Source organism: Gorilla gorilla, chromosome 3 (genome assembly GCF_029281585.2).
Source record: "Gorilla gorilla gorilla isolate KB3781 chromosome 3, NHGRI_mGorGor1-v2.1_pri, whole genome shotgun sequence".
Taxonomy (NCBI): domain Eukaryota; kingdom Metazoa; phylum Chordata; class Mammalia; order Primates; family Hominidae; genus Gorilla; species Gorilla gorilla.
The window spans coordinates 43,393,509-43,465,597 of record NC_073227.2 but is presented as its reverse complement, the minus strand read 5'-3'; the positions used below and the strand labels follow the sequence as shown (position 1 = coordinate 43,465,597).

The 72,089-nt window shown below is 34.0% G+C and overlaps 1 long non-coding RNA gene across 1 annotated transcript; it reads right to left on the bottom strand.

Moving 5' to 3' along the window:
• Positions 1–28,355: 28,355 nt before the first annotated feature.
• LOC129532798 (uncharacterized) lies at positions 28,356–44,296 on the bottom strand. The gene is made up of 3 exons (XR_008678734.1): positions 44,170–44,296; positions 29,508–29,709; positions 28,356–28,447 (listed from the first exon to the last, which is right to left on the bottom strand). It is a non-coding gene; the product is annotated as an uncharacterized lncRNA (long non-coding RNA).
• Positions 44,297–72,089: the final 27,793 nt, after the last annotated feature.

Genomic DNA, 72,089 nt, shown 5'->3' with positions numbered 1-72,089 from the left:
TCAGTTTTGTATTCCCCATTGATTCAATGCACTTCAATATTTTCAGTATTTCTTCATTTTTTTTCTATATTTCCAAAGAACAAAGATGCTACTCTTTCTCATTCTTTCTGTTAGGGCTCTTCGGCACAAGAGCAAATTTTTCATTGAGGCAAGAGGCTATGGATAGTTATAACAATTCATAAGTTCTGTGTTGACCCAAGTACCAGGATCATTACTGTAATAACCATGCTGACATATTTTATATCATAGATCTATCTTAAATACATTCTACATGTTTTCATGAAAATATGTACATCACAGAAAATAAGAGTACCTGTTTAAATTACTGAATATACGTTTTTGAATAAGTAATAGAAACTACACAAAGTACAAGTGTTTAATGAATGAATGAATGCTTGAAAGAATTATCACCATATGTATTCATTTTTATTGTGGCTGTAACAAATTTCCAAAAAATGAGTCCTTTAAAAACACTAATTTATTATCTACTTTCATCAAAGTCAGAAGTCTGAGATGGATCACAATGGCCTAAATCAAGGTGTTGGCATATCTGTGTTCCTTCTAGAGGCTGTATGGGAGAATTTATGACTTAGTGTCTTAAAGCATCAAGAGGCTGCCTGTATTCCTCGGTCCATGGCCCTATACTTAAATTTTTCTCACAATGCCATTTTTCTGATTCTTTTTTTTCTGTTTCTATTTTCTAATTTTAAGGACTGTATTAGTCCGTTTCCACACTACTATAAAGAACAATCTGTGACTGGGTAATTTTTAAAGAAAGGAGGTTTAATTGGATCACAGTCAATAAGGAGGAGGCCTGGCTGAGGAGGACTCAGAAAACCTACAACCATGGTGGAAGGTGAAGGGGAAGCAAGACACGTCTTACATGGTGGCAGGAGAGAGAAGGTGGGAGGGGGAAACTGCTACATAGTTTTAAACATCAGATATTGTGAGAAGTCACTCATTATAATGAGAACAGAGTGGGGGAAACTGCTCCCATGATTTAGTCACCTCTCACCAGGTCCCTCCCTTGACATGTGTATATTACAATTCAAGATGAGATTTGGTTGGGAACACAGAGCCAAACCATATCATTCCACCCTGGCTCCTCCCAAATCTAATTTCCTTTTCACATTTAAAAACCAATCATGCCTTGCCAACAGTACCCCAAAGTCTTAACTCATTTCAGCAGTAACTCAAAAGTAGAAATCTAAGGTCTCATCTGAGACAAGGCAAGTTCCTTTCAGTTATGAGTCTAAACTCAACAGAAAGTTACTTCCAAGATGCATTGATCTTTGAAAAAGAAAATTTAATTTTTCTGTGGATTAAATGATTTAATTTTTCCCATTTGATATACAATCTAAAAATTATTATCATGATATACAGTTTTTCCTTCTAGAGTCTTTCTCCATTTTAAGTTATTATACAGAGAAATGATATGGTAGACAAAATAATAATATCCTCACCCCAATGATCTCTATGTCTTAATACCCAGAACTTGTGAATGTGTTAGCATATATGGCACAGAAGGAAATCATATTCCAAGAAGCATTAAGTAGATTCTTCTATTACAAATGAAAGTCTAAAACCCAGCTAGGCAGCCATTAAATCTTAAAGCTCCAAAATAATCTCCTTTGACTCTATGTCTCACATACAGGGCATGCTGATGTAAAATGTGGGGTCCCAAGGCCTTGGGTAGCTTGAATCCTATGGTTGTACAGGGTACAGCCCCCATGGCTGCTTTCACGGGCTGGTGTTGAGTGCCTGCAGCTTTTTCAGGCACGTGGTGCAAACGGAAAGTTTGACCTACCATTCTGGGGACTGGAGGTTGGTGGCCGTCTTCTCACAGCTCCACTAGGCAATAACCCAGAGGGTATTCTGGGGACTCCAACCAATTTCCTTTCTGAACTGCTAGAGTAGAGGTTCTCCATGAGGGCTATATCCCTGCAGCAGACTTCTGCCTGGACATCCAAGTGTTTCCATACATCCTCTGAAATCTAGGCAGAGGCACCCAAACCCTAGGCTTCTGCATACCTTCAGGTCCAACACCACATGGAAGATGCCAAGGCTTGGCACTCACATTCTCTGAAGCAATGGCCAGAGCTGTACCTAAGCCCCTTTTAGCCACAGCTGGAACTAGAGTGGCTTAGATGCAGGGCATATGTCCTGAGACTGCACAGAGCAGCGGGGCCCTGGGCCCAGCCCATGAAACCATTGTTTTTTCCTCCTAGGGCTCTGGGCCTGTGATGTGAGGGGCTGCCTTGAGAAGATCTCTGAAATATCCTGGAAACATTTTTTCCATGATCTTGATGACTAACATTGGGATCCTTTTTACTTATGCACATTTCTGAATTTCTCCCAGATTTTTTTTTTCTGCATGGTTAGACTGCAAATTTTCCAAACTTTTATGCCCTGCTTCCCTTTTAAACATAAGTTACAATTTCAGATCATCTCTTTGTAAATGTATACGGCCGTATGCTTTCGGAAAAATCCAGGTCAGTTCTTGAATGCTTTGCTGCTTAGGAATTTCTTCCATCAGACACACTACATTATCTCTCTCAGGTTCAAAGTTCCACAGATCTCTAGGGCAGGAGCAAAATGCCACCAGTCTCTTTGATAAAGCATAGAAAGAGTGACCTTTACTCCAGTTCTCAGTAAGGTCCTCATCTCTATCTGAGACCACCTCAGCCTGGACTTCATTGTCCATATCACTATCAGCATTTTGGTCAAAACCATTCAACAAGTGTCTTGGAAGTTCCAAACTTTCCCACATCTTCCTGTCTTCCTCTGAGCCCCCCAGACTGTTCCATCCTCTGCCTGTTACTCAGTTCCAAAATTTCTTTCATATTTTCATGTATCTTTACAGCATTTCCTCCCTCCTCTCTGTACCAATTTTCTGTATTAGTTTGTTTCCACACTGCTATAAAGAACTACCTGAGACTTGGTAATTTATGAAGAAAAGAGGTTTAATTGATTCATTGTTCTGCATGGCTGGGGAGGCCTCATGAAACAACCATGGCAGAAGGCAAAGGGGAAGTAAGACACATCTTACATGGTGACAGAGAGAGAGAAAGAGTGGGGAACTGCTACATAATTTTAAATCATTAGATCTTGTGAGAATGTACTCACTATCTTGAGAACAGCATCGAGGTAACCACCCTCATGATCCAATCATCTCCCACCACGCATCTTCCTCAACATGTGGGGATTACAATTCAAGATGAGATTTTGGTGGGGACACAGAGCTAAACCATATTAAAGACGCTTGTAATCACACTAGGTTTCCTGGGATAATCCAGAATTATCTCTTAAGATCAATTGAATAGGAACCTTAATTTCATCTGCAACGTTGATTTCATTCTGTGCCATATATGCTAACACATTCAAAAGTTCTGGGTATTAAGACATAGAGATCATTGGGGTGAGGATATTATTATTTTGTCTACCATATCATTTCTCTATATAATAACTTAAAGTGGAGAAAGACTCTAGAAGGAAAAACTGTATATCATGATAATAATTTTTAGATTATATATCAAATGGGAAAAATTAAATCATTTAATCCACAGAAAAATTAAATTTTCTTTTTCAAAGATCAATTGCACCCAGTGTAGAAAATTAATAGAGCGGGTGAAGAGTGGATTTTCTGGTAAATTGGATGAAGGTATGAGAAAATTAACAAAGCATGAACCGTAGTTCAAAGTACTTAATTCAAATTTTGGGTTCTCAGTTAACTAGCTATGTCCTCTTGGAAAATTCTATCTGAGTTCTCACTTGAATAAGTTGAGGATAACAGTGGGACCCACTTCATAGTTTTGTTGTTATTTCTAATAAAACTATAGTAGTGTATAAAAAAACTTAAAATAATATGAATCACTTAACAAATGCTAACTATACTAATAATTATTTTGGAGCTAGAACATACTAAATGAATAAATACAGATTAAGGCAAACGTTGATAATGACTCCAAGTTTCTGAAATTTAAGGTATTTTTGTTTTGTTTTGTTTTAATGGTAAAGATTTGAATTAAAGTAGATATGGATAAAGTATTCTAAGTATTTCTTTCTTTTTGTGTATAATGAACTCATGATGCTTGAGATAAATTTAAGTAAAAAGTCTGAGAAGTTGGATGTAACTTACTTTACACAAATATAGGTTTGAATTTGAGAGAAGAATCAGCATGTGCGGCATATGCCAATGCTAGCATACTTCACATAGAAGGTGTTATAAATTGTAATATGCACTAGTATTGCTTATATACTGAGAAAACAGAAAAATAAACATTGTCAAGAGAAATATGACATGCAATTAATTTGCAGATGAATCACTTTTTTAATGTTAATATGTGAAGAAAATTTGCAGCTTAGAGTCAATATAACAGCACTGACGATTTTTAACAACTTGTAAGGAAATTAAATAATCTAGATAAGGAATATAAAGTGAAAAGTGAAGGCTTTGGGGGAAATACGACATAATAGGGTTGAGGCTGTGAAATGGAAGATGAAGGAATAGAAACGATGGGTCTAGTCAATTCTGCTTTGAAGCTTTACTGCTAAAGAAAAGGAGTAGGTGGTAAGAGGACATAGTGTATTATGAATCTTCTTTTCTATTATTTTTTAAAGATAATAGCAGTCGGCGCTGCTATTACATCAGCATGCCCTGTATGTGATGTGTGAATACTGAGGAATGATTCAAAGAACCTCTAGGAAATAAAAACTTAATTATGTCAAAGAAAAAAGAATAACAAATTGAATATAATTCTGTAGGAGGCAAGTTTTATAAATATTAATAGATAGATTCCAGGACACATGTGGGGCAATTTTTTTCCCTGATTATGGTACAGGTTATTCTACCACTTCAACAGAGAGAAAAAGAGAGGCTGGAGTGAGGTGGAGTCAGGAAGGCGAGGAAGTTTCAGCGAATGACTTCAATTTGGTAAGTGAAAGATGAGGCAAGGTCACACACTGAGAGTAATGCAAAAGAGATAAGATTCAGGAGATCCATGAGAGAAGTAGTATACAAAAATCGTATCAGATTGTGAATAAATAAGTTTAATAAGAGAAATGTAGAAACATGGACAAGTAAAATTGAAAACTTTATTGAATGTAGTGAAAAAGATACCTTTAGAGATATTATAAAGATTTACTGCCCTGGCATGCATTAAGTATAGCTATTATTAATAACAGTATGTAAAAAATTCTGGATTATATAATATTCCTCAGTAGCATTAAGCTAGTTTAATGTAAAAAAAGCTTTATTTAATATTGAGATTTAGCAAATAGAAAAAATAGTAATGGTTTTAAAAAATTTACCCCTGTAAAGATGATGCTGGACAACGGAGTCCAAACTGGGCGAAATGAAGAGCAAAAGCAAGAGTTTGTGTATATTCTGTCCATGTGGATGGACATGAGTATACCTTGGCTAATTGCAAGAATCCGGATGAAGAAGTAGACTGCAAGCCATGTGCTAAAATAAAAAATAAGTCAGATTATACAAGAGTCTAACAGGTGACAATACTAAAGTCACCTTTGCAATTAGATGACAAAAGCATCAAAGGAGTCTACAATTTTATGAGAAGTTAGAAGGGTGATAGCCAATGGGTGGAAGTGTGAATATTCTGACAGTTTAACAACATTTAAATTCTGTTTTGGATTGAAAAGCCTACAAAAAAGCAAAGAAAAACGTTAAACAGGTGGCATGCCATGCATAATCATGCATAGTTGTATATTATGTATTTATTGCTTCAGGGAACAAACATATGGTAGGAACTTCGTGATCATTAAGCTGGGTCTAGGAACACTAGGAACGACAGGAATGGCAAGTTTCTAATGTCAGGCATCTGCTTTGCTGGTGCAAAAACCAGACTGGAACGACGGCCATAGAAACGAGGGAGACATACCAGATTTTGTGAGGTCACATCAAGGAAGATCCTGAGTCTCCCTAAGATCTAAGGGCCCAGCAAGTGTCAGCCAAATATACATTCCAAAATAGTGTCTTAGGCAGAAGAACACCGTATGTAGTGGCCATGAACAGGACAGAATGCAAAACGTTTACAAAATTAAAAGACATTTGGACAAGCGTGTTGAAAGGAAGAAGTATGAATGTTGAATAATTAGGCTGGTGAGGTAGACAAGGGCCAAATGGCATAACACATTGCAATTTTGGTGAATATTTTGGATTTATACTAAAACCATTGGGAGGTATGTTATACTTCTACACAGCAAAGGCATGATGAGATATTTCTATTAAAAATGTATACTACAACTGCTTCATTGTGAAGACTAACCTGGGGGCAGGTGACATTAGAAACCTGCTAAGGAAGTTTAGGCAGGGTGATGATAGAGATCAAGAGAAGAGAATGAGGTGTGGAATGTGTGTGTTTGGTGTGGTGTAAATATGCATATAAGTATACACATGGGAAATTTTCTTTCTTTGTGTATCTGTTTGTATCTATTTCTGTTCTGTCTGTATCACTCTCTTTACGTCTTTTTCTGTCCATTTGTCATCTGTTTCTCTTTCTCACATAAACACACAGTGTAACAACAGGAATTGGTGATTAATTGGAAGTGAGAGAAAAGATTACAACTAAAATGAGTTAGACATAGCAGACATTACCTGAACGGTAAGGATGAACATTTCATGTTTATCCATAATAAATATAACTCAACTGAAGTTAATATTCAACGAAAGGATATTGTAAGTATTTTTGAAAATATAAAGGGCAATTTTACATAGTGATATTAAAATCTAAGGAAAATTCCACCTCAGATGAGTGGAAAAAGAATCAGTTTAGATAAAAGAGCTGGAAACAAAGAAACTTAAGTATAGTTTACAGAAACACTCTTCAGCCAGTACTGAAAAAATAAACAACTTAACTTAATCCATAACAGCCTTCAAAGATAGACTTTGCCAAAACACAGTTCCTCTTCTGCCTCTCTCTTTACTGGAAGGCTTTTACACTACATTCCTCTATAACTCTTTAACTTATTAAAATATTTATATGGTAAAATGTCCATAAAAACACTTCTCTTCATGCCTTTTCACTCCAGGATCTATCATGAGACACTTCAACTCTGAAATGTATTATGATGCTTGGGTCATGTCCTCTTGCTCACATATTTCATGTATAAGAGAATATTTTCTCTATTCCTACCATGACATTGTCTTTTAAAATATCATGAGGTGGGCCCAGTGCAGTAGCTCAACAAAAAAGTGCTGTAATCCCAGCACTTTGGGAGGCCGAGGAGGGCGGATCACGAGGTACAGGAGTTCGAGACCAACCTGGCCAATATGGTGAAACACTGTCTCTACTAAAAATACAAAAATCAGCTGGACATGGTGGTGGGCACCTATAATCCCAGCTCAGGTACCTGAGGCAGAAGAAACGCTTCAACCCGGGAGGCAGAAGTTGCAGTCAGCTGAGATCATGTCACTGCACTCCAGCCTGGCGACAGAGTGAGACTGTCTCAAAAAGCAACAATAACCAAAATCATGAGGTGTCCTTACTAGCTAGTTTCTTTCAGCCCAAATCAGTCTTCACGCTAGATTTTATCTTGAAATCTTTCATTTAAATATGTAAAAATTGTTTTTACTAGCATGATAAAATTATTTTTACAACGATGCACTAGTCACTTTTTTTTTTCTTTTTTTTAAACAGCATCTGGCGATGTCGCTCAGGTATGAGAATGGTCCACTGTAACGTCTGCCTCCCAGGCTCAAGCAATCCTCCCACCTCAGCCTCTTGAGTAGCTGGGACTACAGGCACATGCCACCACACCTGGACAATTTTTCTAATTTTTTGGTAGAGATGGGAACCATCAGGAACCCCTGGCTCAAATGATCCTCCTACTTCAGCCGCCCAAAGTGCTGGGATCACAGGTGTGAGCCACCCTGCCTGGCCCAAACCACATTTTTTAATATTTTATTTTGTATACATTTCATTCAGATCATAAACTGATGCTGAGAAACAAGTGTTTAGTTGATGAAAACACATTTATAAAGAGTAAACAATGTGAGATTCAATCTCTCACCTACTTCTCTGTTTTTCCAGGCAGTCAGACTTTGAGTAAAATTAATTTATTTTCAAAGTTTAAACATTTATTAATCATATTTTATCACCATCACATTTTTTACTAACATTTCGAAATATTTCAGGAAGAGAGAAAGATTATCTTCATGGACTGAGCATGAGAATCAATAAGCCTCATCTTTTAAACTGCACCGTGTTCATGATTCCTGACAGTGAGGGCAAAGAGTGGCAGATGACACTCCTATCAATAATGACAGTTGAGAGCTTATAGAAGAAGAGAATAAAAGTCAGTGAAAAGTCTGCTCTACTCTGAAGATGGACTTTTAAAATTGTGGTGTACTCTGATGAGTCCAGTCACTCTGACATTACAAGAGGGGTTCTTAAAAATAAAACGTACAAGGTATACAAACACATAAAGACCTAATATATTTATAGACTAGAAGAATCCATGTACATTTTATTTAAAAGGTATGTAGGGCCAACTGAAGCAGGTTACATTTGACAAAGGAATGCATTTATGTAGTAATTCAGATAGCTGCAGGAGCAGGCTTGTTGTCTTCCCTATAGAAATATCCTGATTTGAATTCTCATTAAGCCCTGTAAAACTTCACATTTTCTAATAACATGTATTCTAGAAATAAAGGCTATTATGTTTTCAGCAGCAATGGAAAGACCATAATTTATATCACAGATGACGAGTATTCTGATGTCTAGAAAACTGATTGCATCAACATTTTTAACTTAATCATTTCTGTTAGCATTACAAAATGATACTGCATTGTTGTATACTTAAAAAGCTATTCTTTCTGACTTATGAAAAATAAAAATAGTGGTAGAAAGTGCCCCTTGTTATGCTTCCTTCTATATTAATGTAAATACCTGAAAGTGTATACTATTTATTTTGAAACTTGCACCAATTTTTTAGTCTTAAATTCAGTGTAATGGCCATGAACTCTACAATTCAGCATGATTCTCATCGTAAAATGAGAATACAATGATCTGGTATTCAAATATAGATGAAACTAAACACTGCAAAGCTAATTTATCATATAGTAACAATGGATTTAGATTATGAAGTGTTTAGATTATATGTTTTGATTATGAAATGTTAATTCTGTAACACCAAAATAACACAAATGTGTCCTAAATTTCTGTTAAAAGTATGACTGTATACATATTTTATGTATTTGGGATAGAGAACTTCACTTAAAAAGTTTTAAATGTTTTCTGGATGTTTTACATTTGAGGGTGTACTATGATGATTTCCCAAATTGAGAACATATAACCAAGAGAGCATAAATAAAAGTTATTGTGACTTTTAACAAAAACGCATAAATGTCAATCCTACTCAAAAAATGGGCATAGTGATGTTAATAAAAGAGTTGTGTTCATTTTTACATGTAAAACAAAACTGAATGAGTCAATACAGACACCTGAGTTTTCATCCAACTAATGACTATGTGAATATACACAAGAAGTTTAATTCAACTTCACCCTCTATTTGAGGTGAGATGAGGTGCATTTTTTTCTGTATAGTATTAACAACATACTTGATCATTGTTCTCTGAGAATCATTTCATGCTGGCCCCTCTGTGGCCGATACATAAGAGATAAAAATGGAAAATGGCTCATGATTTTTTCTTAAAATGCTCTAAAATCTTCCTTGCATAATTAGAAAAAAAAGCATATTCTTTACCATTGCCTTCAAGGCAGAATACGAGCTGTACCTAGACTCACTTATTTCCCTACCATATTCCCACTTATTCCCAACTAACACCCCACAATGTCTTTGTGTCCTATTCCAAACATGCTCAGCTATTTGTAGGCACAATGTCCTGACACCTCCTGTTTTCTTTTTTAAAATTTGCATAAATTTAAGAGGTACAATTGCAATTTTGTTACATGGCTATATTGCCTACTGGCGAAGTGTGGGATTTTAGTGTATCCATCACTGGAATAATATATATGGTGCCCACTAAGTAATTCTCATATGTGATGTATTGATTTGTGTATGTTGAACTATCCTTGCATCTCCGGTATAAAACCCACTTGATCACGGTGTCTTCTTCTGTCCGTAAAGTTATCACTAAGGATCTTCACAACCACTTCCTCTTCCATTTTAAGAGAACTCAGTCCAAGAATTGCTTCTTCAAAGAGGCTGTACCTGATTAATCTAAAGTTACATCCCCAACATCATTTCTTCTTTGTTATTTTGCTTAAATTTCTTCAGAGTATTTATGACGAGATACATCCATTGTATTTATATTCTTATTGTATGTGTATTACAGGATGGTCGTGCTGACTCTGCTTTATTTACTGTTGCCTTTACCAGTATTTAGAAGAGCGCCTGGGGGCTAAATGGCAGTTAGTTTTGTGTTGAAAGTTTACATGAAATGAAAAATCACTCTTACTTTGTTCAACAAAAACGCAACTACAAACATTAGATCATGAGTATATTTCTATAGGGCTATGCATACATGTAATGTTTTACTTAAACTTTATTTTTTTTTATAATTTAAAAATAAAAGGGAAGTTCTTTGGAGACATCGCATGAACCTGAATCCTGATACCTGTGGTGGTGTCTTACCAATAAAATTCATCCTAACATGTATTTGTGAGTTTTTAAAGCTTAATATCACAAAGTAATTCTAGTATTCAAGATAATACATGTCAGTATTGGTGAAATTAATTGATAATATCAACTTTCAATAATTGGCCTCTTAGCTTCAGCTGGTTTGACTGCGTCTAAGAAGCCAATTTATTCATGAATACTTATTAAGCATATGTTGTCTGAATAAACAATAAAACAAAATTCCACCAGATTTGTAGAAGATAACATATATGTACAAAGCATAATTTTTATATTTGAAAAGTGAAACTAGAGAAGACAAAAAAATGTAAGTAACATCTAAGTAACAATATATCTGAACACTTACTCCTTAATTTCATTCAATAATATATTCACTGAGCAGTCATCATGTGTCAGTACTGCTTTAGGCCCCTTTCTACAGGGACCTTAAATTCTAGTTTGGTAACATATCAATAAGCACAAAGACAAGTAAATAAATAACTCAGTTTCATAAAGTGAGAAGTATAATGGAGAAAAGAAAATAGCACATGAGAAGAGAATGTAAGTTTGGAATGGTAGCTGGAGATGAGTGGAGTTACATTGTCTTTAAAACTGTGAGCTTCTTAAGGAAAGACATGTGTCTTCATTATTACTGATTCTTCAATGGCTGAAATGACAAAAAGTAATATTAAATTATATGCATATTGGAACTGTACTATGTATGTTTTTATTGTGTTGCACTGTTACATCCCCAATATCTAGAAGAGTATCTGGAATATTGCAGATGTATTCATTGGATGAATGAATAAATGAGTGAAAAAAGCACATTTGCTAAAAGAATGAATGAATAAACATTCTTGGCTGAATCAATCTGGGGCCAAATAGAGATTTGATCTGTAAATTTATAAATTATATTCAATTATTTATCTTAATAGAAATACATTTACAAATTGCAAATATTTTTTTAATTTTATATTTATTTTCCTATTTTATTTACGATATTTATATTCATATTGGTATAACTTTGGCTTTATATATGACGGAACACACTGGACTCAAACTACACAGGCACACACATACAGATACACACACGAATCATGTCCTTGAAGACAAGAGACACATTTTATTCAACATTTTAAGTGATTTGTTAACTAAATGAGTAGATATCATTAAAATTCAAAGTGTCAGTAGTTGCTTTGTTCTATATTTTAGGGTCTGAATGAATAGCATAAATGGGATATAAAAATTATCAGTGACAATGTTAGTGAACATTTTCATCAGTTTGAGATTAATGATTGTACCTCATACCATAATCCACATAAAGTCAAAATATACAGAAACACACAGGTGTTGAGCCAGGAAATAAAATAGAGAAGACTTTTGAAATTCAATTACCATATATACAGAAGCAATAGGTAATTGATGCATAGCTAGCAGTAAAGACCACTTAGACCTTTTGAACGAGTCTATTAGTAGTAAATTTGGGAATCAACAAAAACATTCAAAAAGTATTTTGATGGAAGTTATGACAGTAGTTCAAAATAGAATATTGAAAATAGAAGGGAAGAAAGAGAAAAAGTGACCTCCAACATGGTAACCAAACTATTGATCATGGGTTTCATGGCAGATTGATGGTTTCATACATTAAAATAGGGAAATAAATACAGAGCACAGTTTTTATCAGACAAATATGAAGTATAGTTTTGCCTAATAATTAGTCATGAGAATAATTTTTCAAAAATTTAAACTGCTTAATGCAACCACACAACTAATAAATTGTGTGGTGTAATTTCCATCCTTTATGAGCTAATCTACCATGTTTCAAGTATATAACTCTGCCTCTCCATGCCATCTGGGAGATTACAATTTAGATTATCACAGGCAAATACAAACTCATGATGAATTGTAGATTAGCCTATCACAAAGCAGAAATGAATTATTTTTAAACGGAACATACTCAGTTGAAGAGATATTGACTAGACTGGTTCAAAGCAATGCTATCTCTATCATTTAAGAACACATTTCGACTAAGAGTAAAGTGCATCTCAATCTAAAAACATTATGTCATGTATTTCACCTGGGTATTTTCTTATAAATATAGCGTTTCATGTTCCTAACATTTTAAAAATAATTTATTAGCCAAAACTTTCTTCAGAAAAAAAAATGTTACTTTAAGCAGAATTTATATTTTTACCCTGGAACTTTCTCTTTGTTATTCTCATGTTGCTAATTTGAAAGCATGATAGAAGTAGTAACCTCACTTTGTTAAAAAAAAAAAAATGCAAGAACTATAATTTTATACTCTCTTCTAAGCATAAATTTAGTAAATGTAGTGCCATATGGCTCATCATTATAAAAGTTAGTATTTCCACTTGCTTTGTAAATCTCTTCAATTTTATGGAGCATAGAAAGAAAACTAATTGCTAAGTGAGGTCACAGCATTTCTCTCTCTGAAGCACTAAACATTCATAAGCTTAGTATATTTTTTTCAAGAGAAAAGTAAACTACATTTGTAAATGAGATATTATTATGATGTAATTATTATTCCAGCTTTTTATAAGACATGTTTACTGGGCAACTATCAAACAAATTTCATTACTGTCCTTTTCAGCCAAATAAAATGTATTTATTAAAAAATTACAAAGATGAGCCATTTTAGTAATGCAATATAAATTAGTTTTTATATAAATGAGGACTTTCACAAGGCCAGAATTAAACTTTTTATAAAATTTATGTAAAGTGATTTGGTAATGTAAAAATTGTATCATCTTAATTTTTTTAAATGTGGAATTAATTTGAATTTTACAAATTATATTTCTTTTGGAAGATAATTTTTCTATTTACTAGTTTTATCAGTACATGCAGATATACTTTACAATGAAGTAAATAACATCGCATACAGTTTTTGACATAAGGAAATAAAAAGCTGTTTCCATTGCTCCCTAAGTATTATTGTTGTGATTCTAGCTCCAAGTATGGTCAACAAGAACATTGTCATAATATTTTAGGAACATTGCAATATAACTTTTCAGTATCAGTCTTAAATAAGACTGCCTTAAATAGACGTTTTCTTAACTTCAGGTTTTGATGGTAGTGGTAGTTGCGTTTGTGTGTTTGCGTGTGTGTGTGTGTGTGTGTGTGTGTGTGTGTGTTTTGAACAAAATTGGCAATATTACTTCATCTAAAATTTAATTAGTCATTAATTGTGTTACAAAGATTTACAAGTGTTGATTGCATGTTTTAAACAATGTTACTTAGAAAATGTGCCATGTGTTGTTCATGATGTTAAACAGAAAAATATATTGTAGTCAGTTAGCTTTCAACAATTTCATTGTAATTTTATGTCTCAAAAGACTGTTATTGTCTTTGTATTATTTGTTCTAAAGAAAGTGTGTATCTGTATATGTGTGTGTATATATGTATATATATATCCTAAGAATTACAAGGATTAAGTAGTCTTGTGTTTGATCTGCACAAGATGCTTAAAAAAACTTTTTTCTGAATCACTGAGTGAATGAATGGATTTTTAAAATTATTATTATACTTTAAGTTCAGGATACATGTGCGGAACGTGCAGGTTTGTTACATAGGTATACATGTGCCATGATGGTTTGCTGCACCTATCAACCCGTCATCTACATTAGATATTTCTCCTAATGCTATCCCTCCCCTTATCCCCCACCCCTCTACAGGCCCCAGTGTATTATGTTCTCCTCCCTGTGCCCATGTGTTCTCATTACTCAGCTCCCACTTATGAGTGAGAACATGTGGTGTTTGTTTTTCTGTTCCTGTGTCAGTTTGCTGAGAATGATGGTTTCCAATTGCATACATGTCCCTGCAAAGGACATGAACTCATCCTTTTTTATGGCTGCATAGTATTCCATGGTGTATATGTGCCATATTTTATTTATCCAGTCTAACATTGATGAGCATTTGGGTTGGTTCCAAGTCTTTGCTATTATGAGTAGTGCTGCAATAAACATACATGTGCATGTGTCTTTACAGTAGAATGAATCATAATCCTTTGGGTATTTAATCAGTAACGGGATTGCTGGGCCAAATGGTATTTCTAGTTCTAGATACTTGAGGAATTGCCACACTGTCTTTCACGATGGTTGAACTAATTTACACTCCCAACAACAGTGTAAAAGCGTTCCTATTTCTTGACATCCTCTCCAGCATCTGTTGTTTCCTAACTTTTTAATGATCACCATTCTAACTGGTGTGAGATGGTATCTTATTGTGGTTTTGATTTGTATTTCTCTAAAGACCAGTGATGATGGGCTTTTTTCACATGTTTGTTGGCCACATAAATGTCTTCTTTTGAGAAGTGTCTGTTCACCTCCTTTGCCCACTTTCTGATGGGGTTGTTTGTTTTTTTCTTGTAAATTTAAGTTCTTTGTAGATTCTGGATATTAGCCCTTTGTCATATAGATGGATTGCAAAAATTTTCTCCCATTCTGTAGGTTGCCTGTTCACACTGACGATGGTTTCTTTTGCTGTGCAGAAGCTCTTTAGTTTAATTAGATCCCATTTGTCAGTTTTGGCTTTTGTTGCCATTGCTTTTGGTGTTTTAGTCATGAAATCCTTGCCCATGCCTATGTCCTGAATGGTATTGCCTAGGTTTTCTTCTAGGGCTTTTATGGTTTTAGGTCTTACATTTAAGTCTTTAATCCATCTTGAGTTAATTTTTGTCTAAAGTGTAAGGAAGGGGTTCAGTTTCAGTTTTCTACATATGGCTAGCCAGTTTTGTAGATGTGTGGTGTCATTTCTACAGCCTCTGTTCTGTTCCATTGATCTATATATGTGTTTTGGTACCAGTAACATGCTGTTTTGGTAACTGTAGCCTTGTAGTATAGTTTGAGATCAGGTAGCATGATACCTCCAGCTTTGTTCTTTTTGTTTAGGATTGTCTTGGCTATATGGGCTCTTTTTTGGTTCCACATGAAATTTAAAGTAGTTTTTTTCTAATTCTGTGAAGAAAGTCAATGGTAGCTTGATGAGAATAGCATTGAATCTATAAATGACTTTGGGCAGTATGGCCATTTTCACGATATTTATTCTTCCTATCCATGAGCATGGAATGTTTTTCGATTTGTTTGTGTCCTCTCTCATTTTCTTGTAGTTCTCCTTGAAGAGGTCATTCACATCTCTTGTAAGTTGTATTCCTAGGTATTTTATTCTGTTTGTAGCAGTTGTGAAAGGGAGTTCACTCATTGTTTGGCTCTCTGTTTGTCTATTATTGGTGTATAGGAATGCTTGTGATTATCAGCTTAAAAAGACTTTGGGCTGAGACAATGGGGTTTTCTAGATATACAAAAATGTCATCTGCAAACAGAGATAATTTGACTTCCTCTCTTCCTATTCGAATATGCTTTACTTCTTTTTCTTGCCTGATTTCCCTGTCCAGAATTTTGAATACTATATTGAATAGGAGTGGTGACAGAGGGCATCCTTGTCTTCTGCCAGTTTTCAAAAGGAGTGCTCCTAGCTTCTGCCCATCCAGTACGATATTGGCTGGGGGTTTGTCATAAATAGCTCTTATTATTTTGAGATACATTCCATCAATACCTGGTTTATTGAGTGTTTTTAGCATGAAGGGGTGTTGAATTTTATCGGAGGCCCTTTCGGCATCAATTGGGATAATCATGTGTTTTTGGCATTGGTTCTGTTTATGTGATGTATTACATTTACTAACTTGCATATGTTTAACCAGTCTTGCATCCCAGGAATTAAGCCAACTTGGTCGTGGTGGATAAGCTTTTTGATGTGCTGCTGGATTCGGTTTGCCAATATTTTATTGAGGATTTTCCCATCAATGTTCAGCAGATATTTGCCTGAATTTTTCTTTTTTATTGTGTCTCTGCCAGGTTTTTGTAACAGGATGATGCTGGCCTCATAAAATAAGTTAGGGAGGAGGCCATCTTTTTCTTTTGTTTGGAATATTGCAGAAAGAATGGTACCAGCTCCTCTTTGTACCTCTGGTAGAATTCAGCTGTGAATTCATCTGGTCTTGGGATTTTTTTGGGGTGGTAGGCTATTAATTACTGCCTCAATTTCAGAACTTGTTATTAGTCTATTCAGATATTCGACTTCTTCCTGATTTAGTCTTGGGAGGGTGTATGTGTCCAGGAATTAATCCATTTCTTCTAGATTTTCTAGTTTATTTGCATAGAGGCTTGTGATTAGATTTTTTTTAAAAAATAAATTCATTGGATACATTTCTTCCTTTCAAATAAGAACCAAAAAAAAAGTACCACATTTTTTATTCTTTCTAGGATTGAAACTAATGCATAGAGTTTCTGGCAATAGATGTGTTTATTTTAAAGTTTGCTTATAATGAAATTTCACATTCCAATTTATCCTTCCCCATAAATTTCATTTAAGAATGAAACTTTTGTGGGAGAATCATTTATTAAATAGAAAGAAATCTCAGGTTCAGTGGTGCAGTTCTTCAAGTGTTACATTTACAAAAATAGGCCAGTCATTCATGCCTGCATGCAATAATCAATTACACAAGTATTTGGAATGTGCCAGAAACTGTACTTAAGGCTCAGTGTACACAATGGTAGGCAGAATGACAGAAGAAGACGTAACCCCTGCCTGCATCATGATTGACATTTAGTGCACTAATTAAATAATCATAGAAAAATAAATCTTCATTTGGCCTACACATCATGAAGGAGAGCTAATATAGAAAATTCTGACTGGAACCCTCCAGTCCATTTTAATAAGGCTGTCCCAGATACTCAAAATCATATCTTCCCATTGTTTTGAATAGTCTACATTCAAATAGTCTATACAATGTTGCTTGCCTTTATTATCTTAGAAGGGACTGATTTTCTAATCTGCCACACCAATTTTGATTAAAATGACAAGGTATTTATATTTTAACAAAAATTTATATTCATTGTCACAAAAGTATCTACTGGTAAGAATTTTTGCATCGTCATTGTAGAACAACGAGAAAAATGTATGGTAGAAAGAATATATATGTGTGTATTTACATCTTTTCTAACTAATAACACTGTGCTGCTTTAGACCCATGTCTTAAATGACAAAAGGCACTAAAAATAGTTTTTCGAATTATTAAAATCTTCCACTGCACTACTTCAATATAATGTAACTGAATTAGAATAGGATTTAGTGAAACACAAGTAATAAATTATTTACACAATAGCACTACATGCTGTAGAACCCTGAAACAACCCTGGATCGTAGGATCCCAACACAGTGTACTTATGCCAAATAATACAGACTAGTTTATCACTTTTACTTACATTATGAGTTCAGCCCTTTCACTTATATGAATATGTTTGAGTATTCTATGAGCAGTCCCTAAAATTTTTAAATTACTTATATTTGGCATATTACTACTTTTTTGGTTCTATGATAAAAATGAAATTGAATAAGTCCTTTACATATAATAATCATGTGGGAAATATATATTTTAATTTTAATTTAAAACTTGAATCAGATAATAAAATTAGAACATTATAGTGGCATTATGAGAAATGTCAAATTTTCAAAGTGTACCAGAAAAAGTGTAAATTGTATTTTGTAAAGCTCTAAAAATAGAATGTTAATACTTTTGTTTAATGTAACTTTTTTCCTATTTGATTTGAAAGCAGAAGAAGACAATTTGGATAACGCTACCTTATGCAAATAAATTTTGTTTTCATTTATGTAATTGATCTCATTAAGACTTATTTTGGAAAGATTCATCTGAATTAATAGAAATTAGTTAATTATAATCTTTATAAGTTAATATTATTTAACTGGAAAATAAATTAACAATGTGTGTCAATAATTCTTATATTATTTATAACTCCAATCCAGTAATTGTATATCTATTAATTTTTCCTAGGCAATTTTATGAAATACGTATGTATGAAGATCTTTATCAAAACACTATTTTTGCTTTACATCACGCAAACATGTGGAGCCAGAACAATATTTGAACATGTTTGTGCTGCTGAAAGCTAATCAAAAGACTTAGAAAAGTTGATACACAATGTGGTGTGTTGTTTTTAACTTTCATTTCCTTTAACGTAATTTATTATTTATTTACCATAGTATTTATTCTCTAACTTTCGAATTTTCCACAGTGTTTCATATATATTTATTGTGTAAAATACATAATACTAGTAAGAATTATTTAGATATATTAAATACTTCAAAATTAAATTTATCAATGTTTTTAATGAAAATACATTTTTAGTACTAAAATAGTCTGTGTTGAGCCATTGCTGAGCTTCAACTTAAAAAGAAAAAACATTTCATCTGCATACACAATTTATAATCTAAACATATATTATACTTGTTATACCACTTGGAACACATTCTGTAGTGCGATATTTAGCATGTGTGCTTTAGAGAATGAGAAATACTAAGTCTGGACACAGGGATGCATGCCTGTAATCCCAGCACTTTGGGAGGCCCAGACGGGCAGATCGCTTGAGGCCAGGAGTTTGAGAACAGCCCGGCCAACATGGCAAAACCTGTCTCCACAAATGAAAAAAAAAAAAAAAAAAAAGCTGAGCCTGGTGGCATGTGAACCTGCAGTCCAAACTACTTAGGAGGTGGAGGTGGGAGAATTGCTGGAGCCCAGGAGTTTGAGGCCACAGTGAGCCGAGATTGTGTCACTGCATTCCAGCCTGGGTGACAGAGCAAAACCCTTTCTCAAAATATAAATAAATAAATAAATAATATTTAAATATTCTTAGATAATCTTAAAATAATAATAATCATTTGTATTTTCTACAATGCCTTTTAAATCAAATTTCAACTACTAATGTAGGCCTTATTAGTATAGTTAGAATCAACAAAAACTAATAAAATTGGCATCTTGTATCTCTCACACAATGAAGGAACAAAAAGCTTCAAAATTTGAGAAAAAGCAGTTGAATATAATTATTTTTAATGTTTGATAATGTTTCTTTTTAAACAGAACTAAATCAACAGAGACTTTAGGAATGTTAACGTTCTATTCATAAGCACTTCCACTTAAATAAGACTTGTAACTGAATATTAGGCAAGAGTGTTTACTGTATGTCTTGAGAACCCCTTTTATTTAGAAAAAACATTATTGAGGAATAACAGACATATACAAAGTTGTACACATTTAATGTACACAACTTAATAAGTTTGGAGATCTAATGTTGAACACCCTTCGACATGCTTAGTGAAACATAGCCCCTCCCTTTAACTAGGAAGCCAGACCCTGTAACACTTAGCTGCTTTTGGAACATTAAAAAATAAAAAAAATCCTACTAGAGTAGTCAGTTGTTTACTTTAGTAAAGAAAATTACCTTCATTTTTTAATAGCAAATATAGAAAATTGTCCTTGGGGTACTTTTAATTATACCTCAGGATTTTTGGTGATTAAAACTTGTCCCCAACATAAAAAATAAATTTGTGAATAAATTAAGTTCAATAATAAAAATAACTCTGTAAGAGCTATAATAAGAAAATACTTCCAATTATTCTTACTTTTAGAAAATATTTTTACACAGTGTTTTAGTTGGATTTATCCGTAAGTAGGTCATATTGTATGCCACTGAAATTTTTAAATTTTATTTTTCAATTGTATATTGCTGGTACATAGAAATAATTTGAGAGCTACTCTGTATTTCTTTTGTCTCCATTTTTGAAATTTATAATGACAAATAAATAAAATTATCTAATACAAATTTCTGTTTTAATAATTTTATTTCAATACTTGTTCTGAGGACACACATTTTGCTATATTATTACATCTGTTATTCCCTCATTTTTTATTTCTTTATTGTACCATTACCTTTGGTTTCCTGCTGCTTTTTTTCCCTTATTTTCCCCAAAGTTACAGTAAGCACACACTAAAAATAAATTATATAGCATGGTCGACTATTTTTTTTTCCTGTGAGCATGATCATACTTCCTCATCAAATGGCATTAATTTATCTGCCTTGTCTTAAAACAGGAGAAAAGGCATACAAATTTAACTAACAGGTAGGCATGAGAGCCTTCGGAATGAAGATCCAACTTCCCAATGAGTTCCAGAGACTTCCAAATGAGTTACAGATACAAATGAGTTCCTGAGGCCACAGTCAAGAATGCAGGCTCAGAACATGGCTCAGAGTTTGACAGCCTGGAACGAACATGGGAACTGCAAGATAATTTACAAAAAAGGAGCAACTGATGGCCTTTAGAAAAATAACTGAATTTGCTAAAAGTCATAAAAAGTAGTCTTAAACTGTCTTTATTTGAAGAGTCTTTAATTGTTACAGTTTTTAGAAAAAATGTCTTTGTCTTCCAGGAATTGTAGTGAAATTTTCCTTTCATGTTATAATTTTTGGAATAATTGTAACATACTAACAATTTTTTTTCTGTTTTTCAAGTTCATATTAGTAATGCTTTGACAACCTTATTTCAAATAATAAATGCATAATAACATACAACATGGTAATCTCATTCATGAAATTTCTATCCTCTATCTTGAATAATTTCAATCCTGAAATATTACTGAGATATATGAAGTTGTTCAAATAAATTAAATTAAGTTTTTTGAATAACATTATTTCTCACTAAATATTAAAAGTCAGTCTGAGCTCCTGGTACTTATCAGCTTATTAGCTAATAATTCTGTTCTAGCATATGCACTACTGCCATTATTGGAAATTAAAGAGGTTTCCTGACAGTTAAACAATTTGATAAACTTATCTTTGGGAATGTTTTCTAGATTCCTAAAATCTTCTTACAGCCTTATACTTTTTCAAGTAACTTAAACAACGTATCAAACTGCATGATACATAAATTTAACAAGAAATGAATTAGATCTAAACATTAGATACACAGGGACAAAAAGATGGGAACATTAGACACTGAGGGTTCCAAAAGGGAGGAGAGTGCGAGAGGGATAAGGGTTGAAAATCTACCTATTGGGTATTTTGTTCACTACTTGGGTGAAGGGACAATTAGAAGCTCAAACCTCCGCATCATGTAATATAGCCATGTCACAAACCTGCACTTGTACCCTCTGGACCTGAAATTTTGAAAATAATTTAATTAAAAAATGGAGTATGTAAATAGAAAAAAATGAAGAAAATTATAAGTTGTCTATAATATCATTCCCACCCCAATATCATCCTTATTTACATTTAAGTGTTATCTCTTCATATATTTTATATGCATATAAATGCATTATTTTGAAAATAGAATTTTCTGTACAGATTGCTATGTAGGGATAAATTACAAAGGAGCACAACAAACACTTGTGGAATTTATATGTTTGTATCTTGATTGGCTTATATTATAGTGTTCAATAATGTCAAAAATGATCAAGTTGCACACTTTAAATATCTGTAAGATATTATATGTCAATCATATCTTAGTAAAGCTGCTAATGTTCTTGAAAAAGAAATAAATATTTATGGAAATCAATTCTACATAAGTATGCAAAGGTAATTGAATGAATTATTATGCATCAATTTGAGTAATGAAAGGAATTTTTAATGAGAACAATGCTTTTCCTCAGTATTATGTGAATAAATAATTTGCTTATCACTTTAGATGCCATAAATTCTAAATAAACAATTTTATTTCTTGGAAGTCAGTTTAGAATTCTAATTAAAAATGATATATTTTAGCAAAATATCTCTAACAAGCAAAAGGTCAGTTGCTAAATAATAAGTCATTGTGTATGTGTCTATGAATATTTAATTTTAAGTATTCATTTTGTTATGTTAATTTTAATATTAACTCATATTCTGACAAAATCATATTGGTATCTTTGCTCTAATCATACAATCATTCCACTTTTTGGATAGTGTTTTAATTTACATAATGCTATTTGCTTACTAAATTTTGAAATATCTTAGCTAGAAAATATATAGATATTTGAATAAAAAGGTTGTTTTTCAAATTTTTTGTTAAAGAGCTACATAATATTGTGGTTAGATACACTTGGGCAATGATAATTAAAATAACTTGGTAATCATGGGCATTATGTCTGTTTCATTATCTCAAATATAGAACAACAATTCCATGCATCTTCTCCAACATCAACATCTGTAGTAGTAAAGTACAAGTTCATTTATTTAAGTGCAGATTTGGGGATCTTTCACCCAAAGAAAGAAACTTTACCATGTTACTACAGCCAGTGCCCCCAGATACCACTATAATTTTTTAAACAATAAAAAATTCTCCAAAGTTTAAATATTTTGTTTTCAGTATTAATATATTAATATTGTATTAATGTCAATATTGTATTATTGTACATAGTTACCATCATAAATATTTCTAATTTTCTCCAATCTTTAAAGATTTACTGATTAGTCATCAAATAATTATACAAAGCATATATTACGAAACTTAAGTAGATCCTGATATGCTATGAAGTCTTAGCTGAATAGAGGTTGAGAGGTGCCAGAAAGACAATCAGTTTGATTGCAATAAGAAAGGTGTATTTAGATTCTGATTCCAAAAATGTGAAGGGGGCAGATGTTATTTAAGCCCCATTGCAGTTTCCTTAAAATAGCTGATGGCCCTAATTTGAGGAAGTCCATAGGGATTTATTTATTTAAAAAAAACTAGTTTATTTGTCCAAGGTCTCCCAAATTAGCCAGGGAAGAAAGAACTATGTTACAGGTGGAAGTAGGCAGCAGCAATTTAATTCTACAGATGGAGTTGGGACACATCTTAATAAATGAACTTATGTAAATCAGACAATAATACTAGATTTGGTTTGAATTTCAGAGTCTATTGAGGTATCCATAAATCATCTCAACCCAAGACCTCCTGAATCTCCTCAAATTTTATAGATACCACTATTTGAAAATGCCATTATGATACGTGTGTCCGTGTGCACATTTATGTGTGTGCACATGTGTGTCTGTATGCCTAGGGATGGTACATCTAGACATTTTAAATTACAATATTAATTATAGTAAGCTTCAGAGGGCAAAATAAGGTTGCAAGAGTAAATGCTTTGAAGAAATAAATTCAAGAAAATGGGATAATAAAAAGAAACTCTCCCAACATGTAAGCCATAAGTTTAAGTGTGCATTCACTTTGGAATGGTTGAAAATGTATTAACGAAGGAATTCTTCACAAGTACTTATTTTTTGAGCATTACCTATAAATTACTTATAAATATTTTATTAAACTAAATGAATAAATAATACGAATTAATAAATGCGGAATTAACGTGGTTGTAATTAATTTTCTATACCATATGATATGGTTTGGCTGTGTCCCCACTCAAATCTCATTTTGAATTGTAACTCCCACAATTTCTACATGTCATGGGAGGGACCTGGTGGGAGGTGACTGAATTATGGGGGCAAGTCTTTCCTGTGCTGTTCTCATGATAGTGAATGAGTCTCACAAGATCTGATGGTTCTTAAAACGGGAGTTTACCTTCACAAGCTCTCTTTTTGCCTGCTGCCACCCATGTAAGAAATGACTTGTGCTTCCTTGCCTTCCGCCATGATTGTGAGGCCTCCCCATCCATGTGGAAGTGTAAGTCCATTAAACCTCTTTTTTTTTTGTTTTTCGTAAATTGCCCAGTTTTGGATATGTCTTTATCAGCATCATAGCAGTAGCAATATTATAACTGCAAAGAACATCAAATTTGGTATCAAAACACCACAGTTTTGTTCCTGGCTTTGCCTTAGCTTGGGTAAACATCCTTTAGTTAACAATTTAACCCAGTTAAGGAAAGGCACATCAAACCAATATTATTTGCCTTTTCATTACTTTATAAAATATGTACCACACTGTTTGCTTCTTCAGAAAGTAAAAAAAATGAGAAAAGCTCAAATGGTTGAAGGAGTCACAGATTAAAGAGGCCAAGAATAAGTGCAGAATGGTGGAGATAGTGACATTCAGGAAAATTTATATCCATCTTAAGAGAAAGCCACACTGACTTCTAGTTAATTCTTGCCGTGTGGGAAGGTAGTACCAGCATTGACAGTTATGATTATATTTAAGAGAAGTAGGGCATCTGAATGTGTATTTAAAGGTTGTCATTCTTATAATATCTGAAACTAATTTACTTTTTAAACCACACAAGAGACATGATGGAAATTAAATAAAATACATCTCTGGTCAAAAAACAACATAAATAAAAGTTTGTAATTGCTGTGATTGTACAACTGTAGGAGGTTGTATTAGTCTATTTTCATGCTGCTGATAAAGGCATACCTGAGACTGGGAAGAAAAGAGGTTTAATTGGATTTACAGTTCCACAAGCCTGGGAAGAGAAAGAGGTTTAATTGCATTTACAGTTCCATGTGGCTGGAGGGGCCTCAAAATCATGGCAGAAGGTGAAAGACGCTTCTTACATGGAGGTGGCAAGAGAAAACGAGGAAGATGCAAAAGTGGAAACCCATGATGAAACTGTCAGATCTTGTGAGACTTATTCACTACCACAAGAACAGTATGGGGGAAACCACCCTCATGATTCAAATTATCTCCCACCAAGTCCCTCCCACAAAACATGGGAATTACAAGAGTACAATTCAAGCTGAGATTTGGGTGAAGACGCAGAGCCAAACCATATCATTCCACCCCTGGCCCTTCCAAATCTCATGTCCTCACACTTCAAAACCAACCATGCCTTGCCAACAGTCCCCCAAAGTCTTAACTCATTTCAGCATTAACCCAAAGGTCCACAGTTCAAAGTTTCATCTGAGACAAGGCAAGTACCTTTTGCCTATGTGCCTGTAAAATCAAAAGCAAGGTAGTTACTTCCTAGGTACAATGAGGGTACAGGTATTGGGTAAACACAGCTCTTCCAAATGGGAGAAATTAGCCAAAACAAAGGGATTACAGGGTCCCTGCAAGCCCTGAAAGCCAGTGGAAAACTATGCAGATTCAGAATGAAAAAAACGTGGTATTCTTTAAGCCAATACATTTAAAGATCTTTTGTCATGCTGCAAAACTTTCTCACCATTATGATGTCATATATTTTAATAGAAATATAATAATTTTCAGGCAATTCTCCAAAATATGTAAGAGCTTCTGGTTGCTGTCTTACTACAGAATAGCATAAAAGCTTTCAGGTTCTTTAATGTATCTTTATTCTACAGACGAAGAAATATAGAGCACAGTATATCCGATAATACATGCTCTCAAGTAACATTATTTGATTGTGCAAATGTGTTATAAATAATCCGATAATTGGAGAAGCATTTTTATTTTATTCACAATAATTTATATATGCAGTAGGGGTTAAAGTTGTGTCCTTCTACCATTTTAGAAAATGAAAGAAAATAAAACCGAGTTTTATATGAAGTTAGCTACTATGACACTGAAGAGTAAGGGGAGGAAAAAAGAGATAGGACAGAGTTGAGTTTATCTTATAGAAAAAAAAGTGCTTTATACATACCTATATATCTTTCAAAGCCTCATCAATTTAGTATTAATTAACCTAGTTTTTTTTTCCTCTAATTATCCTGATCAGTTTTGGCCATATGCGAAATACAGAGAAGTTAAAGCATAGGTGACCAATAGAAAAGAAGCATATAATCAGCAAGAAATGACTATGTTTTTGCAAGACTGCATTTTTACATGTATTCTAATGTGCTTGAGACCCATAATAGACAAGAATAATTGAAGTTAGCTTGTGCTTTAAATTACCTTAAGGTTATCTAGGACATTCTTTGAAGGCAACCTAATAGGACACTGAGTGTTTTGTTAGATCTGCAATAAGCAGTTTTATTTTACATCAAACAGAGGTGAATTTAATAGTTTGACCCAATTTCTCATGAAAAGAGCTCTTTGTGTAAAATACTTGAGTAGACTTTGTTCTAGTACACTCAAGGACATGAGGAAAATCGCACTTCGTTATGGTTTTGCTTGCAGGTTCAGGAGTTGAACTATCCTAAATGACCTGTTGTTCATAAAATGCCCTTTTAATTTGCTGATTTTGCTCCCAAGACGTACAAGTCTGCAGGCTGATGATGTACTGATCACTACGTTCTGTTGGGATAATTATTTCAAAATAATTTTTCTGAGTTGCAAGGCAGGTCAAAAGGGAAAAAAAAACCTTACAAAGTTTAATGCCTAAAGGAAGGGCACTAGTAAATGTTTTAAAATAAATTGTGTAGGCAGAATTTAAAAGGCAAACTAACCGCAAATAGTTACTACATTAAAATCATTGCTTACTTCTAAATAAATACTTCATTCTGAACCCCTGAAGGGAATGATCTCAAAAGCACTTAAGATAAAATGTTTTATAAACCAACTTATGTGTAAAAATTGGTGCCAAAAATGTATTTCATCAATGAGACAAATCAGAGCAAGCGATGGAAATGTTCAGTCCTAAGATCTTTTATTAATGTGTTTTCTTCCCAGTCAAATTAAATATTCTTTATAGGCATAAAGGAAACTGAATATCACCATTCTGTATGCAGTTTTGCCTGCCCATACGTTGAGGGATTTGGTTGCTTAAGCCCTTTAATCTTAGAATTTCTGTTTGTCTCACAAAAAGAAGAAACAAAAGTAATGTGAGTAATGTACCACCAGAGAACACATTTGTTATCACTGATGAACCTTCCTTGACACATCATAATCACTCAAAGTCCATATTTTATATTAGAGTTAACTCTGGGTGTTGTACATTCTACAGGTTTAAAAAATATATAATGATATGTATCCACCATTACAGTATCATAAGCATGTGTTTTCGCTGCCCTAAAAATTCTCTGTGGTCCATCTGTTTATGGGTCTTTCCGCCTACCCTCAACCTCTGGTAAACCATTCATTCACTATGTTCCTATTTTCACCTTTTCTAGAATGCCATATATTTGAAATCATACAGTATGTTGTCTTTTCAGATTGACTTCTTCATTTATTAATAAGCATTTAAGGTTTCTCTATGTTTTTCATGGTTTGGTAACTTCTCTGTAGCACTGAGTAATATTACTTTGTCTATTCACTGACTGAAGGACATCCTGAGTGCTTCCAAGTTTTGGCAATTTTGAAGAAAGTCGCTATAAACATCTGTGTGCACGTTCTTGTATAGACATAAATTTTCAACTCCTTTGGGTAAATAACACAGAGCACAATTACTCGATTACATAGTAGGAGTATTATAATAATACTGATTTCTGTCTTACTATCAGACTCTCTATGTCACTGGCTTTATTGAATAAAGTTGTCATTTTGGGGATAGCCATGTTCCAAACAACTGAGGTTGGCCTTTTCCCAGCAGCTAGCTAGAAACTGAACTCCTCAGTACAACATCCTGAAAGAAACTGAATCCTTCGAACCACTATGTTAGTGAGCTTAGAAGTGTATTATTCCTTAGTCACACCTTTGGATGATACCCCAGCTTTGATCAACATTTTCATTGCAGCCCCATGGAAGCCCCTGGAGCAGAAAGGTTAGAATTTCTGACCCATAAAAACTGAAATAACAGATGTGTGTTCAAGTTGCTAAATTTGTGGTAATTTATAACTGAAACAGTACATGACCATTACAGCTATACACAAAATAGCTTACAAAGGAACAAATGAGTGAATATTGGCTTATTTATTTCTTTTTTTTTTCTTTTGAGATGGAGTCTTGCTCTGTCTCCCAGGCTGGATTGCAGTGGCGTGATCTCGTCTCACTGCAAGTTCCACCTCCCGGGTTCACACCATTCTCCTGCCTCAGCCTCCTGAGTAGCTGGGACTACAGGCACCCGCCATCACGCCTGGCTAATTTTTTTGTATTTTTAGTAGAGACAGAGTTTCACCATGTTGGCCAGGATGGTCTCGAACTCCTGACCTCGTGATCCGCCCGCCTCGGCCTCCCAAAGTGCTGTGATTACAGGATTGAGCCACCACGCCTTGCTGGTTTATTTTTTTCTATACAATTTTTATGACTGTTAAATAATATAATAATAATAAGATATTTAGTAAATTGGCATTGTATTTAATGGCTTACTAAATGGTTGCTTTTATTATTAGTTCCAAAATTATATTTATTATTATTGTACCATAAAATACATCAATTTCAACTTAACAAAGCATAATCATGTAAGGTATACTTATCTCTAATACAACTGAAACTACAGAAAATGAAGAATAAATAATTTAAAAACTCCAACCAGAAGATAAGTAAATTTTAGGAGTTCTGTACTATAGTAAATATATGGGATCTGATTCTTAAAAAACTAGAGTGGTGAAAATTACCATCCAAAACTGAAATGAGCAATAAAACTGTGATAGAGGTGAGAAGCATTTTTACCAATAACAAATATATCAATATATAATACATATGTGTCATTATTATTCTACACATTTTAAACATACAGAAATTCATTTAAACCTCATAATAACCATATAAGGTAGGTATTGGTATAACTCACATTTTCCAGATAAGAAAACTAAGTTTTCTTACATGAAGTTTTTGGTTTCCCAGTGCATTTAAAAGTTATGATTACACTCTACTGTAGTCTACTAAGTGCACAATCGCATTAAACATTTACATAACATATCTTAATTTGAAAATTTTTTGTATTGCTAAAAAATACTACTGATCTCCTGAGCCTTCAGCAAATCATAATCTTTTTGCTGGTAAAGAGTCTTGTCTTAATGTTGATGACTGCTGACTGATCAGGGTGTTGGTCGCTGAAGGCTGGTATGGCTGTGGAAATTTCTTTAAAAAGGACAACAATGAAGTTTGCTGCATTACTTGACTCTTCATGAAAGACTTTTTTTTGGTAACATGGGATGTTGTTTGACAGCATTTTACCTGCAGTATAATCTCTTTCAAAATTGGCATCAATTCTCTTAAACCCTGCTGCTGCTTTATTAACTAAGTTTATGGAATATTTTAAATCCTTTGTTGTCATATTAACAATATGTATAGCATCTTCAGCAGGGGTGGATTCACCTCAAGAAACCACTCTCTTTTATCATCCATAAGAAGCAACAACTCACCTGTTCAAATTTTATCATGAGATTACAATAATTCTGTCACATCTCCAGGCTCCACTTCTTCTCAAAGTCTCATGAGGATTGGAATCCACTTCTTCCAAACTCCTGTTAATGTTGATATTTTGACCTTCTCACATGAATCACAGATGTTATAATGACATCTAGAATGATGGATCCTTTTCATAAGTTTATCAATTTGTTTTCCCTAGACACAGAAGAAGAATCACTATTTATGACATAAGCTTTGCAAAATGTATTTCTTACACAATAACACTTGAAAGTTAAACTGACTTCTTGAAGAATGTGCTGCAGAATGGATGTTGTGTTAACAGGCATGAGAACAACATTCAGGTCCTTGTACATCTACATTAGAGCTCTTGGGTGACTAGATGCATCGTCAATGAGCAGGAATAATTTGAAAGGAGTCTTTTTTCTTTTTATTCTGAGCAGTAGGTCTCAAAAATGGGCTTAAATTATTCAATACATTATACTGTAAACAGATGTGCTGTCATTCAGGTTTTATTATTTCATTAATAGAGCACAGGTAGAGTATATTCAGTATAATTTTTCACAGCCCTAGAATTTTGGAATGGTAAATGAGCATTGGCTTCAAATTAACATCACCAGATATATTAGCACCTAACAAGAGAGTCAGACTGTGTTTTGAAAATATAAAGTCATGCGTAGACTTATTTCTACCTATGAAAGTCCTAGATGGCCTCTACTTCCAATAAAAGTTTCTTTCTTTTACATTGAAAATCTTTGATTTAGTGTAACAGCTTTCATCAATGATCTTAGGTAGATCTTCTGGATAGCTTGCTGCTATTTCTCCATCAGCACTTGCTGCTTCACTTTGTACTTTTATTTATGCAGAAGGCTTCTTTTGACTTCCATTCAGACCATTAAACTCTCTCCACATTGGCAATAAGGCTGTTTCATTCTCTTATCATTCATGCATTCACTGGAGTGACACTTTCAATTTATTTCAATAGCTTTCCATTTGCATTCACAACTTCATCAATTGTTTGATTCAAGATGCCTGGCTTTTGGCTTGTCTCTGCTTTGGTCATGCCTTCCTCACTATGTTTAATCATTTCTAGCTATATTTAAAGTGAGAAACATGCCACTCTTTCTTTCACTTGAACACTTAGAGGCCTCAGTAGGGTTATTAATTGGCCTAATTCCAATATTATTGTGTCTTAGGAAATAGGGAGCCTGAGGACAGAGAGAGAGAGATGGAGGAATAGCTGGTCAGTGGAACAGTCAGAATACACACAACATTTATCAATTCAATTCACCATTCTATATGGGCACAGCTCATAGCTCAAAACAATTACAATGGTAACATCAAAAATTACGTATCACAGTTCACTATAACAGATATCATAGTAATTTTGAGATGTTTAAATATTGAAATTATTACCAAAATATGACACAGGGACATGAAGTGAGTACATGCTGTTAGAAAAATGGCGCTAATAGACTTGCTTGATGCACAGTTGCCACAAACCTACACTTAGCAAAAAAAAAAAAAAAATGCAATATCTGTGAAGCACTATAAGGTGAAGTGCAATTAAATGATGTATGCCAGTATAAATATAATAACATATAAATCATCAACCTGCAATAAAAATCTTTTTTGTAAGACTCCATCTTTATTTAAGGCATTATCTTGATCATCAATTTGAGGTAGAACTTATACCCTAATATCCATAAATTAGAAGAAATCAAGTCTAACAAATGAAATGGTTAAAGTGCTCTCTATTTAAAACATTGAAGTCAGAAATTACAAGGACAAAAGAAAGAGAAGAAAGCAAAAGCAGAAAGAAGAGAGAAAACAATTACCAAACATTATGGTGGGGAAAAAATAATCTTAAAAGCAGAATGTCAATTCTATTTTATTTACTCTGGTTTTCTATAATGCTTCTCCACCTTTACCAAAATTCTACTAAAGTCTGATTTTTATGAAAAGGCATGGCATGTGGGACATTTTAAAAAATGTTAATAATAGTATATTTGAGTTTTAGTTTGTTCTATATGTAACATCCTTCTCAGGTTTTCTCATGGCTGGCTCCATCTTAAAATAAAAAGATGAGTTTAACTTCTTCAGAGAATCTCTACCAAATCCTCTCTCATTATTTTAGCACCTTACTATTTTTAGGTACAGCACATATTATAACCCACAGTTAACTAATTTTGCTAATTTGGTTATTTGCTTATATACTTTCTTAACCAACCTAATACAAAGCATGAAAGGAAGAACGTTATCTATCTTGTTAAGTCATAATATCAACAGTAACAATTACTAAGTGTAGAATTTATTAGATACTCAATAAAAATTTGTTAAAGTAAAAGATGAAGGAATGAAAGTATGAAGCTCATAGTACCAAATTTTATTGTTTGATGCATATAAAAAGGCACACACCCTAACATTTATAGGTAGGAGGGCACAAGATCCCTAATAATAAACACTGGGGAAAATGTTAAGTCTCCATGAAAACTCACAGACACTTTAGGGGGCAGCAATAAGGCTCAATCCAGTAATGGATGTAAGATGTATGTAAGTTTAAAGAACACACACACAGACACTCACACTCAACTCACACTCACATAAATATCCTATGTAACATAAAACATATGGCCAGGCACAGTGGCTCACGCCTGTAATCCCAGCATTTTGGGAGGCCGAGGTTGGTGATATCACTTGAAGTCAGGAGTTGAGACCAGCTGGCCAACACAGCAAAACCCCGTCTGTACCAAAAATACAAAAATTAGCTGGGCATGGTGGTGGATGCCTGTAATCCCAGCTACTCGGGAGGCTGAGGCAGCAGAATTGCTTGAACCTGGGAGGCAGAGGTTGCAGTGAGCTGAGATTGCACCACTGCACTCCATCCTGAGTGATAGAATGAGACTCTGTCTTGAAAAAACAAAAACAAAACAAAAAAACCACCATATATCTGGGAAGTATTTTAAGATTTTTTTGGCCAGGCATGGTGGCTAATGCCTGTAATCCCAGCACTTTGGGAGGTCGAGGCAGGCGGATCATCTGAGGTCAGGAGTTCAAGACCATCCTGGCCAACATGGTGAAACCTCGTCTCTACTAAAAATACAAACAATTGGCTGGGCGTGGTGGCACGTGCCTGTGATCCCAGCTACTCAGGAGGCTGAGGCAGGAGAACCACTTGAACCAGGAGGTGGAGGTTGCAGTGAGCTGAGATTGTGCCGTTGCACTCCAGCCTGGGTGACAGAGTGAGGTTCCATTTCAAAAAAAAAAATAAATAAATATTTTTACATATATTAATTATTTATTTATCAAAACAACCATATAATGGGTTGCCTATGCTGTTATCTCTCTTTTTTTATAGATGATGAAACGTAAGTACAGAGAAGATATGTAACTTTCCCAAGTTTCATACAGTTATTAATGGCTAGGGCTAGGATTCCAATACAGATAATCCATAACTGATATCTCAATTAAAAATTATCAACACTATAGCTGGACAGGGAGGCACCCTGATAAAGCACAATTACTACAAAGAATGAGTAAGCAGATAGCATATATGACCAGCAGTCTTTCACATCTGGGAATTCTTGAAAGTTCATTCACTAGAAAGTGATAAAAACTGGGTTAGTGAACTTGGACTCAAATGAAAGCTGAGTATAAATATCCAGAAAATATGACATCTATTTTTAAAATATATTTGAAAAAAACACAAAGTCCTAGGGAAAAAAGAGATTAAAATAGTTAATTTTGGATAAAGAATGATTTGAGCAAGAGATTGACATAAATCTTAAATTCTAGATATGGAGGTTAGAAGATAGAGGAAACGGAAAGACAGTGATATTATAATTAGGCATATAACGAAAAATCAAATTGGCATTTGACCACTAGTTCACCGTAACAGTGTCTTTCTTACAACGTTTTCAGTGAAAATTAAATTGCTCCTAGATCTCTATTTAATCATTCTGTTACGCAAGTTTTAGAACAATAAATACATTTTGTAGGCACAAACATGTATAATATTTATAACTCACCTTCCTTTCTGCATACAATTAAGCAGGTAATTTCTTTTGCAATTTGTATAAACAAAGGCATGAAAGTAAGACATAGGAATCAACAACACCATAATTATCATCAACAACAAAAGTGAAGCTGACCAGGTGGGTAATAAAATGAAACTGAAAATAAGAAGCCTTTGCGAAAATTTTATCTTCAAATTAGCATACATAAATTCATAATTAAGAATCTAATAATTATGTAATAGCTTTCTGAAAATATAACCACCTCACAAATATACATCTGCAGATTAGGTAAGTTAATTGGTGAGAGGAGAGGCGTAATTGATTTTTCGAAATCATGACCAATATTTTGGGGTTTATAGTTGCTAAAAAGCTATGCATTAATTTCCAATGGTGGCCAGGCATGGTGGCTCATGCGTGTAATCCCAGCACTTTCGAAGGCTGAGGCGGGTGAACACCTGAAGTCAAGCGTTCAAGACCAGCCTGGCCAACGTGGTGAAACCCTGTCTTTACTAAAAAATACAAAACTTAGCCAGGCATAGTGGTAGGTGCCTGTAATCCCAGCTACTAGGGAGGCTGAAGCAGGGAGAATTGCTTGAACCTGGGAGGCGGAGGTTGTAGTGAGCCGAGATCACGCCACTGCACTCCAGCCTCGATAACAGAGTGAGACTCCATCTCAAAAAAAAAAAAAAGTATTTACTTTATCATCTATATTTTTCCAGAGCATGATGTGTTATTTTTGTAGAAAATGATGCTAAGGGATCAATAATTAATACGTATAAATATATATATTCTCTTTGATCTTTCTTCTATATCTTAATTTTCTAGAATTATTAGTCTAGAAAAATTATTTGCATTCTAGAAAATAATAATGTTGCCCAGGCTGGTGTACAGTGTGATCACAGGTTACCGCAAAGCTCAACCTCCTGTACTCAAGTGATTCCCTTGGGTCAGCCTCTGGAGCAGCTGGGACTTACAGGCACGCACCATACTGCCTGACTTTTCTTTTTTTCTTTCCTTTTTGTAGAGATGGGGCCTTGCTATGTTGCCCAGGCGGTCTTGAACTCCCGGCCTCAAGTGATCCTCCCACATCGGTCTCCCAAAATGCTGGGATTACAGATGTCAGCCACTGTGACAATCCTATATCTAGAATTATTTTGTTCTTATTAAAGGATGATAGTTTTATCTTATTTTTATGATATAATAAATTTCTCTACCTGGAAATATATACATATTGTTATTAACATCTATCATATAATTTTAAAATACTAATTTCTCTGAACCTTTTTTAAAAATCTTTTAAATCTAGTACAAACTCTTTGGAACTAATCTTTCTGATTAGTAGTTTTTATACAAAATGTTTATTTTTACTATCTTCTCTTCATTCTAACCAAATGTCATTTAACCTTTTTATTTTACAATATTAACTATTGTTAGATTTGACTATAAGTAACAACTTTTCTAAACCTTTCTGTATTTTACAATAGCTTTTTTTAATACTCCTATTACTACTAAAAAAATGTGTTGTTTAACAGAAAACATTTAAAAACTCTAAGATGCAAAATTGACAGAGGCTTATCAATCTGCTCGAGTTTATGGGTTTTATAGTATCCGTGCCCATGAAGACCATTTTGTGACAGACAAAAAGGTCTTAGAAATCATAAGTAAAGTAAAAATCACCATTTAACTTTAATTTTAATAATTAGAATGTGAATTTTATGACACATTTACATGTATCACTCTTTTCCATTTACTACCCAAAAATAAACAAAGATAGATGTGCCTGTTCTGGCAAATATACTCTGATATTTAAGAAATAGAAAAGTAAAACAAAAATCAATTGTTCAAAATAGACCCTTGTGCAATGAAATATATGAAAAAAATTCCTTTTAAATCTTCTATCTTACTCTGTGTTCACATTCATTGGTTTATGGTCCTTCTACATGTAAGTGTCTGAAATTAATGACCATGCAAATATGATATTTGTTCTTGGCTACAATAATAAACTTTGTTGAGTCACACAACCTAAAGTGTTAAACAGAGCAGATCCAGCAATTTGAAGATCATCTTAGGCATGGCATGCAGAAAACATGAGATGATATATTTTAGTTGAAGACAAAAAATAAGAGTCACAAAGATAAATTGAGCTACAAAATCTTAGCAATAAATCTGCAGCCACAAGCTGTGGAACAGATTTAATTAGTCAGTTAGTGAATTTGCAATGATTGAAAATATAGTATAGACTCTGTATCATATTCACACAAAAAGTGCAATCAATTCCCTGCCTTCAATGAGCTTAGAATGCACTGAGAAGACTAAGTCACCTTAAATGGTAAATTAACAGACATTAAGTATCACTTATAATTACATGTAAATATAGTACTTATTTGTTATAATGTAATCAATCACCTCCATTGTAAGTCCTAATAAAAAGCCCTGTCCTTTATTCTTAATGGTATATAACAATTCTTTTAGTATTATTATACTTATCCTACACAAATGTGGTTTATTATTATTATTGGAAGTTGTCTCAAACTTTCCTTGAAAGTCTGTGAAAATATTGATTGCCTAACTGTTAATTGAAGCCACTGGAATAATTCAGAGGATAGAAGGGTGGGAGGTGAGATTTGAAATTTGGCAGAGAAATAACATTTAATTCTGGAAGTGGGGAACCACAGGGAAGGAAATGAAAGTAATGATCAATGTAATATTCTCATAAGAAAGAGAAGACATAGAATAACAGGAAGCGGGAGAAGTAAAATCTGAGTGCAGCCAACTAATTTTTATTATTTTATAATTTAAAATTTCGTTTTAGATTCAAGAGATATGTGTGCAGGTATGTTCCACGGGTATATTGTGTGACGTTGAGGTTTGTGTTATGAGTGATTCCATCACCCAGGTAGAGGGAGTGAGCGTAGTACCCAATTAGCTTTTTAGCCCTTACTGCCCTCTCTCTCCTCCCTCCTGTAGTCCCCAGTGTCTACCTTTATGTCTATGTGTATCAAATGCTTAGATCCTACCTATGAGTGAGAAAATGTGGTATCTGGTTTTCTGTTCTTATGTTAATTTGCTTAAGATAATGGCTTCCAAATGTGTTCATATTGCTACAAAGGACATGATTTATTTTTTAATGGCTGTGTATTATTTCATTTTCTTTATCCAATCCTCTGTTGGTGGACAGTTAGGTTGATTTAATGTCTTTGCTATTATGAATAGTGTTAGGCTTGCTAATTGAGGGCCATGGGCACCAGGAAGATGTAGGCAAATAAGACAAGATACAGAATAGTAAATCAATAAGATGTATTATTATCTTGGGAACCATATGATAAAACGTGTGCTAAAAGTTTAATTTTACATAATCTAAGACAAAAAATTTAGAAAAAAATAAAAAATTAAAAAGTTATAATCTAAAGTATCAATAATCGTAAGTAGGATGCTTTTAAATAACTAAATTTGATAATATATTTTCCTTTGAATTCTTACAGAGAATGGCATTTGGACCAATAAACAGAGTCAGGATTTTAAATGACACAGTTCTAAGAAAATGAAGAAAAATAAGTTTAACCATATTGCTTCAAACATAATACAATAATTACAAATTTATTTCATCATGAGCTTGAAAGAAAAATTTGGCTATACTCATTTTTTCTATAATGCATTTATACAAAGATATAAGAACTAGCTAATGCTTAGTTGTTAAATGGGGTGTGTCCAGAATGAACATTTTATATCTTTGATATATTATGAAAGCACAAGTACTTATTTACTTGTAAATATCTTTTCTGCAATGTAAAAAATACACAATTGCATTCCAATACAACACATTTTTATATGCTAACCTTGAATTAAAGATACATAACTTCACTATAAAGTTGTACTAAATAAGTGAAGAAAAGTATGTGCTTATAGATTTTTTCTACATATAACTTATATAGAAACAATATATGTATACTACATATAATTATACATGTTGTTACTTTCTCTCATATATGAGAAAGCAATTACTCTGAACATCTTGAACTAGCTAATATAAAAGAGTAAAATTGTAGTGCAACACAATTATGAGAAAAATTGCTCTACAGATCAATCTGTATAGAAAAATACATCAGTGATGGAGCTGAAAGAAGAAATATCATAAGTTCATTCTATCATCTCTCTGATCTCCTCATGCCTCTCATTGACCAATCAGCAGTCAGAAAGTAAGGACAGCCTTTGTTACATCCTAGAAATGTCAGCCTCTTGGGGTACAGGATAGGTTGGGAGAACAGTGGAAAATGGATCTAGATGAATCTATAGAAAGGGTTCAGCATAGTCACGTTATGTTGTCTATTTCATAACTTAGGTACTATATTTTTAATGTATTTATACACCACATTAGAGATGTCTACACAAATTTTTTAAATAGTTATGAGTTGAAAAATAAACCAATGCAATGAATTTTATACTGCTTTTTAATCAAAAGAAAAACTGAAAGAAAATAAAGATAATTTCCGCAAGATTTGATGAGTGCTTTTGTGAAGGTCCCATAAAATTCAAATTCAGAAATGAGAGAGAATAGACTCTTGCCTTCTCTACATTTCGGCTCTGTCCAAAGGACATAGCAATTTTACGTAGTTTAAACTTATATTATTCTCTAAGTTATTCATTTTTCTCTTTGAAATGTAAGTTATTTTTATTGTTTCTTTTCAAATTAAGCATTGCAAAAACTCAATTTATCGTAAAAATTATGTTTCTTTCACAATAGAAAATATAGCTATTATTCATACTGATTGGATCTAACTTATGATGTTTATATGATATCTTCCTTATTGTACAATTTTGGGAAAGCCATGGTCTTTCTATTTTTATTTTTATTTTTTATTTTATTTATTTATTTATTTTTTGAGACAGAGTTTCTCTCTTGTTGCCCAGGTTGGAGTGCAATGGCGCGATCTCAGGTCACCACAACCTCCGCCTCCCGGGTTCAAGCAATTCTCCTGCCTGAGCCTCCCAAGTAGCTGGGATTAAAGGCATGCGCCACTACGCCTAGCTAATTTTTGTATTTTTAGTAGAGACGGGTTTCTCCATGTTGGTCAGGCTGGTCTTGAACTCCCGAGCTCAGGTGATCTGCCCGCCTTGGCCTCCCAAAGTGCTGGGATTACAGGCATGAGCCACTGTGCCCTGCATCATTTCTTAAAAGTTAAGAGAATGATGTATAAATGTATATTATAAATGCAATCTGTTGGAAGTCTATTGCTAGTCATTGGGATATAAAGATAATTAATAACTAATAATGATTCTCAATAAACTCATGATCTGGATGCAGAATCTAAGTAGAAAGCACATAATGCCTGATGTTGTATATTGTTATAGAGGTATCAATACAATGTTTTCTGTGTAAATAGGAAAATAAATACTGATTAAACTGGGGAAAGTAGAAAGAAGTAGAAAGATGTCATCAAAAATGTACTATAAGTAGAGATTAAGTAGTATTTTGAGAAGATATGGACTTACAGACAAAAAAGAATTTTGTGGCCAAAGACAGGCCAGGGACTTTTGAGACATTCATTGTTTGAGAATGTATGGAGATCAGAAGTAGGACATGGTTGTCAGCCTTGGTAATTTCAAAGGTAGAATGTGGCCTGCATTTTAGGTATCTTGTATTGTAAGCAATGACTTTTCAACTTCATTTTTTAATTTCCCAAGAACTAACAGAGGTTAAATATAAAAGGAATACTGAATCTATACTTCATGTATTTAGTATTTTAAATTACTATTTTTATTTGTGTAGCAATAATTATTAAAAATAATAATAATGGCTACTATAATGTTTATTCTGTTTTGAATACCTGAAGGGTTAGAAATTTTAGAAAAACACACTCAATTTAGTGATTTTTAAATTTAATTCTCAGAACAATTCCATGCAGTAGGTATAATTATCATCACTTTATAAATTTAGACAGCTTGATTCAAACAGGTTAATTATCTTATCCAAGTTGCCAGAACTAAAAAGATTACACAAAAGATATAATTAGCCTGATTCAAAGTCCTTACAATTTCTTTAAGACCAGTATTTTTAAGCTCTCAAATACAAAAATATAATATGTTTATTCCAACAGAGGTTGAACTAGTAACTTTCATTAAATTACCATTGGGGGATATGTTGTGGTGTCTGATCAAGAATTTACTGAATTCAGCTTCAATATTAATAATTCTTAGAGGATTATACAAATTAAAAAAAAAACTATTGGTGTTGTAGGTTTGTTTTCAATTCAAGCTAAAAGTAAGGTGACTTGATTTCCACTAGTTTTTTTCGTGAAAGAACAAGAGCCTTAAGTTTTCATGTTCTATAATCTTCTAATAGTAATAAGAATATCTTCAACAATTTAAATGGAATAGCAAAACAGGACTATTTCCAAACTATCAGAGTAAATTAATCTGAATTTTTCAGACTGAAATCAAAATTGGTGTTTTTATTGAGAAACAAACACAATTTCTCAAAGAAATATAGGTTATCAGATGTTTTTAGAAAGATATATGTAAATTAACTTTTTCTGGTCTGGACTTTGTTTTTAAATACAATGAGTCAGTCTGGATTGTTTAGAAAATATAGAAAAATACTGCCAAAATCTTCAGTATTGGAAACTTGTTGGCTAAGGAGAATGAGTTTTATTCTTGGACAGCAAATCAATCTGTATATAACAAAAACAGAGAGAGAAAGAGTAAGTAATTTATGGTTAAGATTTAGAGCTACATGAAAACTAAATATTTAAAAATTCCATTTTGAATAGAAACCTTCTGCTTTAAGTGATTTTGCTAAAAAGAAAATAAAACTTTGCTAAATGTCAAGTATAAATATATGAAGATAGTAAAATTCCAAAAAATGTATTTAATAAAAAATGAACAACGTGACGATTAACTAGACTGATCAACTCTAATTTGTCGAAATGTATACTTTTGACAATTAGCTACTGGTTGTACTCAAGCCAGTTCTAGTGTCATTACCACTATTATTCATCTTATCCATTCCCAGTATGATCACGGCATTCTAATAAGCATCACGGACTCAAACAAAATGCTGAATCCTGTAGCATAGGTTAAACTTAATAGAAACGAGGTGAAAAATAACACTTATTTCTAACATCTGTTGCAAAGTATATTCTTAAGGAGAAAATTATTTATGTTTAAGGAATAATATGAATATCTTTATGGAATTAGAATTCTAAGGGCTTCAAATGGGTATTAGTCTGCTTGGGATTTCATTAAAAAATACCATACACTGGATGGCATAAACAAAATACATTTATTTCTCACAGTTCTGGAGGCTGGGAAGTGAAAGATCAAGGTACCAATTTGGTTTCTGGTAAGGCTTTCTTCTTGGTTTGCAGATGGCCACCTTCTTGCATTGCCCCCAACTTACCTTTCCTCAGTGTGTGCAGGGAGAGAGAGAGAGAGAGAGACCTAGACAGACAGTTCTCTTCTGATAAGGCCTCCAGTCCTACCAGATTATCAGATTACACCATTCCCCCACCAGGACCTCATTTAACTTTAATTACCTCATAAAGCCCTATCTACAAATAGAGTCAGACCGGGGCTGTAACTTCAACATGTTAGTTTAGCTGGGGACCAGTCCATGTCAGGTATTGGTAAGGAAAAGCAAGGAGCTTGCCAAGAAATACTCTACAGAATAAATAAAGAGAAGTTTTAAAATGGAAGAGGAGAAGGAAGGGAAAGGAAAGACTAGAGAGAAAGGGACAGGCAATACTGTAGTGACAACAAACCCTGCAAGGGGAAGTGTTCAGTAGGCAAGAATTTTTTAAGTCTGGGACAACAAGAATGGTCTATTAAAATATTTTATTTAATACCCCTGCTTCCCATCTCTTTCTCTCTGTCTCTCATTTCAGGGAAATGGAGGGCAGTGACTGAATTGCATGTCCAAGTCTGTGTAGCACAGTGAGAAGAGACTGGAAGTAGGTAGTCACAATAAGAGGTGATACATGTGTGAAATTTGGAATCAATGGGCAGCAGTGTAAAAGCACAAGATTGTATATTCGTGTGAATTAATAGATATATTTGTTAGAGTATTTCCCTATGGAAAGACTGAGGTAATTTATGTGTCTTAAATGACAAGATAACCTCAGCTGATAGAAACACATATTTTATTGTAAATTCAGGAGTACAAATATATGCTGTGTATATACATGCTCTCACATACCTATCTGTGGGCATACACACACTCCCCCCACAGGTAGGCATGTGAGAGCATGTATATACACACACAGACACACACATGCACATACACAAACACACACTATAGATGTATAATGTGGTTTATTGAGAATTTGTGGGAACATATACAATTAATCATATACATTGTTATTACATATATGTAATACATGTACTTAATTATTACATATATAATTAATATATTTTCAAAATAGTAAGTCCCATTTGCTTTCAAAGGGAGTGATCAGATTATTTTGGACTCAGATCCAGAATAAATACTTTCTACAAAGGATTAAGTAAAAGGAGATAAGACTTGGAAAAATGAAAGAAGAGAGGAAAATGTTGCAAACAAAATTTCCTGGGTATAATAAACAGAAGTATGTTGGAGGATCAGTATAGAATAAAAATATCAGAAAATAAGGGTAAAGAAGTAAATGTGGGCTGAATTGTGCAGGGACTCTACTGCATTTGAGTATGACATTTGTCCCTCAAGTTAATAATTCTTATCTCTGACATTGTAATTCATTCGAATATAAGAAAGATTTGTCACTAATTAATTTCGAATGGGGATACATAATTTATATTTGTAACAGTATAAATTAAAATGGGTTTCAATTTAGCCCACTGGTAAGTCAGAATTATTCTCTTGCATGTTAGTATACTTATGTAGTGGGAAATAAATCAGTTGATCAGCATATCTTTGCCATGAATTATAAACAGCACCCATATAATTATAGCCACATGGTTATAGGCATATTTTATTTATATAAACAGTATTTGTTGTAGTTATTTTCAGAAAAAGTTAAAGCAATGTTGAAAATTTCTCTTTTAGGCAAAAGAGAGCCATCAGAATTATTTGTACAGAGTGTGGAAATCACAGATTAAAATTTTTATGAGGGTCAATCTCACAACAGCATGTAGGATGTAAGGAGGAAAGTATAAAACAGAGGAAAATATTTAATTCATGTAGTATTCTAATTTGTCCTGATTACTTTACCTGATCTCAAGTCTGATATGGATTGACTCTGTGTCCCCACCCAAATCTTACCTCAAATTGTAATTTGAATTGTAATTCCCATGTGTCAGAGGAGGGGCCTGGTGGGAAATGATTGGATCATGAGGGCAGATTTCTCTCTTGCTGTTCTTGTGATAGTGAGTGACTTCTCAGGAGAGCTGATGGTTTAAAATTGTGGCACTTCCCTTCTCTTGCTCTCACTCTCATGATGCCATGTAAGACATGCCTTGCTTCCCCTTCACCTTCCACCCATGATTGTAAGTTTCCTGAGGCGTCCCCAACTATCCTGAACTGTGAGTCTATTAAACCTCATTTTTTTTACAAATTACCCATTCTCAGGTAGTTCTTTACAGCAGTGTGAAAATGGCTAATACACAGTCCTATCAGAAATAAATGGCTATGATGAACTATCTCTTAATGTAATCCAAATGTAGGTATTATTTATACACATACACATAAATACATATAGATATAAATGTGTATGCTTGTATACATGAACATATTTATTCATATATAGATATTTGCATTTAGGTTCTGAGTGATCATATAAACAGGTATTTTTCTTAAATTAGGGATTTACATTATTCAAACTTCACAGCAATATACACTTTTAGCAACACAATCAAGTAAGATGGTATTCTTAAAAATTCAGGATATCTGGAAAATTGAGAAATTATATAGTACTTTTCACTGTGACAGCTCATTAGCACAAATGAAAGATAAATCAAATAACATCCACAACTCAAATTAAGGATGCGTTCAAGTACTGTTTCCTATGATCTAGCTTCAATTTACCCCTCCATCTTAATTTGTGTGTGTGTCAGAACAAAAGAGGAAAAATGCTATGGTGAAAAATCCAAAAGGAAAGTTCTAATTATTGTTTAATATTTTGGGGATCAAGCTAAAGAAGAAATTGCATTGACTTGTTTAGTCTGTTTTGCATTGCTCTAAAGAGACACGTGGGACTGGGTAATTTATAAAGAAAAGAGGATCATTTGGCTCTCAGTTCTTCAGGCTGTACAAGAAGTATGGTGGCAGCAACTCCTCAGCTCCCGGTGCGTCCTCAGGAAAATTTTACTCATGGCTGAAGGCAAGGCGAGCTGGCATGTCACATGGCAAGAGAGGGTGCATGAGAGAGGAGATGCCAGGCTACTTTTTTAAGAGTCAGTGCTTGCATGAACTGATAGAGTGAGAACTCACTCATTTCTGCAATGACAGCACCACGCCATTCAGGAGGCATCTGTCCTTATGACCCAAACACCACCCACTACTCCCCACTAGCCCCCACCTCCAATGTTGGGAATCAAATTTTAACAGATTTGAAAGGGGTAAACATCCAAACTAGGTCATCTGGGAAAAGAAGGGAATAAAGGTCTTAAAACTTCAAAGTTTAAAAAACTGGAAAAGATAAGTGGCTGTCTTTACCTAAGTGATATTGGATTCCAGGAGACTGAAGTGTCAGAAGTTGCAAGTTCATCAGCATCTGCACAAAGGTGGACATGTTCAGTGGAGGATCCCATCAAAGGCTGTGGAGACACAGGTGATGGCAACTCCCTGGAAGCCACAGCAGCTGGGAGCCCAGTGAACATCTGCCAGGCTGGCAAAGAAAAAAGTGAAGGCACTGCTTAGAGGTATCTTTCAATAGCCCATTCAGATTTGGGAATTGTGCAAAGACAGACTGTCTGTGCTATAGAAAAGGAAAGATAGACCTGAAAAATGACAGAGTCAAGACCATCCACAATGTTATTAAGGGAGAGACCAAGCTAAATGGAAGACAATGAAGTATGGTATCACAATTGCTCCAACTGTATTTAGCAATTACTGTCTTCGAATAATTAAAAGCTTACAGAATTAACAATTTCATAACTTTGGGACAAAAAGGCAAGTGTGAAAAGGAAAGACTCAGAAAGGACATTTTATTTAACTTAGAGTTATTTTCAAAATTGAAAAATAAGAAACAAAGTTATATTTATGCAATATTTTATGTATGATGAATTATATCTCACACAATGTGACAACAATTATATAATTAACAGTTATTTTATATCAATAAAAATAGCTTAAATTCTATATGTTCTTTATTTATGTCTAGCCTAAAATCAAAACAAAAAAGCAGTTGGCAAATGTATGAGAAAATGATTTTTCCCCTCAAACTAAAATATAATTAAAAAAATAAGAATGTTAGTGGTATACTGCTTTTTCTATTGATTCAAAAATAAATTATTTTACTTGTATTCCCAAATAATTGTTCAAAATGAGAAATAGCAATGAAAAGTGACTCTCAGAGGACTATGGGAAGGATTATTTTTAAGGCTATTATAAAAACAATGTAAAGAAGAGCTATGTTAGTATTACCTGCTAGTGTTTATTACTAGATCATCCCTTGATCTCTGAAGTGACCCCTTGTGTTATGAACATAGACACAAGATAAGTCATACTTTTGCTATTTCCAAAGGAAGATGATATTGGTATAAATTCTGTATTCCCAATTCAAACAAAATGCATAAAAATAATTCAGTCAAATGAAATTAGTGAGATTAGTGCTAATGAAGTTTCTAAGTATTATAATTCTGTTTTGCAAGTGGGGACAGAGCCTATGAAGTCAGTTCAGGGACACATGCTGAAAACAGAATTCCTGCCTCTCTTGATAGTGTTTTCAGAGAAAAGAAATGACGAGAGAGACAGAATTTCAATTTACTTTGGTTCCTTAAATTAACACCTTTAAATCTAATTATGTTGATAAGTAAAACTGTATTTCTATGAAAAATAAACATTGACTTTTTCAAGATATATTGTTCTTTAAAAAAGAGATGTGATATAAGACAGTAAAGAAAAAAGCTAAAAAGTAGATTGAGGTAGTTTTATTAGCAGGAATTATATATACTGAGGGTTTGTTTGTTTGTTTGTTTGAGATGGAGTCTTGCTCTGTTGCCAGGCTGGAGTGCAGTGGCACAATCTCGGCTCACTGTAATCTCTGCCTCCTGGGTTCAAGCAATTCCCCTGCCTCAGCCTCCCGAGTAGCTGGAGCTACAGGTGCCCACCACCTCGCCCGGCTTTTTTTTTTTTTTTTTTTTTTTTTGTATTTTAGTAGAGACGGGGTTTCACCGTGTTAGCCAGGATGATCTCGATCTCCTGACCTTGTGATCTGCCCACCTTGGCCTCCCAAAGTGCTGGGATTACAGGCGTGAGCCACCGCGCCTGTTCCTATATATTGAGTTTTTAAGGTAAAGAGACTTTTAATCTTCATTGTTATTTAGCTCACACAAATCTAACTAAATACTTTTGTGAAAAATATGCTTGAGAAAAATTATCATGGAAATAGAATTTCTGGCTTAGTGGAGGATTACACTGAAGTTATAGACATGGAGTAAAATGGAAATGATTATATAGCTAAAATAGACTTTTTCTGTATTTTTTTCTTATATATGCCTTCTATTCCTTCAAATGTAAACCCTTTATCCCAGAAGATAATAAAGTAGTTTGATTGAGATTGGTTGAAAAAAGTTTTGTTCTCTTTTGTGCTATATGAAACGCTCTATTTGACTTGTGCATATCAAATCTATTTTAACTAACATGCCCTATGGAATGTTTTCTGACAGCTTCCTTCATACATAAAACATACACACATGACAATAAAAATGCTATGCATTCATTATTATTGTACGAAAAGAAAAGATGATGTCTTATGATCTCATACTGAGATCAATTTACTAAGAAAAAAGGATCAGGTAAATCCAATTACTTATAAAGTGTTCTTGAGAGGATAAAATGAAGGATTACTACATAACTCATTATATGACGCACTTAAAACCTTAAAAAACAAAATCAGAGGTCAATATGAGAATTGAAAATTATGAACAAATTTCATTTATAATCATATAATGACCAAAATAAATATTTAAAAAACATATCCAAAAGTATCAAATAATGCATAGAAATGTAGTGTCATCAATTGGACTCACCAGAAATAGATGAAGAGTGTAATTATCTATTAATATAACTCAACACAGTATAGATTTAAAGAGGGAAAGTATGTAATTTCTTGCTTTTTTTAAATTTTTTTTGAAATGGAATCTTACTCTCTTACCCAGGCTGGAGTGGCGCGATCTCAGCTCACTGCAAGCTCCACCTCCCAGGTTCAAGCAATTCTCTGCCTCAGCCTCCCGAGTAGCTGGGATTACAGGCCCCCACCACCATGCCCGGCTAATTTTTGTATCTTTAATAGAGATGGAGCTTCACCATCTTGGCCACGCTGGTCTTGAACTCCTGACCTCGTGATCCACCCGCCTCAGCCTCCCAAAGTGCTGGGATTACAGGCGTGAGCCACCGTGCCCGGCCATAATTTCTTAATAAATGCAGCAATAGAAAACTGTTACAGGGACCACTTCTCTATAGTGATCAGGAGAAAATGTCCTAACAATTGATTTTATTTACACTTTTCTATGCCTGTCAGAAAAAGAAAGTAGTATTCATTCTTTATAACATATAGAACTTTTTGGAGCTCTCTTTATATGATAAAGTAGCAAGTGCCAGAAAGACTACAATTTAAAAAGATAAGATTAACCCTAAGTATTAAACTCTAGATGTTTTGTAACTTGGTTCCTTCATTAACGAAGAGAGATTAGAAATTGTATAAAGAATGAATGCAATTGCAATATTTTTAGTATTCACCTAAACCAGTTGTTAATTGAGGATTACACTGAAGTTAAAGACACAGGATAAGGGAGAAATGGTTTATCTTGCCATGTGAGCTAGTAGTTTCTTTATCACTAACTTCTTTTTTAGTAACTTCTTTACATTGACAAAATTATATATATTTACCATGTAAAACATATTTTGAAATATGTGTGTTTTGCAGAATGGCTAAGTTAACATATGCACTTTCCATATCCTTATCATTTTTGTGGTGAAAACACTTAAAATGTACTATCTTCGAGATTTTCTAGAACACAGCACACTGTCATTAACTACAGTTATCATGTTGTAAAATAGGTCTTTCAAATGTATTCCTTCCATCTAAGTGAAATTTTGTATTCTTTGATAAACATCGCCACAACACTTTCTCCACCCCTACCTGCCAGTCCATGGTAACCACTATTTTACTTTCTGTTTCTTTGAGTTCAAATTTTTTAAGTTCTGCATACAAGTGAGATCACTCAGTATTTGTCTTTCTGCACGTATCTTATTTCACTTAACATGCTGTCGTCCAGGTTCATCTATGTTGTTGCAAATGGCAGGATTTTCTTCTTTTTTTAAGGCTAAATAGTATTCCATCATATACCACATTTTTTTACCCATTCATTTGTTGGTGTCCACTTAGGCTGATTCTATATGTTGACTATTTTGAATAATGCTGCAATGAACATAGGAGGGTAAATATGTCTTTGAGATACTGATTTTGTTTCCTTTGGATATATACCCAGAAGTAGAATTGCTGAATCATATGGCACTTCTATTTTTAATTGTTTGTGGAACCACCATACTGTTTTCCATAATGGCTGTACTAATTCATATTCCCAACAACAACGTTCGAGAGTTATTTTACTTTACATTCTCATCAACACTTGTTATTTCTTTTTTTTTTTTATTGTAGTCATTTTAGCAGGTGTGAAGTGGTATCTCATTGTGGCTTTGTTTTGCATTTCACTGATGATTAGTGATGTTGAGCAATTTTTCCTACACCTGTTGGCCTTTTTATGACTTATTTTGAAAAAAAAAAAGGCCAATTCAAATTGCTAGTTTGTTTGTTTATTTGTTTGTTTTTGGTACTGAGTTGTTTGAGTTTCTTGGATGTTTTGCCTATTAACCCCTTATCAGATATATGGTTTGCAAATATCTTCTTCCATATCATAGGATTCCTCTTCATTCTGTTGATTGCTTCCCTTGCTGTGTGGAAGTTTTTTAGCTTGATGCAATCTTATTTGTCTATTTTCTATTGTGTTGCCTGAGCTTTTCAGGATCACATAATAACAGTTCCTTTTTTTCTTTAGGTATTTTTTCCTACTTAAACCTAACTTTCTTAATAAAAAAGAAAATTGTTCTCCTTCCAAAATCCTAAGTTCCTTGATTGTCTTTTTCTTTCACTATTCCCTTAAAACCACCACCACCATTCGCAAAATATATATCAAAATAATTTAACTTTCACATCTCTTTCTTGGCAGCAAGAAAAATGACACGTTTGTACCAATTAGAGCCATCACAAATTTATGATTTATAACTTCAGCTAGAACATATACTTGATAAAATTTAAAACCAATTAAGCAATTAAACTTCACAGTTCTGTAGTTCAGAGACCTAACATAAACCATAAGAAATTTTAACATTTAAATAGAAATAAAGATACGCATACAAACACTCATAACTGTCCCTTGTAGTCTCTAACTTTAAAACTGTAATGTGAAAAAGATATAAATGTTAAAGAATTTGCAAAATAGTTTATTTTTAATATACTTTTCCTAAGTAATTGGATTTGAAAAAGAAAAAGAAAAAAACTTCAGTTTTAGTTTGTGCTGATGCCCTGAACGTGATGAATGGTACAATTGTTGCCAAGAACCCTAAAGCATAAAACCTATAAAACCTATCCAGGACATGCTAAGAGATGGTGAAATTGTTCTTACAAGTGTTAGTGAACTTGTATTTTCAAAGCTAAAGTGGTTGAAGTTGCAGAGGCCAGGAAATGAGCATTTATCTTTGCAGAATTATTGTATATCAGTGGTCATCTTCTTCCCTCTCTTATTGAAAATATCATTATTTCCCAGAGTAATGCTTATCTGCTTTTCTCTCCTTTTCTTTTTGCAAATAGGCAACACCTTCCACTCACCTCTTTTCCTATTATGTTTCTTTGAACTTAGTAGACACATTATCGTTAACACATTGTAGACCCAACAAAAAAATACTGCTTACTAAATGAAGTACCACAGAACAGATATACATATTTAAAAAAAAGACTTTTTGAAACTGAGATGAACATCTAGTAAATAGAATCTTGGAGTCAGAGTAGGCTATACATATCATTGGCTGAACTTTCATTTTATAGCTACGATTCTTTGCTTAAACAACAAAAAAAATTCACCCAAGCTCATTTAATTAAAAATGAAGAATGGATAAGAGGCATAGTTAGTTAACAGTAAAGAATAGACTATTCAGTTGATTAACAGAGAACTGTGAATGAATGATTAGTTAATTACCAGTTCGTGAATAATAAATAATAGATATCATCTATAACAAGATTGTTTTGCCAGTACCATGCCTACATGCTATCTAGCCATTATCATCTGAGATAAAATCTGATGTTTATCTTATGAAATATATACGTGCAATCTCTATTTTCATCAACCAGAAATGAATTCAGCTATGACATGAAATCAGAAATTTGGAAAATTAATCTTGTGAGCTAGCATCTTTAAAGATCACAAACTGGTAAGTCCAAAAATGCTTCACAATTTGAATACTGCATTTGAGGTTTAATTCTTTATCATGGTGGTTTAACATTTTCTCAGTGACTGGTGACTCAGAACATGTGATTCTTTAACACGGCATATAATAGTAAAGTAGCTTATGTTTCCAATGTGTACCTTTTCATGGGTGCAACTAAATTAGAGGCAGTATATAATGTTAACTAAATATGTCTGCAAAGTCTGTTGATGAGTCCTTGCTGTGTTCCAAATGTCTGTATAGAACAAATAATCAAGGATAAAGTAGCATTTTGGTACTTATCTTCTACTACAGGTTTACATTATATATTCTGTAGCTGGAAGTAGGGAATCAATTTAGTAAAATATTAATAATTATTTTAATATATGTCAAAAATGCACTACGAGGTAGAAGAGAGAATATGTACAAAATAATTAGATTATTTTATGATAAACCATATAACTTGAAAGCAAAAGGTAGAAAATGTGTTAAGTTCAGTTCAAACTATTTTATGATAATCCATATAATAAATAAAGGAAGGCTATCATGAACTCCCTCGATTATGGTATTATTATTATGTTAGCAACATATGCTTCTTGTCTACTTCCACTCTATCTTAAACTAAGTGAATCCTCAAATTTTTACCGAAATTATTTCCTTAAAAATTTTTGATCTTGCCAATCTGCTGAGGGGGAAAAAATTACATGTCAAATCTGAAGCTATCTTATCTCTACGGTTTTATTTCCTACCCCCACCTCCTTTCATCTTCATTTCTTATTTCTTTATAATTCATGTACATGCTTAGACTTTAACAGTCCTGCAATTTGATGGATGTTTTCCCTTTATGTATTGAAATTGTCTCCTTTTCTGCTTAGGCAAATAATTTACCTTTCCAGATGCAGCTCAAATATCACTTCTGTGAACTATTTCTAAGTCCTCTTAATCCTCCTTGACTTCACTTCAGTACTTTCGTTATTCTCCTGTTGTTTATTCTTTTTTATTTAATCAGTTTCACAGACACTCAATTCTTTGAAGATAAGGGCCATCCCTTAAAAATCTTTCTATCGTCAACATCAAACATTGTACTGGAAACACTGAAAAACATTCTCTTTTTCACAAAACTTTAGTCAAAATTTTTGAACTCTCTTCTGAAACAGGCTCCAACTTTAGGGCTTCCATAAACATCTCTGCATTGTTCAATTTTAGCATAAATTCTGTTAAGTCAGTTTCAGTTTAGTCAGTATACATTACACTTGATATCTGATTACCCACAATATTTGACTAGGTTCCTCATCCTCCACCATCCCTCAAGTAATATTTGATGATATGGCCTGCCTTTAGCAAGAATCTTGCTAGTTTGATTTAGCCTCAGTCCTCTTTTTCTTGTTGTATTCAAAACTGAGCCATGTTCTGTATGAAATCTCTTCCCCTATTGCAATAGTTCCTGAGAAAATCTGTTTTTACCGCTTTGCTGACCAGCTATACTTTTTTTTTGACATCATGCATACTTCAATTTATTTTTGAACTGAATTGAATTGAAGGAGATTTTATAGAATTAATCTTTACCTAAATTGATAGTGTATTGAGATGGGGGAAAAAAGTAAAATGAATTAAAAAATAAATTTTGTAAACAGTTTTAAGATGTCCAGTATCTGGCAAATGATTTGGAACAGAAAGTGACAAATTAATTGTGGGTTATTATGGGAGAAAAGGCATGCATTTGTATCATAACATGATTTTTAATGTAAGTTCATTCAAAGTCAGTGCAAGTAAAATATGTACTAAATAATCAGAGGGAAGAACTTCGATTTAGACCAAATATCTCTTATAATCATAGCATTTTAGAGATGTAGGGTGCTTAAATAATTATCTGTCCCTGTCAAGAACAGTTATTTGAATAATCTTCTTCGAGGAGAAGAAGAACATTTTCCTTATTATTTTTCCCAATAATTAATGAAAGCATTCATTTCCATATGTTCTATTGAGCCACAGGAACTAACTAATACCATTTTTCTCCTCCTCATTATCTACTCAACAATAAACTCACAGAAATCATGATAATATTGTTCTTCATCATTTTAATAATATCTCTGCACTATAGTCATATTACTTTACATACTACTAATTAAAAACCATGCATATGACCAATCTTGTGTAAGAGATAATTATTCAGATTAATTAACATCAACATATTACTTCTACTTTTTTCATGTGGGCACTCCATACCAACTCAGTTTCAAATGATGTGGTATATAATACTAAGGAATTACTGTAAAAGGTGACAATGCTCATAATTAGCAATTAATATATCTAAGGAATTATACCTTTGCTCTTTTTTTGATTTTTTTTTTAATTTTTAAGATAGGGTCTCATTCTGTCACCCAGGCTGGAGTGCAGTTGCACAATCGTAGCTCACTATAGCCTCAAACTCCTGAACTCAAGTGATCCTCCTGTCCCAGCCTCCCAAGGTAGCTAGGTGTTTTCTTCTTTCATAGAAAAATTAAGTAATATTTTAATCACACATAATTTTTTAAATTGTTGTAATTAAACTGAACATGTTTTTCAAGCTAATGGATACATGATCAATGACCAAATTTCATTAACCCTTCAGTGACATCGCTTTTATATAAGAAGCAGTAAGAAATAATGTTTTTCCTGAGCCCTTCCAATCTGAGCCCACAAGTAACACAACCTTGCACTCAGTGTAGCAGTGATGGTAGAAAGGAATTAAGGTCGAAAGAAGGTGCATATTGACTTTTCTGCCCAAAAGCCAGACTTTACAGTTAATGAGTATTGCCAGGAGCAGTGGCTCACACCTGTAATCCCAGCACTTTGGGAGGTCAAGGCGGACAGATCACTTGAGGCCAGGAGTTGGCAGCCAGCCTGGCCAACATGGCGACACCACATCTCTACTAAAAATACAGAAAAATCAGCTACATATGGTGGTGCACACCTGTAAATCCTAGCTACTCAGGAGGCTGAGGCAGAAGAATCACTTGAACCTGGGAGGCAGAGGTGGCAGTGAGCCGACATCACGCCACTGCACTCCATCCTGGGTGACAGAGTAAAGCACTGCCTCAAAAAATAAAAATAAAAAAATAAAAAAAAAATAAAGTTATTGAGTGCTTAACAGAGAAATGATGGAGTTACTTATAATGTACATATGAGTAGAGTCTTCTATTTGAAATGCATTCAGTTGAGGTGATTTTTTAATACCTGCCATCAGAATCCAAATAACTGAGCAGAATTTCTTCTATTTTTGGTTAATTCTATTATTTTGAAAAAAATATTCATTTATTCTGAATTTTAGATATCTTATCTGCAAATTAAAGGCAATGATCATTTATACACAAGTAATTATGACCCTACATTATGAATTTTTTTGTACTGTATTTTGTGAATGTATATTTGAATCTATTGCTAATGTTTAGTGTTTTGGAGAGGCAAACTCATATAGTTCTAACATGGGTCTTTAAGTTAAAATAGGAAGGTTCGGATTTATTTCACTTATATGAGGAGTGGAAGCTTACAGGGGCTTTGGGAGATAATTAGCTATCTAAAAATGTTTAGATTTCCAACATTACCTAAGTCACTCTCAAAGAGTCATTACAAAATATATTCAATCAGACTACCTAATATTTCTGCTGTCTACCGTTTTGTGTGAGTATATAAATGAAAGTAATAGAATAAAATGGAAATACAATTGCTGAATATAGAATTTGAAATAGAGAGTGTATATGTTTCCACTTATAATTTTTAATATAAAAAATTGTAAGTACCTAGAATTTTACATGAGCCCTGCCTGTATGGGAAAGCAAGTAATCATGTGTGTCAGATATCTAAGGAGGAACATCCAAAGAGGTGATATTTCACTTTGGATAAAATATCTCATGTTTTATTGTTCACATAGTACTTTGATTGACAAGTATTAGTTCCTTTGATCCTGAGAGTAATTCCATAACACACACAAGGCAAAGATCAGTATCTATGCTTTGCAAATAAAGAGAGAAAGACAGAATAGTAAACTGGCTTACTGTGGAGTAAAGCACCATTGGTGTCAAAAGAAAGCAAAGCTTAGGATATACACTATCCTGTAGTTCACCCTACGTGACATGAAATGGTCAGTTTGAAAGGTCTGCCACCCAAGGCATGGTATCTTTCATTTGAAAGAAGTATATTTATTTTATAATTATGAAACTAAACAAAACCAAACTGTGGTTGCTATAAGTTCTATATGGTGCTCAGCACAGTTACACAAGTAATTAAACACATTTTATTGTTTTCAGGGCACAATGATATGTTACAAAACTCTCTATCACTTCCACCAATGCTGGAAAAACTCAGGAAAAACATAACAGAATACATGAGTGCTATGGTCTGAATATATGTGTCTCTCCGAAATTCATATATTGAGATACCAACCCCCAAAGTCATGTTAGTAGGAAGTGGGGTCTTTAGGAAGTGATCATGGTAGCAGTGCCCTGAGGACTTGGATCAGTGCCTTAACAAAAGAGGGCCCTGAAAGCAGCCTTACCCCTTATGTCATGTGAGAACACAGAGAAAGTGCTATCTATGAATCAGAAAGAGGGCCCTCACCAGATACCAAATCTGCCAGCACCTTAATATTGGACTTACAGCCTCCAAAACAATGATGAGTAAATGTCTATAAACTAGTAGTTTTTGATGTTTTCTTGCAGTAGGCCAAACGGACTAAGACAATGGGTAATATGTTTGATGGTAGAGTGATAACGTTAAGGACAGAGGAAAGGGAACAGAAAGAGGTGAAAGTTCTGTTTAATTATTTATTTGTTTGTAAAACCCAATGATATATTATATAAAGGGTGGTATGCGGATTATAGTTTTTGTTTACTGTTTTGCTGATGCATGATCAATATTCAATAAGTTATGGACATGCCAACTTAAAGGAACTAGCTTCGTTTGGTAGAAAATTATTCAATCATAATAGGCTCCTAATTTTTTTAAAATGAATTTACCTTTTATTTTACTTATTTATTTTGATACATTGTAAAAATTCATGGGGTACATGTGAAATTTCATTACATGTTTAGAATAGTAATGATCAAATCAGGGTATTTAGTGTATATGTCACTTGAGCATTTATTATTTCTATGTGTTGGGTATATTTCAAGCCCTCTCTTCTAGCTATTTTGAAAAATACATTACAAGGTTGTTAACTATAGTCACCCCACTCTGCTATCAAACATTAGAACTTATTTCTTCTACATAACTATATGACTGTACCCATTAACCAATCATTCTTCACCCCCAGGGCTCCTAATTTCTAACACTCTGAATGAATTTAAGCAGATCTTAGGAGGCTGGCTTTTAAGAGATCTTAGGGAATACTACATAACAGCAATTCATTTTATAAATGAATAAACTGAACACCAGGGACATGTAGGTAAAACAATTGCAGACAAGAATGCCCTCTCTCACCACTCGTATTCAACAGAATATTGGAAGTCCTAGCCAGAGCAATCAGGCAAGACAAAGAAATAAAGGGTATTCAAACAGGAAGAGAAGAAGTCAAACTATCTCTGTTTACAGATGCCATGCTTCTCTATCTAGAAAACCTCATAGTCTCAGCCAAAAAGCTCCTTCAGCTGATAAATGACTTCAGCAAAGTTTCAGAACACAAAATCATTTACAAAAATCACTAGCGGCCGGGCACAGTGGCTCACACCTATAATCCCAGCACTTTGGGAGACCGAGGCGGGCGGATCACAAGGTCAGGAGATCCAGACCATCTTGGCTAACACATTGAAACCCCATATCTACTAAAGAAAAAAAAAAAATCAGCCGGGAGTAGTGGCAGGTGCAAGTAGTCCCAGCTACTCGGGAGGCTGAGGCAGGAGAATGTCATGAACCCGGGAGGCAGAGCTTGCAGTGCGCCGAGATCGCGCCAGTGCACTCCAGCCGGGGCGACAGAGCGAGGCTCCATCTCAAAAAAAACACCACAAAACAAAAGCAAAAAACAAAACAAAAAAAACCCATCACTAGCATTTCTATACACCAACAACAACCAAGTCAAGAACCAAATCAGGAAGGCTATCCCATTCATGATTGCCACAGAAAGAATAAAATACCTAGGAATACAGCTAACCAGGGAGTTAAAAGAGCTCTACAATGAGAATTACAAAACACTGCTCAAAGAAATCAGAGATGACATAAACAAATGGGAAATCATTCCAGGTGCATGAATAGGAAGAATCAATATCATTAAAATGGCCATACTGCTCAAAGCAATTTATAGATTTAATGCTATTCCTATAAGACTACCAATGACATTCTTCAGAGAACTACAAAAAACTAAAATTCAAATGGAACAAAAAAGATCCCAAATAGCCGAGGCAATACTAAACAAAAAGAACAAAGCTGGAGGCATCATGCTGCCTGATTTCAAATGATACTACAGTGGTACAGTAATCAAAACAGCTTGGTACTGGTACAAAAACAGGCACATAGGACAATGGAACAGAATAGAGAGCTCAGAAATAATGCCGAACACCTATGACTATCTGATCTTCAACAAAGCCAACATAACAAGCAATGGGAAAAAGACTCCCTGTTCAATAAATGGTGCTGGTATAATTGTCTTGCCACATGCAAAAGATGGAAGCTGCACCCCTTCCTTACTCCATATACAAAATTTAACGCAAGATGAATTACAATCTAAATGTCAAACCCAAAACCATAAAAACCCTAGAAGACGACCTAGTCAATGCCATTCTGGACATAGGAATGGGCAAGATTTCATGATAAAGACAAAGTAATTGCAACAAAAGCAAAAATTGACCAATGGGATATGATTAAACTTAAGAGCTTCTGCACAGCAAAATAAACGATCAACAGAGTAAACAGACAACCAACAGATTGGGTGGAAATATTTGCAAGGTATGTATCTGAAAAAGGTCTAATATCCAGCATCTACAATGAACTTAAACATATTTACAAGAGAAAAACAAACAACTCCATAAAAAGTGGGTAAAGGATATGAACAGAAAATTTTCAAAAGAAGACATACATGCAGCCAACAAACATAGTTTAAAAAGCTCAATATCCTTGACCACTAGAGAAATTCAAATCAAAATTACAATGCATCTCATACCAGTCAGAATGGTTATTATTAAAATGTCAAAAAATAACTGATGCTGATGAGGTTGCAGATAAAAGAAAACACTTCTTATACATTGTTGGTGGGGATGTAAATTAGTTCAATCAATCATTGTGGAAAGTAGTATGGCAATTCCTCTAAGAGCTCAAAGCAGAACTACAATTTGACCCAGCAATCCCATTACTGGGTATATGCCCAGGGGAATATAAATCATTCTACTATAAAGACACATGCATGCAAATGTTCAATGCAGTACTATTCACAAGAGCAAAGACATGTAATCAACCTAAGTAACAATCAATGATAGACTGGATAAAGAAAATGTGGTACATGTGTAAAATGGAATACTATAGAGCCATAAAAATGAGATCATATTTTTTGCAGGAACATGGATGGATCCAGAGCTCATTATCCTTAGCAAACTAATGCAGCAACAGAAAACCAAAAACCACATGTTCTCACTTACAGGTGGGAGCTAAATTGTGAGAACTCATGAACACAAAGAAGAGAACAATAGACTCTTGGATCTATTTGAGGATGGAGGACAGGAGGTGAGAGAGAAGCAGAAAAGATAGCTATAGGGTCCTGGGCATAATACCTGGGTGGTAACATAATCTGCACAACAAACTCTTGTGACACAAGTTTACCTACATAACAAACCTTCACATGTACTCTTAAACCAATAATAAAAGTTTTTAAAAAATAAAAAAATTGCACATAAATACTAAGGTTTAGGGTTGCTGGATTTTTGCAATTTCAACTATGTCTTAACTCTCATGATGTTTAATGGTCTCTCAGTGTTGGAGAAAAATACTTTGAAATACAGTGATATTGCTGCTTTATAGTTTAAAAATATTTTCCAATTGTCTTTATTCTGCAAAAAGATAATTTTCATAAAAAAAATTTAAGAAACCAAAACAACAACAACAAAACCTTGGGCCAATATTATTGATGGCCAGAACTGAAATGAAAAGTAAGCTAACCAATGGCTCAGACAACATCAATAAGGATATTCTAAAGTTAAATGAAGATCAATAACTTAAATGAGATCTCTTAACTCAAGGCTGAAAACATAGGTATGACATAAAATTCAACTTGTAAAAAGTCCTTGATATTGTTCAGTATACAAGTAAATTTATTAGTAATTGATATGGTTGGTCCCTGATTAAGCTAACAATACTTAAAAATTTAAGAGTTAAATAACATACTACCTCTTGTAAGAAAAAATGTGTATGAACTTTAAAACACCTGAAAAAATGAAGAGAATTTATTAGAATTAATGAGTTTGTATCCAAAATATTTTGTTTCCTCTAGTTTATAATATATGGAATATGAAATATAATATAAATTAGATTGATTTTTGATACTAAGAAGCATGCAGAGAAATATATTCAGGTGAGCCAAAGTCCTTCAACATGAGAAAGGAAAAAGGAAAGTTAAAGAACTACTCTAACTTTGAAGCATAAACTTTAAAAAGATCTCTCTCGGTTTGAAAAGATAAATGAAGAATCAAACTGCTACTTCTCTGTGTTACAGAAAAAAGCATCAAAATGTTTTCAGTCTTAAAGATTAGTAATTTAAAAATACTTCCTTATGGCAAGATCCATTCTATAGCCTCAAGATAGTATAATTTTTCCTCAACTTCAATTAAAGACACTTTAATTTCAGGTTCAGATTACAGCAAGCTTCTCTCTCATTAAAAGACTTTTCCTAAATTCTTTATTTCCAAATAAACACTTATTTATTTATTTCCAAAATAACATCATGTGGTATTTTATAATCATATAAAATGTCATTATCTTAAAGTGAATTTTATTTAACCCTTGAAATATATTATTTTCCTTATATTGTTTTGTCTAGTATAGTATTCATTATCGTTTAGGTAATTATTCCTGGGTTGCTTGAAGGTCTTTTAAGAAAACGCTTAGAGTCAAGTTAAAAAATCAGCAGTGCTTATGTAGAGTTATTGCTGGCTAAGTTTTATATTTTTCTATTAACCTTTTATTCTTTTCTGCAGAAATAATCACAGTTGATAATCTTCCAAATATTTTAAACCTTTCTTATAAGATAAGAGCTGATTAGAGTGATCAGCAGCCTGTGGAGGAGAGCCCTTTATAGACAAAGTAAATGCAATATGAGGAGACTTTGCAAGTTTCTAATCCCTTTCATATGCATTAGTCGTTCAATCCTTTCAATATCCCTGGAGGGAGGAATTGTGATTCCTGCTTCAAAAGGAAAGAAATTCAAGTCTCAAAAGTTTTATAACTGAGAGAGAAGGAAAATGGCGGATAGAAAGCAGGACTAAGTGGCAGCTCCCACTCAGACAGACAGAGCAGCATGTGAAGACTCATATTGTGAACTTTTGCTCCAACAACTACTGAAGAAATATACCATGAAAGCCAGAAGAACCCACAGACCCTCTGAAGGAAGCAGATTGCCTGTAAGCCCCAGAAGACAGCCAAAAAATTTGAGTGCCCAAAGTGTGAAAGTGTGAAAGAGGGATCATCTGCCCCTGAACAAACATCCTCTTTGGGGAACCTGAAGGTCCAGATCATGGGAGAAGGATTTGATCTTATCTGGAGCTGAGAGAAATTTAGAGCACAGCATTAGGAGAAGTAGCAGGGAAGCCATTTCTGACTTTGTCTCGCAGAGGTCCTTGGGGAGGGCTGCCAGAGGAACTGGGAAGAGACCACAGGGAGAACTTTCCAGCTGAACTTTTTAACAATTTTGAACTAACATGAAGTTTTCTGGACAGAACTTGGGGGAACAGGTGAAATGGGAGTGCAGGCACAGCACAGAAGCCATGGCAGGTGGGGGAGGTGCAAAACCTGAAAGCCCTGCTTGCTTTCACAGCCAGGAGGCTGGTAGCCTGGGGCAACTTCTGAGCCCTGCTCGTCCATTGCCTGGAAATAAACTTAATGCTGTTGTTGGGGGCATGGTGGGAGTGACACTGGCCTTTAGGGCTGTGTGGGAGCTGGGTGAGGCCTGTAACTGCCGGCTTTCCCCTGCTTCCCTAGCAACCTGCATGACACAGCAGAGGCACCTGTGTTCCCAGGAGGATAATAAATCCTCCTCGGAACATAACTCCATTGGCCTGAGAACCACATCCTCAATCTCCACAGCAGCCACAGCAAGCCCTGCCCAAAAAGAGTCAAGCTAAGACACATCTAGCCCTGTCCCCACCTGATGGTCTTTCTCTACTGGATCTGATGGTGGAAGACAAAGGATATAATCTCTTAGGAGTTCTAAGGCCCCGCCCACCAACTGATCTTCTCTGTACTACCAGGGGTGATGCACTCCTGAAAGCCCCACCTCCTAGCAAGAGGCCAACCAAAACAAAACTAGTGCAGTAAACAACACTACAACTAAAGAATCTCACAGAGTCCATTTCACTCCCCTGCCACCTCCACCAGAGCAGGTGCTGGTATCCATGGCTGAGAGATCTGAACATGGTTCACATCACAGGACTCTGTGCAGACACCCTCCAGTACCTACTCGAAGCCTGGTTGTGGATGGCTAGGTCCAGAAGATAAATAACAACCACTTCACTTTGGATCCTAGGATGCCACATCCCTAGGGGAAGTGGGAGAGCACTGCATCAAGGGAGCACCTCGTGGGACAAAAGAATCTCAACAGCAGCCCTTGAGTCCGAGATCTTTCCTCTAACATAGTCTATCCAAATGAGAAGGAGCCAGAAAAACAATTCTGGTAATATGACAAAACAAGGTTCTTTAACACCCCAAAAAGACCACACTGGCTCATCATCAATGGATCTAAACCAAGAAGAAATCCCTAAATTGCCAGAAAAAAAAATTCAGAACATCGATTTTTAAGCTAATCAAAGAGGCACCACAAAAAGGTAAGGTCTGACTTAATGAAATAAAAAAAAAAATACAAGATATGAAGGGAAAAATCTTCAGTGAAATAGATAGCATAAATAAACAATCACAACTTCTGGAAATCAAGGACACACTTAGAGAAATGCAAAAAAAAAAAAAAAAAACTGAAAAAAACTCATCAATGGCATCAAACAAGCAGAAGAAAGAACTTCAGAGCTTGAAGACAAGGTTTTTGAACCAACCCAATCCATAAAGGCAATGAAAAAAGAATTTAAAAAGTGAACAGAGCCTTCAAGAAGTTTGGAATTATTTTAAATGTCCAAACCTAAAAATAATTGGTGTTCTTGAGGAAAAAGAGAAATCTAAAAGTTTGGGAAACATATTTGAGAGTATCATTGAAGAAAACTTTCCCAGCCTTGCTAGTGATCTATACATCCAAATATAAGAAGCTTAAAGAATACCTGGGAAATTTATTTTAAAAAGATAATCACCTAGGCACTTATCAGGTTATCTTAAGTCAAGATGAAGAAAATAATCTTAAAAGTTGTGAGGCAAAAGCACCAGGTAACCTATAAAGGAAAACTTAGCAGATTAAAAGCAGATTTCTCAACAGAAATCCTACAAGCTAGAAGGGAGTGGGGCCCTATCTTCAGACTTCTTAAACAAAACAATTATTGGCCAAGAATTTTTTATCCAGCTGAACAAGGATTCATAAATAATGGAAAGATACAGTCTTTTTAAGACAAATAAGTGCTGAGAGAATTCACCAGTCCAAGCCAACGCTAAAAGAACCGCTAAAAGGAGCTCTAATCTTGAAACAAATATTTGAAATACACCAAAATAGAACCTCTTTAAAGCATAAGTCTCACAGGACCTATAAAACAAAAACAATAAATAATTTTTAAAAAGGGTATTCAGGCAACAAATATTAATAGCATGATGAATAGAATAGTATCTCACATCTCAATACTAATGTTGAATGTAAATGGCTTAAACGATCCACTTAAAAGATACAGAATGGCAGCATGGATAAGAATTCACCAACCAAATATCTGCTGTCTACAAGAGACTCATTTAACACATAAAGACTCACATAAACTTAAGGTAAAAGGGTGGAAAAATATATTTCATGCAATCAGACACCAAAAGTGAGCAGAAGTAGCTATTTTTATACCAGACAAACTTTAAAGCAACAGCTATTAAAGAGACAGAGACATTATATAATGATAAAAGGACTTGTCCAACAGGTAAATATCACAATCCTAAATATATATGCATCTAATACAGGAGTTCCCAAATTTATCAAACAATTACTATTAGACCTAAAATATGAGATAGACAGCAACACAATAATAGTGAGGGACTTCAATACTCCACTGACAGCACTAGACAGGTAATCAAGACAGAAAGTCAACAAAGAAACAAAGGATTTAAACTATACCCTAGAACAAATGGACTGAACAGATATTTACAGAACATTCTACCCAACAACTGCAGAATATATATTCTATTCATCAGCATATGGAGCATTCTCCAAAATAGACCATATAATAGGCCACAAATCAAGTCTCAATAAATTTTTAAAAATTGAATTATATCAAGCACTCTCTCAGACCACAGTGGAATAAAACTGGAAATCAATTCCAAAAGTAACTCTCCAAACCATGCAAATACACGGAAATTAAATAACCTGCTCCTGAATAATTATTGGGTTAACAATGAAATAAAGATAGGAATTAAACAATTATTTGAACAGAATGATATCAGTGACACAACCTATAAAAACCTCTGGGATATGGCACAGGCTGTGCTAAGAGGAAAGTTCATGGCCTTAAGTGCCTACATCAAAAAGCCTGAAAGAGCACAAATAGACAATCTGAGATCACACCTCAAGTAGCTGGAGAAACAAGAACAAACCAAACCCAAGCCCAGCAGAAAAAAAGATATAAACAAAATCAGAGCGAACTAAATGAAATTGGAACAAACAAATAAACCAAAAAAAAAAGTAAAAGAAAAAGATAAATGAAATAAAAAGCTTGTTCTTTTGAAAAGATCAATAAAATTGATAGACCATTAGAGAGATTCACCAAGAGAAGAAAAGTGAAGATCAAAATAAGCTCGATTAGAAATGAAATGGGAGCTGTAACAACCAATACAACAGAAATACAAAAGACCACTTAAGACTGCTATGAGCAGCTTTACACACATAAAGTAGAAAACCTAGAGGAGATGTATAAATTCCTAGAAATATACAACCCTGCTAGAATAAACCAGGAAGAAATAGAAACTCTGAACGGACCAAAAACAAGCAGCAAGATTGAAATGGTAATAAAAAAAAATTGCCAACAAAAAAAAGACTAGGACCAGACATCTGAAGAAGAATTGGTACCAATCTTATTAACACCATTCCACAAGATAGAGAAGGAGAATCCTTCCTAATTCCATGAATCCAGTGTCACCCTAATACCAAAACCAGGAAAGGAAATAACAAGAAAAGAAAACTACAGATCAGTACCCCGATGATTATAGATGCAAAAATCCTTAACAAAATACTAGCTAACAACATCCTACAGTATATCAAAAAGATAATCCACCATGATCAAGTAGGTTTCATACCAGAGGTGCAGGGTTGGTTTAATATCTGCAAGTCAATAAATGTGGTACACCACATAAACAAAATTAAAAACAAAAATCAAATGATCATTTCAATAGATGCAGAAAAAGTATTTGACAAAATCCAGCATCCCTTTATGATTAAAATCCTCAGCAAAATCAACATAGAAATGACATACCTTAGTGTAATAAAAGCCATCTATGATAAACCCACAGCCAACATAATACTGAAAGAGGAAAAACAGAAAGCATTCCCCCTGAGAACTGGAAGGAGACAAGGATGCTCACTCTCAACATTTCTATTCAACATAGTACTGGAAGTTCTACCCAGAGGAGTCAGACAAGAGAAAGAAATAAAGGACATCTAAATCAGTAAAGAGGAAGTCAAACTGTCACTGTTTACTAATAATATGATCGTATACCTAGAGAACCCTGAAGGCTCATCCAAAAACTCTTAGAACTGATAAATGAATTCAGCAAAGTTTCAGGACACATAATTAATGTATACACATCAGTAGCTCTGCTATACACCAACAGCAGCCAAGCTGAGAATCAAATCAAGAGCTCAAACCATTTTACTATAGCTGAAAAAAAATTAAAATACTTAGGAATGTACCTAACCAAGGAGGTGAAAGATCTCTACAAGGAAAACTACAAAACACTTCTGAAAGAAATCATAGATGACACAAACCAATGGAAACACATCCCATGCTTATGGAAGGGTAAAATCAATATTGTGAAAATGACCATATTGACAAAAGCAATCTACAAATACAATGCAATTCCTATCAAAATACCACCATCATTCTTCACAGAACTAGGAAAAACAATCTTAAAATTAATATGGAGCCAAAAAAAGAGCCCGCATAACCAAAGCAAGACTAAGCAAAAACAAACAAACAAAAAACAAATCTGGAGGCGTCACATTACCTGACTTCAAACTATACTAATACTGCCATAGTCACCAAAACAGCATGCTACTGGTATAACAATAGGCACATAGACCAATAGAACAGAATAGCTAACCCAGAAACAAAGCCAAATACTTATAGCAAGCTGATCTTTGACAAATCAAACCAAAACATAAAGTGGAGAAAAGACACCTGATTCAACAGATGGTGGTAGGATAATTGGCAAGCCACATGTAGGAGAATGTAACTGGATTCTCATTTCTCACCTTATAAAAAATTAACTCAAAATGGCTGAAGGACTTAAGTCCTAAAACCTAAAACCATAAAAATTCTAGAAGATCACATTGTAAAAACCCTTCTAGATATTGGCTTAGGCAAAGACTTCATGACCAAGGACCCAAAACAAATGGAACAAAAACCAAGACAAATAAATGTGACTTAGTTAAACTGAAAAGCTTCTGCACAGCAAAAGAAACAAACCACAAAGTTAACAGACAACTCAAAGAGTGGGAGAAAATCTTTGAAATTTATACATCCAGAAAGGACTAATATCCAGAACCTATGAGGAACTCAAACAAATCAGCAAGAACAAAACAAACAATTCCATCAAAAAATGGGCTAAGGACATGGATAGACAATTCTCAAAAGAAGATACACAAATGGCCAACGAACATATGAAAAAATGCTCAACAACACTGTCAGAGAAATAAAAATCAAAACCACAGTGCAATACCACATAGGGTACAGTGTACACTGCTCAGGTGATGGATGCACCAAAATCTCAGAAATCACCACTAAGGAGCTTATTCATGTAATCAAACACTACCTGTTCCCCAAAAAGCTATTGAAATAGAAAATAAAATCAAGAACCATTGATTGTTTTTATTCCTTTCCTGGGGGAAAATGCTTCCACTTCCTTTCCTGGGGGAAAATGCTTCCACTTCCTTCAAGACAAGGTTCTTTTCTTCAGAGCCAGATCTATTTCCCAGCGAAATCACCAGAAACTCTGACTGTCATTGCCAGTTGTTAACGGGTACTAACAATAGTATCTGCTGTAACAGAGCCAACCACACAAATAGAAGGATTTGATGGCCTCTCCTTGGTATGACTTAAGGACAGTGGAGATATCTCCATGCAGAAATCCCTCCCAGACTACCTGAGTCCTGCTGCCTGAAACTCTATTAGTGAATCATTTCTTTACATTAAGCATTGCTTTCTGGAAAACATTATTCAAAGAGGTAACATATTTAAGTCAGTTTGGTGGTCAAGAGAATGGGAAGGAGGCACTAAAGAAAGAGGAAAAGAGGAAGATAATTGAAAGAAAAATAATTTTTTTAAGGTTTATTATTTAACCAAGGTCATACCAACTCATAAGAGGTAGAGCAGGGAAATGACTTCAGGTTTTCTTGTTTTTAGTTTATGTTTCTATGAGCAAAGCAATCATGAAAATGTATCATGAAATCTTACCTTAATATCATCAGTAATTGCTTTGTGTTCCCACGTGACTTCCCTTTTTAGTTTTCACTTTTCTCTCGTCAGATGAAAAATAATTCAATTTATGTAAAGAGAGATTTTATCGCAAGAGGGAAGGAACGGATTATTGCAATAGTGGGAGGGAGACAGAGCAGATGACTGTTGAAACAGGGAGACTCTGCAAGCCTCTTAAATGTTAGGTAAAGAAGGGCTTTTCTTTTGTGAAAGGGAATAACCAAGACCTGAGAGAACCTGGTGTCGGGGAATAGGATGAGCAAAGGTGAAATCATTATACAGCCGATCAGGAAATGCTGTATCCTAAGGTCAGTCTTTTCTTGAGAGAGACCTATAAGGAGGGATTGTTTGCTGGTTGCAGGGTCTAGGGGAGAAAAGAATCTTAACAAGCATTTTGCTCCAATGTGTCTGTGGGGAAGAAAACAATTTAGCTAATTGTTTATGAGACATAGAACCAGAATTTAAGGAATCTGTGTCTGGCTTTGTCATAGGTAAACAAGGAAGCATCTGTGAGGCTAATGTAAGTCCTATGGGGATGGGAGGTTTGTGTGGTAAGCTATTTCAGAAAACAGAAAAATAGGAAATTTCTCAACCATTGCTGTATCCCAGAATCACAGGACTCTGGTAAACTTTAACAATTCCACTCTTCGGGTTGTAAACATTTTTCCTGATAAGAAAATCCATTGAAGTCCTGAGATATATAACAGTCTTCCCATGCTCTCTGGCATTTATGAGAGCTTCCTATTAATAAATGTATCGCACACAGTTGTATATCCACTCATAAAGCCTCCTAATGCATGTCAGGGTAGGATCAGCATTTATAAAAAAAAAATAAAGTCGGGGAAATTTGAACAAATCACCACAGACGTGAAGTTAGTAAATCAAAGTAATTTAGGGTCCACATCAGTTTCTCTTCAAATTTCTAATCATAAATATTACTTTGTTTTTGTATATTTTTATTTTCTCTTGGGCAAAAAAATGCTATCTATGCATACTTAATATATTAAATATGTTTGTTAATTCACTGAAAACTTGTAAAATATTATGCAAATATAAAATATATTTAGTACTTATCCTAGTGAAATTGAGTAAGAAGCATCAATCTGATATATGAGATCCACTGCTTGGTCACATATGAGATTCACTGCTTGGTCAGTCTGCAATATTTCAGGCTATTTCTGTGATATTTCAAATAAATTTTAAAAATAGAAAAGAAAACATTATGCAATGTTTCCCGCTATGCATGTTACTAGCTGCTGCATGTCACAAAAAGGATAATGTTGATTCTTCAAAACTTATATTTCATTACATGCCAAAACCTTTACTGCACTGCAACATAATCAATAACTCTTTTCATTGTGTTGCCTCTTACCACAAACGTACTTCTATTATTTTACTTACCACAAGGTCTTGATATTTAATCACAATTCTGACTTGACAAAGATATGAGGAAAACAGAGGAAATCATGTTTGACATAGGCAAGTTAATTTATAATGATAGTGTATACGTTTTATTATCTATGATCATTGCATTACTAATATGATAATTAATAATTGCTTAGCTTAGTGTCTGTTCCTATTTATGTCCCAATATTTTATTGACAATAATGTCAATAAAAACAATAATAAGGAAAAATAAGAAGAAAATGAAAAGTTTATTGAGCATTGTATAACTTGCCTTGTTTAATTATTACTAAAATCCTTCTAGGCAAGTACTATTATTTATTTTCAATTTACAGATTATAAAATCTAGGCTTAGAACAAAGTCACCAGGATAGGACTATAACTCAATAATTTGTGCCATTAGTATATCATATCTAAATTATATAATCAAAAGAGAGCATTAATTCAGGCCAGAAAAATGAGAAAAGCAAAGTCACTTTTTAACATTTCTCTAAACCTCTTGATCCTGAGTTTCCTGGGAGGTACACAAGATTGAATTTTATTTTTTTACTTATTTTACTTTTGGCCTTATTTCTTCATTTCCAGTTTACTGGTTTTATATTCAGTAGGTGTTTTATAATAAAAATAAGGATAATAAAATTAGCTAACATTTGTCCAGCACTTGTTTGACAGATATTGCTCTAAGCACTTTACATATATTAATTCATAATCCAACTCAAGCCATCTGGCCCCTAATGCATACTCTTAAAAATAATACAATACAGACTCATCTAATAAATGGTACACAACTATTTTTTTACAAAGGGAAGCATAAATAAAATCAAATGCCATAAAACATTTTTAAATAAAATGGTGCGTAAATCTCTCCAGTCTTTGTACATGATAGTCATTATCTCTTTATACTTACACTAGTAAGTAGAAAAATGGGAAAATGTGAACACTCACAAGCCATATACTTTAATGCTACACTGCCTAAAAACTCATGCAAGCCCAAGTAGACAATATACACATTTCCTATTTTATTTGACAATTAAATTATTTTCAAAATAACTTTTCTTAGCCATTGCCCTACTATGGGTATCAAATACACATGAAAAATGTGGTCTCTTTCTTTAAGTGTGGAGAAAGTAAATTAAACAAATTCAAACTTCTAGCTTCTGTTTCCATAGAATAATATAATGGTCCTTAATTGAGAAATTTCAGTCTAATGAAGAGCGTTTTAGTTCATACTATTTTTACATGTTTTTCAGCAAGGTCCAATTTGTGTAGAAGTCATGGAGAACTGGGAAATAATCATTGGTTGAGTGTTTACCTTATGTTCTTAGTTTGCACAGTGTCAGACAATTGTGGGAAAGAAAGGACACAATTGTTGCTCGTATGTATACAGTTTGGAGACATTGAATATGCCTAGAACTAAGAACTGCTAAAAATGCAAAGTTAAAGCAATAAAAATCCTGTGCAAATGCCAAAATGCTGAAGAGAAAGTAAAAATAATTCTAAATATAATAGAGTTATCAGGAAAAAAATCCCCTAGGATCTGGGCTGTTTTGTTATGAAATGGAATGATAAAACATTATAGAGTAGATAGGAAAGTCTACGTGAAAATGAAAATGGCATAGACAAACAGGTCTGTGGCAACAATTTAGGATATTTGTTATTCATGAATAAGAATCTCTGCACTCTGTTGGGAATAAGAAATTGATGTTTTCATAGCTACAATAAAACTGACCAAAAATATTTTATCAAATAATAACATGTGTAGTAGGTTTACAGAATGGGAGATTATAACCTTACAGCTTTATTGTTTTCTTATTTCTACATTCAATAGTAATTTATTGTATCTTATTCCTCTGGACTTGGTGATGTCTCCGATTAATGTTTGTGCATCCATTATTTATTTCATTACTACACTAATTTTGAAATATGTGAAGATTTTATCTCCCCCTCAGTTCCTTGAATGTTTTTCCTCCAATTATTGTTTTCCTTAGAATTTCATCTTTTGAATCCCACTCGTTGATCATCACCTCCCATTTCTCCAGATCATTACTTTGTTTTTTGATCTCCTGGAAAGTTAACCTATTGATCCCACCACATTTTTACACAATCTCGTCTACTTTATGTCCTCTTTTTTCTCCTTTTTCAAATTCAAAGTCATGGCCAATCATAACATGGACTACAGTATCATATAGGCCTAGATAATAGATACATTATCACACAGATTATTATTAGTGCGCCTTCTAGTTCAAACTTCCCAGTATTCTTTTTTTTTTTTTTTCTTTTTTGAGACGGAGTCTTGCTCTGTCACCCAGGTTGGAGTACAGTGGCGCTATCTTGGCTCACTGCAAACTCCACCTCCCGGGTTCGCGCCATTCTCCTGCCTCAGCCTCCCCAGCAGCTGGGACTACAGGCGCACACCGCCACACCCGGCTAAATTTTTTGCATTTTTAGTAGAGACTGGGTTTCACCGTGTTAGCCAGGATGGTCTCGAACTCCTGACCTCGTGATCCGACCGCCTCGGACTCCCAAAGTGCTGGGATTACAGGCGTGAGACATCGTGCCTGGCAAACTTTCCATTATTCTAAGCTTCTATGACTCAATTTCAATCAAGGAAAAATATGGTTTCAGAGTGATGATTTACCAGAAAGGAAAAGATCAAGACACTAAGAGAGCAACCCACCTGTGTTTATGACTGCAAGAGTCAGTACTTCTGTTTCCTAGAAAAAGACCAGTTTATAAGACAGACAGCTCTTACATTGCTTATATTCAGAGCACAATTGTTACCTCTAATTGTGGCCTTTATTTGGTCTAAATACACTTTTTTCAAAATCAAGTACTATAAAAACTATGAATTTTATATAATAAAATAACATATACAATATTTATCACTGCCTAAATTGTGCTTATTTTCATTGCACTAGAAAGCTATGTTATTTTCAAATATCTGATAGCAGCTTTAACATTGTGTAACTTTCAAACACAAATTTGGAACTCACAAATGAGAAGGCTAAAAGACAATTGATTCTCTAATTAGAGGATTCACATGGTATAAAACAGAGGTGACTTCTTCCTGTACCTTACATTCCAAATACTCGATAAAAGTGCTCAGTTCTGGGAGAGATGGAAGGTCGTAAGTTCATCTCACAGGGTTTTTCTTTTGTTAGTGCTGCCAGTCAAGGAACTTATTAATGTCAATCATCATGACAAATGTTAAAAACTTGAGCCCTGTCCAGATAGAACTAGCCATAGACCATCAGCTCAATTCACCAATGTACAAAACTTTTCAGTTTTCAGGGGTTAAAGTGTTTTTTTACTAATGTCTACAGAAATAGAAATCACATTTTGGTATCAAAATTAAAAATGGGCATTAGATGAATTTACTTATTAGCATTTAAAATTGGACCACAAATATTCAGCACAAGATTTATAATTTTTATTGTTTTTTACATTATCAAGTTTTTTCTCCTGCAGAGGGCATGGTTATCATCAATATCTGCCATAAACATGCATCTGTCATTTGTCTATCCATCTATCCATCTATCCTTTTATCCATCTATCTATCTATCTATCTATCTATCTATCTATCTATCTATCTATCTATCTGTCTATGCATTTATCCACCCATCTACCCATCAATCCACTCTTTCTTGGACACCTACCTACCGTGTGCCAAATACCCTCTTAGGTAAGAAAACAAAAATAAACCCTGCCTTCACAGAGCTATGGATTAGAGAGAGATGGAGGCTGACAAAAAAGACTTGGTAAAGTATAAAGCTGCAATTTTATCAAATACCTTGAAGTGGAAGTAGTCAAGGCTATGAAGGCAAATAACAAGATCTGAAGTCTGGGATGGATGGGATTCTAAAGGAAACATTACATGAGCAAATAACTGTCGATAGCTCACACTTGTTGAACATTTTCTAAGTGCCAGACACTTTGCTAAAGGCCTTACTATGTATCCAAGGATGGAAGGCTTGATGGATAGATGGGTGGATTAATGGATAGAGGGATGGATGAATGAAAGACACATGTTTATGGCTGTTATTGATGCAAGACCCCGACCCCCACCAGGAAAAAGAAACATAATAATGTAAAGCAAGCTATTATTGTCTTAAGTAGTAATTTATATATACTATTGATATTTTTATAATTGCTTTAATGTTATTATAATTTTTTAACATGCATTTTATTGTGTATATTTAAGTCATACAACATGATACCTGATGCATAGAGATAGTAAAAGTTTACTAAAGTGGGTCAAATTAACCTTCACCTCATCCTACAAGTTACCTTTTATTTTTGGTTTTGTGGCAAAATATCTTACTGAGTTACATGTGATAAATGTTGGGATTTCTGATGCTACAATATTTTATAAAAATCAGTTGGTAATATTATTACCAACTGAGAGATAAGGTATTACAGTTATTTTCTAAAGGTGCAATTGCAGATTTCAGTTCATCAAAATAGTATGAGTTGAACAAATGAATATTTACAAGCATGAGGAACTCATAAATGAGTAAACTAATGTACTTGGGACACAAATCT